Source organism: Heterocephalus glaber, unplaced genomic scaffold (genome assembly GCF_053883595.1).
Source record: "Heterocephalus glaber isolate CG9 unplaced genomic scaffold, H.glaber_assembly_v1.0 deba00001060, whole genome shotgun sequence".
Classification (NCBI taxonomy): Eukaryota; Metazoa; Chordata; class Mammalia; order Rodentia; family Bathyergidae; genus Heterocephalus; species Heterocephalus glaber.
The window spans coordinates 2,234,141-2,284,751 of record NW_028258185.1 but is presented as its reverse complement, the minus strand read 5'-3'; the positions used below and the strand labels follow the sequence as shown (position 1 = coordinate 2,284,751).

The window sequence follows — 50,611 nt, the reverse complement described above, 5'->3', positions numbered from 1 at the left end:
ACTTATGCTGGAAAGTGATTTGAGCCTGGAGGAAGTGTAAGGTAGTGCATTTGGAGTAGGGTTCTGGCTGCTGAGCTGTGAAGGCTAAGGAGGAAGAGTTTAGGGGAGCTGGGGCTGTGGTCCAGGCCTACATGGACTGAGGACCAAGTGGGATCAGGCTATGGAATGAGACAGGAAGAGGTGGGGGTCACTAGGGAAGCACTGGATGGAGCAGGACTAGAATTGGTGAGCTGGTGCTGGGGAAGAAGGGAGCAGAGACACTGTAGCTCACAAGACCACATAATCTTGCATCGCAGCAGCCTTTATTGAAACACAGATTGGGACAACCCAGAAGGCAAGGTACCCACAAACATAACCAGAGGGAAACCCAGGAAATGGCCTAATGTTTTCCACCCCACCAGTTCTGCATTGGACAGTACCCTCCTGCACCTGGAAGAGGGACATTTGGAGCAACCATGGAGTCTTTGAAATGTATAAATGTGCACTGGATAGCAAGACCTTCTTCAAAGTCCCCTAACCCAGAGGCTGTAGGCAAAAGGATTCCCACGACAATGGGACTCTCACTACAGATCACATAAAGAGCCTGGCTGGAGCATGGTCACCCAGAGGAAGGCAGACAGGCAGAAAGACAAACAAACTCAACCAAGAATAAACTGGCAGTGCTGGCCATCTGCTGGGGGCAGGGGACACTTCTCTGATTCTCAGATTGTGGGAACCCTGGCTGGGTGGTTAGGATCATGCCTTGACCCAGGGAAGGCCAAGCTTCTATACTGTCCATCACCCCAGGTGACTGATAATGTGCCAGAGAGCCTTGTGAATAACACACAGTGGTCTGGAGCCAAAGTTGGAGTTAAGCAAAGGGCTGGGAGTGACCCTCTACCTGAGGTGGAGAGAACTAGGGAGGGAGCAGCTCCCTAAGATGAGAAGGTGAAGGAGAGTGGCCCAAGGGTTTTTCCCTCTGTAGGAACATCTGGAAGATTCTGAAGCAAGCACACATTTTCCATTCACACATCACTCAGTGTCGGGCAGACGGAGGTGGGGCAGGTGACTTGGCAAAAGGCCCCCACCCTATGCAAAGCGCACCGACCGGCTGCTCCCACAGCTGAAGCTGGAGGCTCGGGGCTGACAGGGGCTGCAGGAGTCAGGGGCCATCACCGTGATGCTGCCCCCAGTGGCAGAGGGGCCAGAGGAGATCTGGCGCCCTGGGGTGGTGCTAAACGTGAGGCCCCCACAGGTGACGCCACCGCGGGAGCTACTGACACCTGTGGAAAAGGAAGACATCCAGGGTGAGGAGCTTGCTTGGGTCTCCCCCACCCTGTGACAGACCCTGGGGCATCAGATTATAGGAGTCGCCTCCTCTCTTGGTGCTCCATGGCACTGGCCTGGTGCCTAGCCTCAGCGCCTATCTAGAATGAAGCAAGGACTGCAGCACCCATTTCCATGGCCTGCAGTTCACTGTGGCTGCCAGTTAGGGGCGCTCAACTCTGCCTTCTCTTCTCTTGGTGTCTCCTGTGAGGAGCCCAGAGGACCAAAGGCCCTTGTCAGTGGGAGAACGTTCTGGGTTTGATGGATTAGGGCAGTGGGTTCAGCTTCACCTATCAGCAAAGCCATCGTCGAGGGGAATTTCAAGCAGATACTTACAGACATTCACAGAGCCCACGCCCTCGCACAGCCTGGGAAAAAGAAACTCCATTAGTTCTAGGGCCTAAGCTGGATTCCTTGAGACAGATGGTTGACTGGGGACAGAGAGGGTCATCCTATGTCCTGTGTACATAGTCAGGAAGGGCTCCCCCAAATCTGCATTAAATGTACTCCTTCTTTGTAGCTCTCTACCCATGGATGCCGGCCCTTCTGATTCCCATCTGTAGGGGATGAGATCATGGTGTCCATGTGCTGCCCCAGACCTGCGCTCCCCACCTCCTGCTCCCAGTGCCAATGGCACTCACAGCCAGGACGGTGGAACCAACCAAACTCTCCAGGGTGTGTGATGGGGCTCAGGAATGAAGCAGAGCTACTTGCATATGGGGTGCATCATCAGTACTGTGCATAAGCCTGTGTGGCAGGTGCAGCCCTACATAGAAGCTGTGCTACTAGAATTGGTTATAGAGGAGCAGGACTTGGGTACAGGTCCCAGATCTTCTGCTCAGTAACTGTAACTACAGGCAAGGCACTGAACTCTGAGCCTATTTCTGTATCTTTGGATGGGGAAAAAGAGCACCTACCTCACTGGATTGTGAGGATTATAAAATGCACACCTAGCACTGAGTCAGCATTTGATGGCTTATTATTACCTTTGGAGCCTGTACTAGCCTGGTTAACATTTCAGATCACAGTGGGGCTCAAGATGGGTCACTGGAAGGAACAGGGATCCATGTTCTCCCATCCAAGCACTCACTAGGCCCAGCTCTGCTTACCTGCTAGGATGGCTCCAGATTGGATTACTCCCTTCAACCCTCACAAAGTCCTTCTTAGCCTCACCTGTGCTCCTCGCCCTCCAGCAGGCGCCTATAGGTAGCAATTTCAATATCCAGGCCCAGCTTGGAGTTCATGACCTCCTGGTACTCCTTGAGCAGGCAGGCCATGTCCTGCTTGGCCTTCTGCAGGGCGCTCTCCAGCTCAGCCAGCTTGCAGCGGGCATCATTGAGGGCCGCCTCTCCATGCTGCTCTGCCTCGGCCACAGCAGCCTCCAGCTTGGCCCGCTATGGGGTGGAGACATGAAGAAAAGATGAGAGAAAGCAGAGCCTGGCTCACCCAAGCAGAAGGAGCTAGGGCGGGGGTGCAAGGGGAGAGAAGGTTGGGTCCATGGCAGGTAGCTAACAAGGCTGTGGACACGAAGGAGGAGATGAGAAGGCTTTTCAACATCTCTCCCTCATGGTGGTTGCAGGGCTGCCAAAGAAAGGCTCCATTGTTTTTTGGAAGTCAGTGTGAGGGCTCAGCCCATCCAAGTGCTGTGTGCTAGTGGAGAGCCCCTGTCCTCCATCTGGGTCCCTGTTTCCTGACTGTGGGGCAAAGGGCCTGGTGTTACAAACCACCTGTGCTGGGCATTTGAGTTTTCCCCGTAACCTGCCTGGCACTTGGCGTTCTCTATCTCAGCCGTCAGCCTCTGGATGACGCGGTTCAGCTCGTTGATCTCCTCCTTGGTCCGGCGCAGGGTCTCCCCATGCCGAATCACTGTGGCCTTCATCTCTTCACACTGCAGAAAGCAGAGATGCTCATGAGGCTCATGATGGGACATAACAGTCCTTTGGAACACCTCCAATGACTGTGCGCGTTGAACAGTGTTCAGCTTGTGCAACCACACATGGCAATGCTGCCCTGTTACTTCAACCTGAGAGCTGTCAGCCCTTCTCTTATCATCTTTAGGGTAAAAGAATCCTTTTCTAATAGACCCTTCACTTTCCTCCCCCTGCCATGTCGAAGAGGTAGGTGTCCTGAGCCATTCACCTTGGTGCGGTACCAGGACTCGGCTTCTGCCCGGGTGCGGCTGGCAACATCATCATACTGAGCCTTGATCTCAGCAACGACACAGTCCATGTTCAGGTCTCGGCTGTTGTCCATCTTGACAATCACTGAGGTATCTGAGATGTGGGCTTGAAGAACACGAATCTCCTGTGGGGCCAAAAGCCAGGGCATTTGAGTCTGGTGTCTGATCTGGGCCATGTGCCCCAGCTCTGAGGACATGTTTGCCCCTACATTCATGCCCAGGTCTGCTGCAAAACAACAGAGCCCTAGAAGGCCCTGGGCCTCATCTGAGGACAGCCTCTGATGTAACATGGACAAACTGAAGTCCACAATGTGAGAAAGGCCTGACTCAAAGGCACCCAGCGGGGAAGCTCAGTTGAATCCCAGGCAGGGTAATCAGTTCACTAGTTAAGCCCCCTCCCCATGCGGGGACCCACCCTGGCCAATGATACACACCTTCATATCCATCTATAGACCAAGACTCCCAGAGACCAGTGCACAGACACACTTGAGCCAGCACACAGAACTGCTCACAGACACAGAGGAGACAAACACACATGCGCTCCATAATGCTCACACGTGTGAACACAAATGTGATGTCCAGGCACACACAACCACACAACATGCCCTGTACTGTGCCCCTCTCTTATGTGTGTGTGCTTTTCTCTAGTGCACCACACACTTGCAACCACAGGTACCTCTGCCCCCCTCCTGGGCCCTGCTGGTTGGCAGGTGCCCCTCACCTCTTCATAGAGGCGCTTCAGGAAGCTTGACTCCTCCACTAGTGCCTCCACATTGGCCTCCAGGTCTGATTTCCGAAGGTAGGCACAGTCTACATCCTGGGGTGGAGCAAGGAAGAGGAACATGCATGTGGGAGGAGGTGCAGGAAGGTGCTCTGGTCAGCATGGTGATGGCACCCCATGCTAGAGATGGCACTGATGGGTCCCCTCCTCCCTTCCCTGCAACCAGTCCCCTCACCTTCTTTAGAACCACGAACTCATTTTCTGCTGTGGCTCTCAGAGCTACCTCCTCTTCATACCTGAGCATGGGAGAGAAGGGCTGGAGCTGAGAGGGTAGAATTTAAACTACATCACAGCTCCTGGCCAAGTTCTTTTGGAGTTTGAAAAGGGATAACCTTCTCTGGATGTCATCTTGACTTCTCCATGATCTAGTTGTGCATCATTCACAGGCTAGCCCTCCTCTCAGTCAGGCTTCACACCTCCCAGTCCTGCAACTGGGATGAGATCGGGAGTGTACACTCCACCCCCCAGGTCTAGTGTCACCTGTGCACCCTAGAGCCAGGCAGAGTGAATGCCATTGGTGGGGAAGGTGCAGAACTGACTGCAAAGTGGAAAAAGGGTAGGGAATAGAGACAGATAGGACTCTGCTGAGCTCCTTTTCTCACTCCCTTGAACACTTTTTCCAAGATTCATGGGACCTCTGAGGGCTATAGGGGAGCCCAGGAATTGAGGGAGACCTAGAACCCAGTGGACAGCTCCTCTGGGTCTCTGGTGGCTTGGTTAAAGGACTGTGGGCAGAACTTCCCAGCCTCCCCTGGGCGGCACACTCACTTCTTCTTGTAGCCCTCCAGCACCTCCTGCACGTGGTTGAGCTCCGAGGCCAGCCTCCCACCATCGGCTTCCACACACTCAGCCTCCCGCCTCAGCGTCTGGATGTAGCCCTCAAACAGTGGCTCCAGGTTGCTCTGGCAGCATTCGCGGTTCTGGTAGAACTGCCACTTGGTCTCCAGCAGCTTGTTCTGCTGCTCCAGGAAGCGCACCTATGCGTGGGGGTGGAGAAGCGACTCAGGGGAGAGCCTGGGGAGGTTTCTGGTCTCTTGGATGTTAGCTGAACAGGGCTAACATGGGGTTGAGAGTTTAAGGTCCAAGGGTTCCCATTCCCAGCCTCCAGGGAGGCAGTTGTGGCTATGAGGGAAAGTGACCTAGGCTTAGCTCAAAGGCAAAGGTCTAGTCCAAGTCCCAGTTCTTCCCCTTGAAGTGGGCAAATTGTTTAACCTCTTGGTACTAGGTTTTCCCATTTCTAAAATGGAGATAATGGTGATAGAGTTGTTGGGAAGACAGAGCCAGTAAATACATGTAAAGTGCCTAGAGCAGCCCCTGACATGTAGACAGTCAATTTAACTACTATAATTACCAGTTATCCTTCATTTATTAACTCAAGCAACAAACTCTTATAGAATAGTCACATACATCTATGTCTATGTCTATATCTGGGACTTTTTTTTTATAGATTTCAGCTACCACAATCCTATAGGGGGGGTAGATATTACTTCTCCCATGTTATAGATGGGGGAACTGAGTCTGCTAAGGTATGAAATGACCAGCTCATGGTAAGTGATAGAGTAAGGATCCCACATCCCTCAAGTCTCTGTCTACTGCCCTCATGTACCCACACTACATGTCTGAACAGCTCATGTAAACTCAGCTCCAATTTACTGTTTGGAAAAATGGAGATAATAATATCTACCCCACTGGGACATTCTGAGGATTAACTAAGATCACTAAAGAAAAAGTGATAACAGGATGGTCACACTCTCAGCCCCCAGATTCCTGACCCCAAAAGGCTGGTCCTTATTCTCTTTCCAGATCTCCTTGGGAAGCAGCCTCCCAGCTGTGCATCCAACCTTCTTGGCCACATCCCAGCCTTCCATTCATAAAGAGGCTGCCAAGCCTGGGTTGGCTGTTGCACCTCTCCCTCCACTCCTGTCTTTGGAAAATAATAACAGCTATCATTTATTGAGGGCTGTTATTTGCCAGTACTTTCCATGCACAAGCTCATTAACCCTCACCACAAGCTGTTGAGGTGGGTCCTGCTGTCCAGAGGTACAGCCTGCCTGGGGTCTCCCTGCTGAGTGGCTCATCAAGGACTCGGGGAGCACAGTACCCAGAGTCCATTCCCCACCACTTCTTCTGCTGCCTGGGCCATGAGCAGCAGTGCCTCTGGCTCTGTTATCTCCCACTTTTCCCACACCCAGTGCCCAGGCCTGTTTCCTGCGGACAGCTCAGTCACTCCTGTATGCTCTTGTCTGCTGAAATGCACACACCCTTTATGCCACAGACTCAATTTCTAGGCCATGCCTGGACCTCCATAAACTCAGCTGAAGTTAAATGATGACAGTCACCTTCCTAGTCATACTGGTCTGTTCCTCCCTCTGCTATCTCAGAACTGTCAGCCAGCCAGCCTGTCTCCCCAAAAGACCAGGGCCTTGTCTAGGGCAGGCAGGGCTGAGGTCTTCTCTGGACTATCTCCGGTTTCACTGACCTTGTCGATGAAGGCAGCGAACCTGCTGTTGAGGCACTTGATCTGCTCCTTCTCCTCGTGCTTCACGCACTGTGCATTGGGGTCGATGTCCAGGTTGAGGGGCGTGAGGAGGCTCTCATTGATGGACACGCTGGTGATGCAGGGCGGGTTGGGGCCGCAGACCCCGCCTGAGCGGTAGCCAAAGCTGCGGCCGCAGGAGCCGGTACGAAAGCCCCCAACAGCCATGCGGGGCCCACAGGACCCCGGGTTACAGAGGCTGCGGCTGCTGAAGCCTGGCAGCCCCCGGTAGCAGGACACCCCTCGGTAGGGGGCAGCAGTGATGCAGCACCGGTTGCCGGTTCTGGGGGCCACAGCTGAGCAGGAGCTGAAGTTCCTGGTGACCCCACATCCTGAGCTGATTCTGTAGGAGCGGCAGGACATCCTGTGAATCTGAGCAGAGTCTGAGCAGTTGCAAAGGTCGATGTGGACTGTGGAGTGTGAGGCTTAGGATTCTCTTGGTCTCTCTGATCCTCTTGGGTCCTTTTATTGGTGGGGAGAGCTGGGGTTGGGTTCATAAAAGGAGTGAAAAGGCATTTTATGTTGTTTATTGGCTTGGGGAGCTGGCCAGCAACTCCCAAGGACTCGTCTTAAAGGTGAGCTCAGCAGTGAGTTGAGCTCCGTAAAAGTATTGAAGATGTTATTAGGGACATTGTGTGTTTGCACTTTTCATCTTCAAAGCCGGTTTACACATATTAAGTAATTAATTTTCTTGCAGTCTCTCTGTGAAATGGCCTCAACCCACACTTGGAGACAGATTTGAACTCCATGATAATCTGGGGGTGGGTGGATTTGGGATACTGGTGGAGTCCACTGTCTCATGGCAGGGGTCCCAGGTTGGGTGAACCTTGGGAAATGATTGCTTCGATCCACCTGGCTTCTTGCAGGACATAGTCTCAAGTATATCACTGTCTTGAGCTGATAAATCAATAGTGTCACAGATATTCAGGCAGCATGGACCGGAAGGTGGTCCAGAGGGGCCATTTTGTCATGCTCTTTCCAGAGGCATGGAACAGATAGATGGTCATTTGGAACTTTCTGGAGTTCAGCCCAGAGGGCTCTGTTCTGTTTCTCACTCAGCAAAAGTACAAACCGCCCATCTCTCAGTGGTCACAATAATGACCATTTGTGGGTAATGGGAAGACTTCCTTTTAGCCAATTTCATGTGACCGTAATGATTGGAGAATCCCATTTTAAGCTTGCTTGGGGCACCTTCCCTTTGTTCTTTAGGAAGAAACAGGTTCTGTGAGTCTTTCCTTCTTTCCGAGACCCCAGGGAAGGAGGAGTTAGTTCATTCTTCTTGCCAGCACAGAACTGTCACCTTAAAGGAATGTCTAGAGACTGCTCTGCACAAGGTGGGAGTGGATGGTGGCCCACTCTTGGTGAGGAAGCTATGATTTCTGGCTCTTGAGGGCTCTAGGTGTCTTGGCCTTCTAATGTCTCTACTTCTTTGTATGGCCTTGGGTCACTTGTTGGGATAATAAATGGTATTCTGTTCATGTTTATTGAGACAAACCATGAAGACATGGTCTCTTTCCCCAGGGAGGTTAGCTAGGCATTTGAGGTGTCAGGAACTTAGAGAAAAAGAGCTAATGATTTTCCTCAGATGGTGATTTCTCCTTCAGGGAGGCTTCCAGAACCAAAAAACTGCCACTACTATTCTGTGTCCCATGGAAGGTGCCACACATTCGTTATGTCCTGGGTCTGTCCCCCTCTCCATGGCCAATCAACCTCCAATTTTCATGTAAGACCAGGCCAATCAAGCTCTTGCCCACATCCCTTATCTGTTCTTCAGGGAAGGTAGAGAGACTGCAGGCAGCTGCTGCTGGTGGTGGAGAGGCCTCACTAGCTGACCCCAGAAGATATTCGTGGCAGGTTCACTCATGGGGAAGTGGCTGAAGTTAGCAACCTGAGCAATGGATTCAATTTTGGAAGACCTTGTTCAAGTGCCAGCTTGAACCCTTCCTAGCTATGTGATTTTGAGAGAGGAAGTTCTTAACCTCTCTGAGCCTTCTTTTCCTTGATTATACAGTTGGACTCATTCTCAACCTTCCAGGGTTGTTGGAAAGTTAAATAGATTAGTTCATGGGAAGGTGCTTTGGGAACCATAAGACTCTGTCTAAGGAAAAGGACTATTGCTTCCTGTTGGAAACATCCCTATTGCCCTGTCACATAGCAGAGAGTGGGCCGGTTCCTGGCCACCTGTGCCCTTCACCTCTTCTGCACATTACAACTCCTTTACTCTTTCAACTGCTCTTTAATGTTTTCTTTAGCCTGATTTCACTTGTATAAAAATTTTAAGTGGAGTCTGGGGTGGAGAGAGAATGCTGTATTGGGGGAGCACAGGAGATGACCACCAGGCCCCACCCTCGGTGGGGGCACTGCTGCCTGGGGTGTGTTCTGGGGCTTTGGACAGTGAACTTGCCAACCGACTGCTGTGTAGACTGAAGTTGGTGTGCTGAGGGTCCAAGGGATTCAGGAGGAGCACAGGGCAAAGCATGGGAGAGAGTGGATCTTGGAACCTCTCTTTTCCCCCCAGAACTCATGCCCTCTTTCAGTTTGCTGAGGATGATGGAGCCAGAACCATTTTTGCCTCTCCTTGTGGGCAGCAGGGAATGAAGTCTTTGCCCCAGCAAGGGTCTGTCTTAGCTGCTTTCCTTTGCCCCCAAACATGCGCATGTGAACACACACACACACACACACACACACACACACACACCCCTCCTCCACTTGGAATGGGGCCTCGGAAAGAGGGTGGGCATTCAGGAGACATAGGGGCAGCCCCACTGTTTTCAGGTACTGGAGCAGGGCTGAAAGACTGGAACAAGGGTGGACCTGGCTACATGGGTGTTGGGGTGTTGGGGAGTGTACTCTGGGCATTGGGTCAAGTTTGCCTTGTTGCAATGTGTAGTAGTGCTGAGCCCAGGGCTGGTTGAATGCTCAGGGCTAGCTGGATGGCCATCCAGGCTGGGCTCAGGAAAAGAGGAGAGGGAGGCAGACTCTTCCTGGCTGGCCCCAGGTGGCCCAGAGCAAATAAGAAATTCACAGCCCAGGTCAGTCTGGGGCAGTTGTCCTGGAGAGACTGGGGCCTTGCTCTGTGGTTCTACCCTAGAGAGGCCCAGAGGGCTGTCCCCGCTTATCGCCCAACTGCTGGAGGGTGCTGAGCCCTAGGTCCTTGCCTCGAGTGTCAGGCTCTTCCAGAGGCTGGATGGAAGCTCTTCTTACTGGTCTCATCCTCACTCACTGCCCATCTGCACCCTCTGATTTCCTGCACTGCACCTCTCCCTTTACCTCTAAGCCTTCTCCCTAGTCACACCTTTGACTGGAATGTTCCAGAACAGCCCCTCTCCCAGGAAGCCTTGTGAACTGGTCTTCGGGAGGTTATGATTTCTCCTCTTTAGTGTCTCTGAGACACCCTCTCTGGGGCTTCCCTGGCAACTCCCAATGATCTTCTTCCGCCCTCTTGTCTTAGGTGTGGTCACTCATTACCCTCTTGTCCTGTCCTCTGCTGGCCCCACACCTTCGGAGGCACCACTCACTGTCAGAATATCTACTCAGGAATCCATGATTCTCCCATAACTTAAAGGCCACTTCCATAACTCCCAAAAGGCCACTTCCAGGCGGTCTCCAGGAACTAATTGGGAGTTTCTCTGTCCACCTGGAGCCCCTGGTGACTTCTAAGATTTCTTCTGGGTCTGCTGTACTCCACAGAGCACAGACCCTGTGTTTCTGAGGCTGTATCACTCACTGCTCAGCCCACTCAGGATCTGTCCTCCTCCTTTGTTTGGCCCATGCTGGGATGGATGCCTTTGGATAGCTTGCTCTTCTCACAACAGGGACACTAACCTCCTTCCCCTCTACTCTTTCTCCCATGCTAATCAATGTCCTTGCTTCCAGGAAAACTTCTCCTGGTAGGAGAGCTCTGTCTGTCCTTAGAACTGGCTATTGACCTTCTCTGTTTTGTATTTGTATCTGCCTGGGCTTTTATAAGCCCTCCTAGCAGGCTGTACTGAGTCAACCCTGATGGCTCCCCACAAACAAGGCCTGTCCCAAGCAGGGCCTTGGTGCTTGCCCACACAGCCCATTGGAATTGGGCATGACCCTTCAACTCTCCTGGCAACACTTTCATCGTGCACCCAGATCTGTGCCACTTGCCCATGCTGGTACTCCACTCTTGAAGAGACTTCTGAGCCCCATGACCCTCTCTTTGGTTTTTACAGGCTGGGGCATGATTCAGAGATCCTGTGTGGGAGGAATGAAGGTTGGACAATAGGGGGCAGCAGGATGAACAACTGTCCCTTCCCCAGGGCGTCCAAGCTGCTTTCTGGCCTGCCCCACCTCTCTTCTTACAGCTTTCCTACCAAGATCTCCAGGAAACTATACTCTGCTCCTGAACTCTGTCCGCATGGATGGCTTGCTGTGGGGAGTTTCCCTGGTGGCTTTGCTGTTTCCATGGCTACTTTGGGTCAGAACAGACATTTAGCCAACACAGAGCCTCACATTTCAAATTGGACTGTATTCATGGTTTAAAAAATATTCTTCCTGTCTTTTTAGCAGTAGAACCATTTCCCTTAGGAGTAAAACAGCTTTACAAAGTCATAAAATGGTTCCCGAGTATCCACGGGTTTGGTTCCAGGACCCCAGGATACCCAAATCCAAAGAGGCTCAAGTCCCTTGTATTCAGTGGCATAGTATTTGCATATAATTTACACAATCTTCCTGTATACTTGAATTCATCTCTAGATTGTTTATAGTACCTGGCACAATATAAACCTATGTAATAGTTGTTGTATTGTTTAGAGGATGACAATGAGAAAAAAAGCCTGTTATGCTCAGTACAGGCACAATTTTCCCCCTCTGCCTTTGGTTAAATCCATGGGTGAGAAATCATGGGTGATTCAAGGTGACTTCTGGATTTGGTTATAGAACAGATGAGACTGTTACACTAGTTGCTTTGCTTGCTGCTTGCCCGGTGCCCCCTACACTGCATTCCCAACACAGGAGAGCAATCTGGTAACACATTAAGTTGGGTTGCTCCAATGCCCCAGTGACTTCAGAGTTCCAGTGTCAGCAGAAGAGGCCTTGCTCTGTTTTTTTTTTGTTGTTGTTGCTACTTCTCTCACTCAATCTCTTTCCTCTGGTCTCCTTCTCTCTGCAACTTCAATATTCCTTGATCACATCAGACACATTCCTGTCTCAGGGCCTTTGCCCTGCTATCCCTTTTGCCTCATGTTCCCCTCTCATCCACGTGTCTTGCTCTATCGCCTCCTGAGAGTCTGTCTTTAATATAATCTCTCTGACCCTTTTCATGAAAATGGCAACCTGCCTTTCCACCCTGGGGCATTATCCATCTGGCTTATTGTGCTGTGATCTATTTCTTTATTCACTGGTTCTTTTTTTTTTTTTTTGGTACGGGGGATCAAACTCAGGACCTTGAGCTTGCGAGGCAGGCAGAGGCACCACTGAGCGAAATCCCCAGTTATTCAATGGTTCTTAAAACCTTCTAAGACATTCTAGAATTTACTTAATCATTCTATTTATCTATGATAATCTATCTCTCCTTTCACCCCCAAATAAACTCCACTTGTCTATTTTGTTCATGAAAAAATCTCAAGCACTTACTACGGCATTGGGATTAAAGTAGGTACTCAGTAAATATTTGTTGACTGATTAAATGTATGCCTTCTCAACGAATGAGTATTTTAGATTCTATAGGTATTTGAAGTTTGGCAGAAAATGCCCTGTTGTGGGAAGCCTTGGCCCTTGTGCCCAAGGAGCACATCTTGTTTGGAAATCACAGGACTTAGCACCTCTCCCCTCCCTATGACTCTTTCTTGCTTCAAGGCTATGGTTTTCTGAAGACTCTGAGGAATAAAGACAGACAGAAATGCAGGATGATGAGAACAAGGCTGTGTTAGGCTGGCGTTAGGCTGTGTTAGGGGATGGATTTCTTTAGAAAATTTCATTTTTATTAGTACATGTTTGTGATACATAGTGACTTCATTCATTGTGGGTAGTTGGTATATGTATACATATATGTATACATGACAAATCTTTATTTTAATGTTTCCATCCTAAATACAATTTTCGTGGGAAAAAAAATCGAAAACACCAACCTTCCCTCTCCCCTCTCCAAGTCACACTGCCCAGTCCTACTTTGAAAATCTCCTGCATCTTCTTTTCTGAAGTTAGTGGCCAGCAGAGGGCAGCAAACCTCCACGACTGCCCTGTCATAGACCATGCAGTGGCAGGTGCAGGAGAGGCTGGGAGTAGTCTGCTGCTCCTGTACCCACATGTGGATGGTGCTGGGGCAGATAGGCCACTGACTGCAGCTTTCACCCACTAATAATAAAAATGGGAGCACCATCACAGCCACCTTCAAAATGAGAGCAACTGTTTATTGCACACCTACTGTGTGCCCGGCTACGGGTAAACATTCTAAGTAGATAGCATTGCATATCATTGCCACACGGACTCTCTGAGGTAGGAGATATCTTTGCATTTTACAGAAGAGACAAGAGGATTGTTGAGGTTAAATGTCAGGCAGAGAAGCATGCGGGTAATAGGTGTGGACACAGGAGTCAGAGGACCCCAAACCCACCACCTCTTTAACCTCCCTAGGCCTTAGTTTCATCATAGGTGAAATGTGAAGTAACAGGGAGTGTTTCTGCTCTGTGATGGTACTCTTGAACCATCTCCATCATAGGTAATTATTCATCTGGATCGATTTAGGCCCACTTTTAATTATTTTCTTTCTAGCCTTTCTGATTTCCATTTCTCTGTTACTCCTTTCATGTCTTCTTGGATTATTTGAAAATTTAAAAAACATTCCTTTGAACTTATCTATTGATTTTGAGTATATGCTACTATTTTTAGTGGCTACTCCAGAGGTAAAATGTACACAATCTAATCTTTCAGAGTCTACATAGGGCTAATATTTTATCATGCACATTTACCTTCTTCCCTATGCTACAGAGACATACAGAATACATGTGCATATCTTGAAACACCAATTGATGAGGTGATTGCTTTTGTTTTCAATCATTATATATTTTAAAGAATATAAGAAGCAAAACAGTCTTTTATGTTAATCCAGGTATTTATGATTTCTACTGCTCTCCCTTTATCCCTGGAGTTGCATGTTCCTCTCTGGTATCCTTTCCCTTCCTTTTTGAATAGCTCAGACCTTTCAGAGCAGGTCTGTAGGTGACAGGTTCTTCTAGTTTTCATTCATCTGAGAATGTCTTTCTTTGTTTTATTTTCCTTTTTGTCTTTGCCTCTGAGGGACATTTTTGCTGATGACAGAATCCTGTATTAATGGGGCTACACTGTGTCTCAGGGTCACAGCAAGCGTGGGGCCCTGGCTCCTCATGTGAGAAACAGCAGGTCTCTCTCGGAGTTTTAACCCTATCATTGCTGCTGCACAGCCCCATACTCAGAATTGCCTTTAGGCAAAGCTGTGAGAGAAAACAGAAGGCTATGGGACTCCCCTGCTATATTTTCTGGCCCACAAGGGCCCCTTTCCCTAGTTCCTCTTGGTAGAAAGGTGGATTTTCTATGACAGTTTTAGCTGTTTATGCTGATGCTTCACAACCCCACAGCTGGAGCCCACCCTCAGCTCAAGGCTACAGAGCAAAGAAGAAACAAAGGCCTGGGTCACTTTTCCAAACCTTGTCTTCTCATCACGACTTGCCTGCTTTTGCTGACATTTCAGGACCCTCAAAGAGTTGTTTTGGATTTTATCTACAGTTTTTAGTTGTCATTAGTGGGAGAGAAGGACTGTGATAGGGTTATCTACCATGGATGAATTGGCAGTCACCTTAGTCGTGTGTTGTGTGTGTGCTATTTGTGTGTATGTGCATGCATGCACACGCCAAGGATTGAATTCAGGGCCTTGCACAAGCAGAACATGTGTTGTAACCCTGAACTCTACTCCCAAATCCTCAACTTTGTTTTAAATGGGCCACTCTGGCTGCTTTCTTGAGGGCCAACTGAAGGGGGATGGGAGGAGAAGCAGAAGCCAGATAGGAGACTACTACAATGGTCCAGACAAGAGTGAAGGCAGTTGGGGACTCTGGTAGTGGTGAAAGTGGTGAGAGATGGTTGGATTCTAGATATTATCTGATGGCCAAGCTGACAAGGTTTTCTGATGGATTACATATGGGGGTATGAGGAGGACCCCTTGACATGTCTACCGGCAAGCAGCTTAGGCACATGGGCTGAGAGGTCCCTGGCCACCTGGAGCCCTGCTCTGACTGGCTCGCCATGTCCACCTGCGGCCAGCGAGATGGTGAGTACCCCCTCGACACGCCCACTGGCGAGCAGCTTAACAGGCCTGCAACTCCCCCCCACCCCACCCCACCCTCCTGGCTGTGCTGCTACCTGGTTCCACAGTACAGAGGCACAGGGGGGCATAAAGGCCATTGTCCTGAGAGGCAGAAATGAACAACAGATAGAGGACCTCTCTCAGGCTCCTTGATGAAAACTGAAGCCCACTGGAAAAGTGAAGAGAATCTCTGCAATAAAGGCACACCAGACCACCACACTTGGTAAGTTGGAGGGATCATTACCTCCCATCAGAACCTGGACTATCTTCAATGGAAGGGGAGCTGGAACTTGCAGTAGAGTGTTGCAGAATTCAATCCTGCAGGAGGACAGGGAGCTCAACTTGGGGCTTGCAGCCAGAAATCTGCCTGAATTTCATGGGTCTGTGATTGGCTTGCTGAGACTCATTGACTTATATCTTCACACTGCTGGCCACATTGTCTATTGTGACAGCAGAGACATAACCTGAAGGAGGTCCTCCATTTTTATCTTTTGTTATTTTCAAAATTATTATTAGTATTTTTTGCTCTTATTTTTAATTTTAATTTTTTAATTTTTCTACTCTTTCCAAATTTTCATTTTTCTCTTTTTTCTTTCTTTTCTCTTTCTTTCTCTTTTTCTCATTCCCTTGCTGACCAACATTGTTCTTCATCTCATTTTGTGTTCCTGTTCTGGCCCTAGTTTGTATTTCTTCTTTATTTTTCTTTTCTTCTCTTTTTCCTTCTCTCACCTGTGTCCTCTGGCCTCACTGCTAACCTTCCCCTATCCTTCTACCTACCTGTCCCTCCTTCCCCAACTCCTTCTAACTCCCCATCCCAAAGGGTAAAGTTGCTGTATTGAATAGTTTATTCACTATAAACATATGTTGGGTTGGTCCTTGATTTTGATTTAATTCACACAGTTAGTTAAAGGTGTTAGATTAATAATTACCACAAATTATCATTTTCTAAGATGCATTTGATGCTATGGCGTTGCTGATTGTATCACTTGGGCTAAGGTGCTGTGATTGATCTAATCAGTTGTCCTTCCTGGTATAATGAAAATGAGATAGCCTCAGAACCACTAGAGACTCAAAACCTAAAGACCAGCTATATTTGGAAGACACCTCTGAGAAGCAATCATTCCATAAGGGTTCTAACTACAGGCAACAAAGATACTTACAATAAGCAACTTCAAAGTATCAACCCAGGAATTACCAAAGGACAATACCAAAAACAAAAATGAGAAGACATTTAAGCAAGGCACAAGCTCAGACTTCCACCCCACAAAAGGCAAATTCTGGGGAAAATGAGGTGGAAAAGTCTGATAATCAACCACCTGGACACTCTGAACTGATAGCACAGGAAGTAACAAAACAGATGCATGAGGCTCTAGAAAAATTCAAAGCAGAAATAATCTCCCAGGTAACTACAGAGATGGTGAGCAGAATGAAAGACATGATTAGAAGCTCTAGAACAGAAACAGATAAAAAACTAGATGAGCTCTGAAATGTGCTGGAAGCCATGAATGCCCAGCATAAGAAAGAAATGGAAACCATGATCACCCAGCATAAGAAAGAAATGGAATCCATGAAACAGATTCAAACAGATATCCAGGAGATTAAAAACTCCATTGAAAGTATGCACAGCAGATTAAGGGAATGTGAAGACAGAATATCAGATATAGAAGACAGGATTGAGGTTAATAACTAGGAAAACAGAGATTTCTTAAAAATAGTAAGGGACCACAAAAAAATCAATCCAGCAGCTGCTCGATGATGCAAAGAAGAATAACATAAGACTGATAGGAGTCCACAAAAAACAGGAGAAAGTACAATTGACATAAAAAAAACTGCTCACAGAAGTAATAGTAGAAAACTTCCCAGACAGAAGTAGAGAATTGGACATACAGATGAGTGAGGCATATAGAACTCCAACTAGCCACAATCAAAAAAAAAATCTACACCTAGACATATAATAGTCAAGATCCCAGAAACCCAACAGAAGAACAAAATCCTACAAGAAGGTAGAGAAAAGAAACAAATCACCTACAAAGGAAAGCCCACCAGAATCACAGCAGACTTCTCAACACAAACCCTCAAGTCAAGGAGAGCCTGGTATGAAGTATTTCAAGCCCTAAAAGAACATAACTTCCAACCTAGACTGTTGTATCTGGAAAAATTATCTTTCAAAATTGATGAGGAAATTAGATACTTCCACTACAAAGAGCACCCAAGAAACTTCATGAACACCAAACCAGCACTCCAAACAATATCCTAGAAAAAGATAATGAAGGTCATAACTCCATGAGGCCCAACAGAGGGAAGCTACCAGACAAGGTAAGAAACTGAAGGGAAAGGGGGAAAAAAAAAAGAAATAAAAGAGCCAACAACAGTAAAAAATCATGACAAGGATGAGTCAATATCTATCAATTATAACCATCAATGTAAATAGCCTCAATTCACCAATCAAAAGAAATAGACTGGCAGAATGGATTAAGAAGCAAAATCCAACAATATGCTGTATACAAGAAACACACCTACTCAAAAAGAAATTAATAGACTGAAAGTAAAAGCATGGAAAACAGGTCTACATGCAACAGGAACCCAGGAAAAAGCAGGGGTAGCAATCTTATTTGCAGACAAAGTAGATTTCAAACCAAAACTAATTAAGAGAGACAAAGATGGTCCCTACATCCTTGTGAAGGGAACAATCCAAGAGGAAGAGATGACAATCCTAAATACACATGCACCAAATATGAATGCCCCCAAGTATACAAAACAAATATTAATGGACATGAAAAACCAAATAAGCACTAATACAATTGTAGTGGGGGACCTCAATACCCCGCTATCACAAATAGATCATCTAGACAAAAAGTTAACCAGGAAATTCTAGAACTGAACCAAGCTATTGAACAAGTGGACTTAATAGATGTTTACACAGTGTTCCACCTGACAAAATCAGAATACACATTCTTTTTTTTTTCCTTCCAACTGAGTTAGTCTTTTTATTCTTTTGGTAATCTCTTCCAGGGTTAACTACTTCCACTGTAGGTGATGAAATATATAAGGCTCCACTTCAAATGCTGACACTGCTATGAGCATGGTCTTTTTTCCTTCACTGCAACTCAGAATTAAAACTTGGATTCTTGTCTTATATTCCAGTCCCAGTAGTTCCCACTGCAGAAGTTATCTGAAGACAGTCTTATGCTTTCTAGCAATGGTCTGTGACCAGCCTCTATCTTCTCCATGAACACTAGGATGGATTTAGTTTACACATGTATTAAACTAAGAGGCATTCTCTCAAATGAGTTTAAATGCACTTTATTTTTAAACAACCTACATGACATGTTTTTTCCCCCTAAAAAACAGTGCCTCCACTCCAAATAAATCAGTCAAAATAAACAAAGCTTTCAAGATGATATCAGTCCCATTTGTCTAAAAATCCTGGTGTTGTGTGGATGACAAGCAACAGCTAGTTATGGCAAGTGATAGATCCAAGGTAACTGCCAAATCCATTAACATGTTTCCATTTCTAAACCATCCTTAAAGAAAGTCACAAATAGGGCCACACCATCCTCACGGTAATCCAGGATAGCAACCATGCCATCTGGATGCATGTTTGCACCAATAAAGAACTGATAGTTTTTGAAATTAGCAAGGATGTGCTTGATTTGTTCTGCAGCCCTTGTCATAAAAGGTCTTACTCTTTCTGGTCTTTGTTCTTCAAGTTTGCCTTTGATTGATTTCATATAATCTTTAATGTACTTCTTGCAGGCCTCTTTTGTGAAGCTGGTTTCCTGCAAGTGATGGTTCATGACAATATCCACCCCAATGACTACCGTGCTTTCAGTACCTTCGCCCTCCTGGCCTTCAGCGGAGGCATTTCCACCAATGAGCGAGCCATCAATGTTACCCTCTGTTCTACTGACCATCTTGCCCTCCACCTCCAGGCACAGCCCGCCCGAGATCTCCTGGATCTTGTAAATGTCGGAGAACATCCTGGCTGATGAGGTCCCGATAGATAATCATGAGAGTGACTGAAGGGAGATGCGGCCGCACTAGCTTAGCAGGATCCCAGAGCTCAGAGCGAGCATGGTGCAACAGGAGCAGCACACGGGGGGAGCGGGTGGAAAAGAGAATACACATACTTTTCACCTGCACACTGGTCATTCTCCAAAATAGACCACATGCTAGCTCATAGGACATGTCTAAGTAAATGTAAAAGAATTGAAGTTACCCCCTGTATATTATCAGACCATAGTGCAATGAAATTGGACACCAATAGCATAAGAAACCCCCAAACCCCCACAAACACATGGAAATTGTGTAACACCCTCCTGAAGAATGAATGGGTCACAGAGGAAATTAAAGAAGAACTTAGACAGTTTCTACAAGTAAATGATAATGCCAGTACAACATACAGGAATCTATGGGGCACAATGAAAGCTGTTCTACCCAGGAAATTCATAGCAGTTAATGCCCATATTAGGAAAACAGAGAGAACTTAGATAAATAACCTAATGCAGAACCTCAAGCTCCTAGAAAAAGAAGACCATAACAAATCCAAAGCTCATACAGGAGAGGAAATTATAAAGATCAGAGCAGAAATCAATGCAATGGAGACTAAGAGAATGATACAAAAAAAATCAATGAATCAAAGAGTTGGTTTTTTGAAAGAATAAATAAAATTGATAAACCTTTAACCAACCTTATCAAAAAAAGGAAAGAAAAGGCTCAAATCCATGCAATTAAGAACAAAAAAGGTGAAATCACACAGACCCACCAGAAATCATGAAGGATCATCAAGACCTTCTTTGAGAACCTGTACTCTAATAAAATGGAAAACATAGAAGAAATGGACAGATTCCTAGATACATATGAATTGCCAAAGTTAAATGAAGAAGATATAGAAATTCTAAACACCCCAATTACAATGAGTCAAATTGAAAATGTAATAAAATATTTACAAACAAGGAAAAGCCCAGATCCTGATGGCTTCACCACTGAATTCTATAAGACATTTAAAGAAGAACTATTGCCATTACTCTTTAAGCTCATCAAGGAAATTGAAAGGGAAGCAATACTTCCAAATTCATTCCTGGAAGCAAGTGTTACTTTGATCCCAAAACCAGGGAAAGACCCAACCCAAAAAGAGAACTACAGACCAATCTCCCTAATGAACATAGATATAAAAATCTTCAACAAGATACTTGCAAAAAGAATACAGAGGGTCATCAAGAAGATCATACACCCTGACCAAGTCAGATTTATCCTAGGGATGCAATGATGGTTCAACATCCATAAATCAATAAATGTAATACACTATATTAACTGAGTCAAGGACAAAAACCATATGATCATCTCAATAGATGCAGAAAAGGTATTTGACAAAATCCAACACCCATTCATGATAAAAATGCTACAGAAAATTGGAATAGAGGTCTTTATCTCAACCTGATTAAGGCTATTTATGAAAAACCAACAGCCAACATCATACTAAATGGTCCAAAACTGAAAACTTTCACGTTAAAATCAGGAACAAGACAAGGATGTCCACTATCACCACTCCTGTCCAGTATAGTTCCGGAAACATTAGCCACAGCAATTAGAAAAGAGAAAGAAATAAAAGGAATAAAGATAGGAAAGGAAAAAGTTAAACTGTCATTATATGCTGATGATATGATACTTTACATAAAAGTCCCAAAACACTCTGCCAAAAGACTTCTAGACCTAATTGACAGATTCAGTAGAGTAGCTGGATACAAGGTCAACACTCAAAAAACAATAGCCTTCTTAGACACAAATAGCAGACTCACTGAGAAATTAGGGAAACAATTCCTTTTGCAATAGCATCTAAAAAAATGAAATATCTAGGAATTAACTTAACAAAGGAAGCAATAGACCTCTATACTGAAAAATACAGCACTCCAAAAAAGGAGATCAAGGAGGATATAAGAAAATGGAAAGACATCCCCTGTTCCTGGGTAGGAAAAACCAATATAGTGAAAATGGCCATACTTCCAAAACTACTATATAGATTTAATGCAATGCTGATTGAAATTCCAACAATACACTTCACAGAACTAGAGAAAACAATCCAAAAATTCATTTGGAACCAGAAGAGACCTAGAATAGCAAAAGCAATTCTAGGCAACAGAGACATGGCAGGGGTATCACAATCCCTAACTTGAAACTATATTACAAAGCTACTGTGATATGGTATGGGCAAAGAAACCAGACCCAAGGATCAGAGGAATAGATTAGAAAATGCAGAAACAATTCCAGACATACTCAGCCACCTCATCTTTGACAAAGGAGCCAATCGACCTCACTGGAGGAAAGATAGCCTATTTAATAAATGGTGTTGGAAAAACTGGATTTCAACTGGCCAAAGATTAAAACAAGACCCATATTTATCACCATGCACTAAACTAAGATTGAAGTGGATAAAAGATCTAAATATGAAAACAGAAACACTAAACTTGCTGGAAGATAAGTTAGGTAGAACTCTTGAAGACATTGGCATAGGAAAAGACTTTATGAACAAAACCTCAGTAGCACGGGAACTAGCACAAAGAATCAACAACTGGGATCTCATCTTATTAAAAATGCTTCTGCACTGCAAGAGAGACCACCAACAGAGCTAAGAGACAACCTACAATGCGGGAAAAAGTTCTTAGCAGCTGCACCTCAGACAAAGGACTACTATCTGGAATATATAAAGAACTTAAAAAAATCAGACCTCCCCAATTTAAAGGCCCAATCCAAAAATGGGCATCTGAAATGAACAGACATTTCTCACACAAAGAAGTAGAAATGGCAAATAAACATATGAAAACATGTTCAACATCACTGGTCATTCAAGAGATGCACATGAAAACAACATTGAGATTCCACCTCACTCCAGAAAGAATGGCTGCTATCAAGAAATCAGCCAATAACAAATGCTGGTGGGTTTTGGGGGGTTTTTTCCATTGTTGGTGGGAGTGCTGACTGGTGTAACCACTGTGGAAATCAGTATGGAGATACCTCAAAGAACTTGGGCTAGAGGTCCCATTTGACCCAGCTATTCCCCTGCTGGGTATCTTCCCAAAAGAACTTAAAGAATCATACCACAGTGATATATATTCCCCCATGTTTATAGTGGCACAGTTTGTAATAGCTAAGACTTGGAAACAGCCCAAGTTCCCATCGACTGGAAACTGGATAAAGAAGATGTGGTTTTTTCATAAAATGGAGTACTACTCAGCCATAAAGAATGAGAAACTAGAGACATTTATAGCTAAATGGAAGCATATTGAGGCCATGCTCTTAAGTGAAATGAATAGGATACACACGTGTACACAACGAATAGTTTCTCTAATGTGAGAAACTGAAAGTGTAAATAAGGATGAAAATGATTAAAATGAATAATTGATAATTTGAAATAGGAAGAAAAGGTCCAAAGGGGTAGGGGAAGTGGAAGGCGTAGGGGAAAGGAAAGAAGGGAAAGGAAAAATTATGAGAAAAGGAAAAAAATGGAAACAAAGTCTACATAAATAGAGAAGGATAGAGGAGGTGAATGGTGCACAGGTAATGGGGAAAAATAAGAACCAAGATACATCATGTACAGGTACAAGCACCCAATGACAAATGTAAACATATTGTATACCTAAAATGTACCAATGAAAGAACTTAAGCAAAAAAAATATGGGAGTATGAGAGAAAGAGAGGGGTTAAAGAGGGCACCAAAGTTTTTAAGCTTAAGCAGCTTAGTGGAGTTGCTGTCACTGTGAAAGGAGCAGCCTGGAGAGGGAAGAAGGAAGATGAAGAGCTTGTTTCCCTGTGTTCTATTCACAGTGCCCATTAGACACTACATGGAGATGTCAATGAGCAAATCATATATTCCAACCTGGAGCTGATGGGAGGTCTGGGCTGGAGATATAAGCTTGGTGGTCACTGGTATGTGGATGGTGTTTAGAGCCATGGGACTGACCTCGAGATCACCTCTGGGGAGGGTACAGAGATAAGAGAAGGCACCTGATGGCTGGAGCCTGGGGCTTAATGTAGATGTGCTGTCTCAAAGTTGGAAGCAACTCCATGAAAACTGGAGGTGTCAGTTTGGGTCTAGTTGGGAAGAGGACAGCGCCATATAGCAACTTGAATGTTAGGGATTGACACTTAATATAGTAATGTGAGGGATTGGCTCATGAGAAGTAAATAGAACTCTAAAAAATATACCAATGGCAGATGTAAGAACAGCTACTACTCCTAGTGCTGTGGTGGAAGACCTCAGGGAAAGACAAGCTGGCAGCTAGATCTCATGGGATAGAGCACAGCCTCTCTTATCAGATGCCAGAGTAGCAGAACCTGTTGGAAATTGTCCACCCAGAATATACCAGAAATCAACCTTCTTAGGTACTGGGGAAAGATTTTCACAAAGAGGTGTCTAGAAACACTTGACTTTGCAATTGCCAAGAGCAGTGCTGGCTGGCTGTGGCCAGATGCTACACAACACTGCTGTGATTCGGGAACCTGACACTAGACAGACCAAACCGGACTTCCCAAGGGAGCCCCTGCCTCCCACTGATTACAGCTAAAAGTGCTAGATAAAATTCAACTGCAGCTACTTGAGGATTTTGAAAAGTAAACAAATGCAGGCAGATCAGTGTCTCTCCGACGCCTACTGACAAAAAGCTTACCACTGTACCAGCTGGCAAAAGAAATGATTTTAGGGGATCAGATCCATTTTCACAGAGAAGGCAGCTGAGGGTGAATTTGGAGCTCAGGCAATGAACTGATCACTGGCATGGGGTAGATGCAGGTCTGGCCAAGAGAGGCACTGAGGCTGCCCCGAGAGGTGTGTGTGGCCTTGCACATGGGAATAAACTGGGAAGTCAAGAGCTCCCAGAAGCAGGAGGGCAGATGGCTGCTGCATCCAGGGCCAGGCTGGCCTGCAGCTGTGCACAGGGTGCCTCTACCTCTTCAGGGTGCTGCCTGGGGCCCGGGTGAGGCAGAACACACGAGGATGAGATAGTTTCCTGGTCTCTGAGAAGGCCAGCCCTGTGGAGGCTGCAATACGCAGTTTCTGCCATATGTCTGTGTGTCCTAATGCACCTGTGTCCATGTGACTGGCCCTGACCTGGCTTGGCCAGTCCCCACTTGGGCTGTGTCTTGCCCTCTGATATGATCATACTCAACTCTAGGCAAGTCCCCAAACTTGCTATGTCTTCTATAACCTCTTGGTTTTTAGACATGTCATGGCCTCTGCTTGGAACACTTCTTCCTTCTTCATATGACTGATTCATCATCTTTCACATCTCTGCTAAGACAGCACATCCTTTAGGAAGCTTTTAATGATGACCTGAGTCTGCATTGGGTCTCTCTGTGCACTATTCTTAACAGAGCATTTTGCATATCAAGACCTAAGCGCTTGTGTACCCGTCTGCCTATCAGACTGGATTAGAAGCTCTTTGCAGGACAAGGATTGAGTCATGTTCCCAGCTATTTTCCCAGCATCACGGCTAACATGTAGTAGGTACTTATCAAGTGTTTGTTGAGTGAATGAACAAAAGATGACAGGCTGGAAGTAGGGTACATAGATGGGGTGGCAGAGGGTGGAGGTATATGGGAAGATCATATAAGGCTTGAATGCCATGTTAAAGGATTTGGGCTACTTCTGGGAGACAATGGGGAGCCACTGAGGGATATAAGCAGAAGGGAGCCATAATTAACTTTCCATGTGAGAAAGAGCTCTCTGGCAGTGCATGACAAATGAGTTGGATGGGGACAGAAAGTCCAGGAGGTCTCTTCAGTGGTCTCTCAGGGCCAGGCATGGGGTGGGACTCTGGAATAGGTGGCAGAGTTCACCCTGGTCAGGAGAGGGCACTCTGAGGTGTAAGGTAATGCCGGGAGAAAGGCAGGCCCTTCGCCACCTGTTTGCAGAGACTTGCTCCACGTCTCCCCAAATTGTGGAATTGTGAGCCCCTCCCAGGACACCAGCCTCTGCCCTTGCTTGGCAAGTCCTCAGTAGGGTGAGATGGTGGCCTCACCATCCCCAGGGTGATCCGGAAGGAGAGGTCACAGTCCTCGGAAAGTTAGCTCGGCAAGTTTATTGAAAACCCAGGAACAGGAAGAGCACTACAAACGGGCACCCACCCACCCCAGGCCCCCTGGAAATGGCAGACACAAACTCTGCAGCAGCGACAGGGCAGAGTGATGCAGTGCTGTGGCCCAACTCTCCGCCCACTTTGGGATGTGCTGCCAGAAAAGGGAAACCAACAATGCAGGAAGCAAGACGGCAACATGCAAGGTCTGGGAGAAGAACCACTGCAGAGGACCTAGGGGTCCCTGGGCCTGCAAGGACTGTGGGTCCATCCTTCAGGGCCAGGAAGAAAAGGAAAGAATGGTCTCCCACCAGGGAAAGAAAGAGAAAGGAGCTAGAGGCCTTGGGCCAAGGATGTGTCTTGTCTGCAGGGCATTCTCCCCATTACTCCAAAACCAAGGTGGCTGTGGTGTCTGAACACACACATTGTGGCTTAGAATGGTTCCTTTTCTCCCCAGGTGCACTGCTTTCTGTGGATGCACTGACTTGGCTTATCCAGAGGCTGTGGCTGGAGGGTGAGCAGTGATCCCAGTGAAGGAAATTTGGAGTCAGGAAGAAGCCAGTCTGGCTCTGGCTGTAGTTAGTTAGAGCATCTACTGGGTGAAAAATCCTCCAGAAAGACCTGGCCCAGGCACAGGAGTGTCTGGGGAAAGCATTGGAGAGCAATCTGGCAGGAGGGCTGGCTAGAAACCTTTCAGGCCCAAAGCCCAGAGGCGTCAGGGGACAGAAGCAGGGGACATTCAGCTGGTTCTTCTCTGGGCAGCGGCCATCTGGGCTTGGCTCTCAGTGCCGGGTCCGGCAGGTGGTGGTGGTGGACGAGAAGCGGATGCTAGAGCTGCGGCTGCCCCGGCCACCGCTGCAGCTGCTGAAGCCACCCTCGGTGGGCAGCGGGCGGGGGACACTGGGAACACAGGCCTCATCCACAATCACGGAGCCACCTCGGGCTCCACCCAGGCTCGAGCTGCCAGAAGTCAGGACCCCTCTGCTGGTGTGGATGCTGCTGCCACCACCCGAGAAGGTGACACCACGGGAGAGGGTGGAGCTGGAGAACAATGGCTCAGGCCCACACACCACACCTCCCCGGGAGCTGCTCACAGCTGCAGAGAAGACACCATTAGGGAGTCAATGTCCCCTTTTCTTTCTCCTATCTGGATGGCCCAAAGACTATAACTACACTAAAACCAAATACCCAGATTCAGTTGGAGGAGTTTGGCCCATTCCCCTGATGTTTGCATACGTCCATAACTTGACTGTCATTTATCTATGACCCAAGTGGGTTGGGTTATAGGAGGCAAGTGGTGGGTTGATTGTGCAGGTCGCTGGAGCAGTAGCCTCCATAAAGGCATGTGAATTTATTTTCCATTATATTGTGCTCCCTGTTTCTCCTGGACCAGCACACAAGAAACCCTGCCAACAGAAGTCCCTTGTTAGCTCTCTCCTGACCTGCTGGTGGCTCTGCTGTGTTGACCAGTGTGTTAGCAGAGTGGAACCCAACTATCCCTTGCTCAGACAAGCTCCCACCAGCATGCCGCACACTCTTTTTTCTGCCCTCTCCTCTCACTGGAGTCCTTCTTGCCACTGTGATCTCTGCTTGATTTTGATCTCCTGTAGAAGGCCATCGCTTGCTGCCATTTCCCCTCCCCCATGTGCCTCTCCTCTGGGCTCGGGGAGCTCTGACCATCTGACTCACTCATGAGTTCCACCACACACATGGGCACATTTGTGTTTTGGGGAGCAGAGATCTGGATTTGGGTTCTGGCTAATTTTATGACTTCTAGCACATCGTATCTTTGCTCTGGTGTGCCAATGTCTGCTCTTCCTCTTCTAGGATTAGGGAGGTGGTGACTAAACTCACTTCTCAAGAAGATAGAAATCCTAGAGAGCAGAGGCTGGATTTGCTCCACCCTGCGGTGCCCAGCACAGTGTCCTGCATACTTTGGACACAACCAGTACTTTGACAATCTGACAGCAGGAGGAGGAATGTCTATTTAACCTTGTCCCATCACTGCCATCAAGGGGTGAGAGACCTCCTTGGCACAGCTCTTTCACTCTAAGCCACTGAGGTGGTTCCCTTGAAGAATGAGGGTACTCAGAGCAAAAAGGCTGATTCTCTTCTGGGGCTCTGTCTTACCTTGAAGGTGTTGGGATGCCTTTGCTCTGGGGAGTTCTCAGACTTCAGCTCCCAGGGGACAGATGGTCCCTGCACCCCTGACCACCATCTTGGAAGACCCCTGATCCCAATATAAATTTACAGGAAAATGGAAGGACAGAGAAATGTAAAGAGGAAAAGACTTAAGTTACTCACATATGTTTACTGGTCCAACACCTTCGCAGATCCTGGAGGGAGAAAGAAATGAATCAGTTCATGGGTATTGTTTCCCCAAATCTGCTTGCTTAAAAAAGGCTTTCTTATCTGCGTGGACCAGTGGACCAGCAGTTCTCAGCCCTGGCTATACACATGGGGGCTTTGAAAAATGACCCATTCTTAGAGCTCATCCCCAAATTATGGATTAAAATACTTGAGGGCTGCCAGGTGTAATTAATCCCAGCTACCTAGAAGGCTGAGCAGAAAGATCACAAGTTCAAGGCCAGCCCGGGCAATTTAGCAAGGCTTTTTCTTAAAATTTAAAAAAGGGTTGGGATTTTAGCTGAGAGGTAGAGAACTTGCCTAGAATGCGTTCCACAAAAATTTGAGGAAGTGTATTATTACTGTTACTGTTTTTAACAAATTGACTAAGCAAGCAAAACTCCCTATGAGCTCTTACAGCTTGCCTTTGAGAACAACAGATCTGGAACGGCCTTCCAAACCTCTGACAAGGGCAACTGACTAACACTTGCAGAAATTGTGTTGTTATCTGTACAGATTGCTCATTTCAGCCCTTCTTCACCTAGACCCCCTCCTTTTATGTGGTAAACCTTTCTAGATGCCCATGCCTGACCTCATTCCCTCCTGTTGCACCAGAAGCCTTTACCGGATCTCCTCGCCCTCCAGCAGTCGCCTATAGGTGGCGATCTCGATATCCAGGCCCAGCTTGGCGTTCATGAGCTCCTGGTACTCCCGTAATTGCCGTGCCATGTCCTGCTTGGCTTGCTGCAGGGCACCCTCCAGGTCTGCCAGCTTGCACTTGGCGTCGTTGAGGGCCACCTCGCCCTGCTGCTCAGCCTCAGCCACGGCAGCCTCCAGCTTGGCTCGCTGCAGAGAGGATAGTTCGCAAGTGGGCTTTCTCTCCAGGCCAGGGACCATGGGAGGTAGGGACAGTGGGCAGATACTGGTTTAGAAATGCTGCTCTGAGTTGATGGGATATAGCCTTGTCCTGAGCCAGGTTTGGAACCTCTGGTGGCTGCTTAGTTCCCATCCACACTGACTTTGCCCTTGTTGATTTCTGCTACCCTGACACCCATGGGGTCCAGAGAGTCACTCATTCTTTCTCCCTTCCCTCACCATTTTGGTAGCCACAGGTCTTTCCTTCTATATGGGAGGCTTTCCTTTTGTTTCATATTTTCTTCCTCCAGGAAGCTTTCCTAGACAAATCTTTCATTCCTTTGTTTCTAAATCTTGATGGGTCCCTTACTTCATCAGAACAGGGCTCCCCAAAGCTAAGGGCCCTGCCTGTCTTCTCTCTGTGACTTTTTCTCACTTTTTGCCTACCTGAGCTTTGGCGTGCTCAATCTCTCCCTTCAGCCTCTGAATCAGCCGAGTCAGCCCATTGATTTCATCCCGCGTGTTACGTAAGTTGTCACAATGCTGGCCCGCGGTCACCCGCATCTCCTCATACTAGGGAGAAGGAGGTGTTTTGAGGATTCAAAGTCAGATCAAGACTACAGCCACCTCCAGAGTTGGAGTCTCAGACTCCCTCAGGGTCCACCCTGTTGCATATGAGTTGCCCCAAACCCAGGTCATCCCGCTCCCTTTCACCAGCTTCTTTGTGCCCACCTTGGTCTGGTACCAGGCCTCAGCTTCAGCACGGCTGCGCCTGGCCACCTCCTCATACTGCGCCTTGACCTCAGCAATGATCCCATCCAGGTTCAGGTCTCGGCTGTTGTCCATCTTCACAATGACTGATGTTTCTGAGATGTGTGATTGCAGCAATTGGATTTCCTATGTTGGAAGAGCAGCAAGACAGATGGGGTCAGAGTCCCCTGTGTTTGGGACTCTGCCACAGGGTCCCCAGGCTGTGTGTCAGGGAAGGAAGTATCACTTACTGTTTTAGGACAAAGCAAGATCCTCCAAACTAAGGGCAAGGAAAAATCCAGGTTTGAGGATTATTTCAGTTAGGATCTTTGCTGTAAGCTTGGAGATGTCCCCACTACACCCTACATTGCTAGGTGAATGCTAAGACCAGGGGAGCCTAGGAACTTGGTGGAGGGAGAGGGAACCATGCTAAGGCTTAAACTTTTCTCTGGCTTATCCATAAAATTGCCCCCCCCCCGTTTATGGTGCATTGAGCAGAGACTATATTTTAGAACACAGCAGTCTAGGAATTTCTATATCCCAAGTCCCACATAGAACTGGGGGACTGGAGCTGGCTGGCAGGGAAGGTTTCAGCCTCTTCACTTGGAGCTAGAAACTCAGTTCAGGTTGAGTCTACTCCAGACCAAACAGATCACATGTGAAGCAAAGGATAGCTAGTTGGTTTGGCAAATTAGATCAAACACAATCTTTCTTACATTTCCTGGTAAGTCAGTTTTCTAGACTCATCTGGCCAGTAGATAGGAAGTGATATCTTTAAACCCCAGTCTTTAGATTAGCCAATGAAGATTCGGATCACAGATACAGGGATCATTCATAGGCCTGAGCCAGGCTCTGAAAGGCTGGCCTCCCTCGCATTCTCCACTTGCAGATACAAAACATAGAGAACAAAGATGTTTGATACCAGAGTTGAAAATGTGTCAGCTCAGACTAAGCCCTCACAGGGTCGAGGCCCAGCACTGACTTCCTTGGATGGCTTTGAGAAGAAACCTCACCTCCAAGTACAAGGCTTTCAGGAAGTCAATTTCCTGAGTTAGCATATCCACGTTGGCTTCCAGATCAGATTTATTCAAGAAAGCTGTATCTACATCCTGCATAAAGAGAGAAGGATAAGATACTCATTACTTATGCTCCATTTACCTTTCCCACCTAGCCAGCACCTGCAGATGGATGGGAAGAGCCTCCTGTTCCACAGGGCCAACTCCTGCAAGCTTTTGGGATGGGTGGAAGTGAAGTTTAGTGACTATCACTCTTCCCCTTACTGCAATGTGAAAACCCCCAGTGGCTACTGGATATTCTTCAATGCTTATTTAAAGGCAAGAAAATCTGGATAATTCATGACACTTCATTAAAAGTTCATCTTTTCAGATGAACTCTCATGTCACCCAGTCCTAAATAATCTGAGGCCAAATCAGAACTTTGAAGGGAATCTGATGTTGTCTTCGAAGTTGTGCTGTCTTTGTGTGAGTAGTCCCAGATTCCACAGGGCTGCCTGGGTCATTTCTGAGGATCATTTCCCCATATGAAGAAATTTGTCTGGACCTGTGGCTTTTCCTTACCTTCTTCAGAGCCACAAACTCATTCTCAGCATTGGCTCGGAATCCCACCTCCTCTTCATACCTGGGATGATAAAGAGGAGCAGGGTGAGTTTTCTAAAATGAGACTCAGTTACTCATAAGTCCCCCATGAGCCTCTAAACACCCTTGTGGCTTCCTATTGCTATTCACATACTACCATCCTTCTGGTCTTATATTTAAGATCCTTTAAGAGCCAGTGGTCCTCAGTTCCCCCAAATCTCTTTTACTTTTTCAACTTGGATTTAGGGTCTGAAGATCTGGACCATTGCTGTACTCCTCTGTTAGAAATGACTTGAGGTTAGAAGATGTGGGGGTTTTTTCCCCCATAAAATGGAGTACTACTCGGCCATAAAGACTGAGAAACTAGAGACACTTATAGCTAAATGGATGCACATTGAGGCCATACTCTTAAGGGAAATAAATAAGAAATAAATAGTTTCTCTGGTGTGAAAAACTAAAAGTGTAAATAAGAACCAAAATGTATAATTGATAATGTGAAATAGGAAGAAAAGGTCTGAAGAAGTAGGGGAAGTGGGAGGGTAGGGGGAAGGAAAGAAGAAACAAAAAATAGGAGAAAAGAAAAAATGAAAACAAAGTCTTTGTAAATAGGGAAGGGTGGAGGGGTAAAGGGAGGGCAGGGGAATGGAGAAAAAATAAGAACCAAGATACTCCTGTAAGCGTACAAGATCCCAATGATGAATGTAACTGTATTTTATACTGAAAATGTACCAATAAACTTAATGAAAAAAAATGACTTGGGGTCATTGCACTTGACCATAGAGGATATAAGAACCAGCTCAATGCTGAATATGAGTACTGTTTTCAAAACCAGAGAGTTCCATTTCTGGGGTGAACTTGCCTATTCCCCCTGGAAGTATTAGGGACACACTGTGCCCAATTCCAAGACTTCTTTTTTCTCAGGACCCACAGGGAACCTCCTCTTCCTCCCTCACACATCACTGTCCCCCACCCTGTCCCCAGGCTGGGTACTGTGACCAATATTCAGTCCTGATCCTTTTAGCTGCTCTCATTTGAAGTGGGCTGCTGTTTTGGGACCAGCTCATGCATGTCCTCAGTCTTTGCAGTCCAAGTGTCACTCACTTCTTCTTGAAGCCCTCAAGGATGTCTTGCATGTGGTTCTTCTCAGCCTGCAGCCGGGCCTGGTCACTGACCAGTATGTCCAGCTGCCTTCTCAGGTTGGTGATGTAGTTCTCAAAAAGAGGCTCCAGGTTGCTCCTGGCACATTTCTGTTCTTGGAGGAAGCTCCACTTGGTCTCTAGCAGTTTGTTCTGTTGCTCCAGAAACCTCACCTAAACCAACAGGGACAAAGAAATGGTATTTGAAGTGCTCACTAGGGTCCCCACATGTTGGCCAGTTCTTCAGAGCCATGATTCTCCATCACTGTTGATAGTGTTTTCTCCTTTGTTGACTTTCATTCCTCCTCTAATTCAGTAGAAGCTGGAAGATCAGATTTGTGCTCCTCCTCCTCACGTTCAGCCAGGATTGGCTACAAATAGAGGTGTTTGAACCAAAGCACTTCAGTCCCGTTTGCACCCACCCCCACCACCCCCACTCCCACCACCCCCATCCCCCTGCCAAGACACAAGCCAGTTCACTGGGTTTGGGGTTAGAAAGATTGATTCTGCTTAAGCTGAGGTTTGTCTGGAAAATCAATGCCAGGTGCCCCTAGCACAGCATGAGGAGGCAAGGAAAGTACATTGGGGTGAGCTGTGCTATGAGGAGGTGGGATTCTGGGATTGTAAGCCACATCAACCACCTTAGATACTCCTTTGCCTGAGATGTGTACAGCTGAAAGAGAAACTACAGCTCATTTCCCTCAATCTCCTCTTATTAGAGATGAGGACATTAGAGCCAAGAGGTTGCTTTCCAAGTCTGTGCCTCCATCTGCACCTGGACATTGTGGACGGCAGTTCTTTTGCACAAGCCACATCACTGTCCCTCTGAAGCAGCCTGAAGATCGGCTACCTCCAGTGATTGTTCCCTATGTTTCCCTCAACCTAGGCAGTTTGGTGAATCTTGGTATTCCCTGTGTGGGGTATGAATTCTTGGCTTTTTATATGAGAGTTACTCAATTCTGTTTCCCCTTTTCTAGGCCTGAACAGATAAGGCCATCCAGCCTCAGAAACTAGGGGAATCTCATAAAAAGCATAAGGATCTCGAAAGAGAAACTTTTAAAATTTACACCACCTGATTCCTGGCTGAAGTCTGAATATTGCTACCTTTAGACATTGCTAAGTACATTGCTAAGTACAGGAGACATTGCTAAGTGCACAGATAGTAGGCCTTAGTTTGCCTAGATGCTCTCAGAGTTGGCTGGTTGTTCCTTTTCCCTCCAAAAGAAGTAACCAGTGTCAGCCTATCTTACCATATGACAGTTCCTCTGGGTTGTCCTTGCTCAGTGGCAGAGCAACCCAGACCTCATTTCTCAGTTCCTTTGCTGGACATCTGAAGGACCTGGGGTCAAAGGCAATGTCTCCAACCTGGACCAGCTCTTGTTAAGGGAAAGAGCACCCCAATCCACTTTAGCACTTATCACCCCAAACCCAGATATTCAGCTCTCATATGTACCTTGTCAATGAAGGAGGCAAACTTGTTGTTGAGGGTCTTGATTTGCTCTTTCTCATCCTTCTTCACCCTCTGGGCATTGGGGTCAATCTCCAAGTTGAGCGGGGTCAGCAGGCTCTGGTTAACAGTCACAGCTGTGATAGATGGGGGTGCTGGACCTCCGACACCAACTCCAACTCTGTAGCCAAAGCCAGGGCCACCAAAGCCATAACCAAGGCCACTGCTGGCTCCAAATCCCAGACCAACACTGCTGCCAGCTCTAAACCCCAGACCAACACCACTGCCGAAGGCCACCCCACTGCCAGCACCAAAGCCAACACCGCAGTGGAGGGGACGAGGGCCCACAGCTGCTATCCGGGGTGAGCAAGATCCAAAGTTGACGACACTCCGACTACCAAAGCCACCCAGACCCCGGAAGCCAGACCTACTCCTGCAGGAGACAGAGCTGGCCTGGAAATGGTTCTGGGGGGTCACTACTGAGCAAGAGCTGAAGTTGCCCACCCGGCGACCAGAGGTGACTCTGTAGGAGCGACAAGACATGCTGACTTCCTGGGTGACAGCCAGAGCAACTGTAGAGTGGGGTGAGCTGGAGCTGGGAGTCCCTTTGAGACTAGTGGGTCCTTTTCATCCCTTTTATGTGTGTGGGGATCTGAGGATTGGCCCATAAAAATGAAAAAGCCATTTGAAGACATTTATGAGCTTGGGTAGTGAGCAGAAACTCTTCATGCCTGTAACCTCCTTAACAATGAGCTAACTCAGACACACCTATTCTCATCTGGGTAAGGACTATAAACATTAAAAACACATAAGCACATAAATATTATGATCCTATTTTTTCCCATAAGTCCACCACAATTGCCATTACAGGAACATTAATTTGCTTTGGTCATAAATTGAAAGACTTTTTCACTGCAAGAGTGGCTAACCACCAGAAAGTTAGGATGGTAACAGTTCCAGCCAGAGGCTCACAAGGCATGCATCTATGTAGATTTAAGACCGTAAAGAGAGGAGGAATGTGCAAAGGAGAAATGGTCTGCACAGCTCCAAGAAAGAAACTATATGAAAAGAATATAGTGTACTGTTTCTCTATAGACAAATTAAATGATCAATAAACTTTTTGCAGTGTTTCATCTATCCTCCATGATCTAGTTTGGCTGTTTACATAACAGTGAATCTATAGCAAAGCTCATTTGGGCCAATGTAGACACAACTCTTATTTGAGATGCTAAAAAGCGTTTCATTCATTTGATGATGATTGAGTGCCTACTCTGTACCAGGCTATGGCTCCTGTATGTAAAGCTACCCACATGGTCTGGAGTCACACCCCTTAGCAAATATACCACAGGACCGATTTAAGATCAGGTCCATGCAGTGTCCTTGAATAATTGGTTAGGATGCAGAGACACAAAGTAAGAAGCATCTGGAGAGAAGATGAAAAGTTTAAAACAACTGGATATTGTTATTATTAACAACATTACAGATGTTCAGGATCCAGAGACAAGCTGGGGTTGGCATTTTCTATTCTAGTATGTGGAATGTTTGTCTTTCTTGTCCTGTGCCTGGGAGAACTTTTGTTTGACTGGATGCTTGGGCTCTCTCAGATGCTTTGGGATCTACTTAGAGGGGGATAAGTGGTTTTAACAGAAGATATCTAGCCATTACTGTATTTTCTATAGACCCAGCTACCAGGAAAAGACACAGAAAAATAAAGAACTAGAGAATCCTTAACGAGATCACAAACAGCCTCTGGGTTGAATTCAGCAGTCTGTTCTCAGCCCCCCTTTCTCCTGACTTACCAGCAGTATTTGACACAATCGACAAGCCTATTCCCTTGACACACTTTCTTCTTTTCATTTCCAAACAATATATCCTCCTAGTTTCTTGCCATCCTTTTTAGTCTTCTTAGCCAGTTCCTCCTCATGTTCCCAACCTCTCTACACACCTGAGCATCCCTAGGCTCAGCCCTTGTGGCTTTTCTCATCTTTGCCGTGGTGACATCATACTGACTTGTGACTTTAAATTCTCTCTGCCCATCAATGACTGCCAAGGCATAGCTCTACCCTAGACACCCTCCAACAATGTGCCACCTGTATATTTTCATAGGTGTCTCTATTTCAGTATCACACAGGCATCTCAAATTTAGCACACCTCAAAATGTTCCCCTAATCATTCTACTAAATATTTTCTACTTGCCAACATCACTATCCCTGTGGTAGCTCAGGCCATACATTGGCAAATTTACCTTCAAAATATATCTGACTATATTTTGTCACCCCTCTGCTCCCGTGTTGGCCCAAGTCCTTCCTTCTTGCCTCACCAGTGAACTGCCCTTCTGGCTAGTTTCCCAGCTTCCTCCTCTACCTCTTAGACTTTTCTCAACACCATAGCCAAGGGGATCCTTGAAAAACATGTTAGTTACAGCACAATACTGTGCTCAATGCTCTCAGAGCCCAGGCTATGCCAGACTCTCCACAGGGAGCACCCCCTTCCTGACCTCACTTCCTACCACCTATCCTACTGCTTGCTGTGCTCTGGTCACTCTGGCCTCCTGCTTGTTCACAGAATCGGTGGGCACACTCATGCCTCAGACTTTGACCCACTTGTTGTTTTTAAAGCTGGGAACATTTTCCCTCACATAGCTCCTTGCCCCCAAGCTCCTTCAACTCTTTCAGGTCTTTGTTCCTATGTCCTCTTCTTCACCCCTGTTGATGCTCCTTGCGCTCGCTCACTGTCACCTGTCCTCTTTTCTTAGCAAGCTTGTCATCTAGGTCCTCTCTTGCATGGTTTACCTGTGTGCCCTGGCTGGGGTGTAAGCTCTGGGAAGCAGCACTGTTGTGAGTTTAGTTCTCCTGGTGGCCCCAGGGCTTTGTAGATTGTGCACAAGGCAGGCACGCTACCCAGTATTGTAAGATGACTGAATACAGAGCAGAGCTTGACAGCGGGAAGAGAAAGGGAGAGACGGAGTGGGTTTTGCAGGCATTTCAGGAAGAGGAGACTCCAGGCCCAAAGTGGGTAGGAACATCCCTGGAGATGCCACTGGCATTTCTGTCAGTGGGGTAGAAACTCAGGAGCTCACAGGAGTATCAACTAGTTTGCCCTCCTGAGCTTGAGTCTGCCTGCTTGGAGGAAAGGGCACCCCACTTCTTTGGAGGAAGGCAAGAGTTTCCAGGAGGTTGGGAAGGAGACCAGACAACCCCTGCCAAGGTGAAAGGGGAAGAGGTAGGAGATATGGCATAGAGGTCACCAGTGAGGACAGATGACTTGATACAGACTTTGGGGTCAAATGGGCCCAGGTTTAATCCCAGTTTTGCACCTATCTGTTGTGTGACGTTGGATAGTGGTGGTTTGAAGGCAAGGTGGTAGTAGCTTTCTGCTTTCTGTAGGTACCATGTCTATTAATCAATAAGGGGTTCTTGTCTGTAGAGATCCTAAAAACAATAGTACCATTAACTGAAAGTCCACCTGCTTTCTATGATCACCATGCCTGGCCATTCTAAATAATGTTAATCAAACCCTACCCTGACCAACAGTACATCAGTGACTGGGGGAATTTTGTGACCTTTCTGAGCCTCAGTTCCCCCATGTGTGATATGGAATTAGACCTACTTCATCATGTTTTGGGCTGCATCGTGGACTTCTCTAGGGTGTATGCTGGGTGGGCCTGTAGCTGTCCTCATGTTTCATCGCTCTCCCTCCTTCTCACCTTGTTCTCTGCCCTTTTTCCTCTCTCTAGTCCAATCCTCCCTGCACTTCTCAGCAGTCCTCCCTGTCCCAGTCCCACACCCCACGCCCCGTGGCCGAGGTGCTCATTATACCATTAGGCGGCATTCCTGGGGTTTTCCAATCTCGGCTTCCTTGAACCCTGAGCAGCCTGGGTGGGGTGGGGGTGATTGGGACCGGTCAAGCATAACCCTGTAACCATCAGCACTTTATAGTTCTGAGACATTTTTTCACCAGAAGATGCATAACACAACCGTCAGCCATTTTCTAGGGGGTGGCAGGTGGAGAGGAGGAGGAGTTGTCCTGGCAACTTTGGGCTGGAGGTTTTGCTGCTGTGACAGTTTCTTCTTGCTGTCGTCAGCCAGCCTGAGTGTAATCCGGGAGATCTGCCGGGTGAGCCCACGGTGGCTCCCCGGTGGGGTGACTGTGCTCCCACTGCTGGGTCATCGCGATGCTATCTGTGGAGCAGGGAGGGAGGGAGGGGAGGACAGGCCTGCCCAGTGGAGGGGGAGGGGCACTCCCTCCGGTTGGCTGAGCTGGGTCCGGGAGCCCTGGGCACGCTGTGGCTGGGCATGTGGGTGTGTGTGGGCAGATGGACCTGAGGGGAAGCCCAGGTGCTGAGAAGACTTTGCTGAAAGCCGCCTTCTTCTAGTGCTTCCGTTTTGCCTGGGGATGAGTTTGCGCTGGAGAGAGGCACTGTCTGGGCAGTCGGTCCTGCTGAGACCTGTACCCTTTGGGGGGAAGCCAGCTAGAGTCCCCAGCAGCAGTAGAAAGGGACAGAGGGCAGGGTGCTCCTCCCTTGCCCGAATTGCCACCTCTGCCCTCTCAGGCCACTTGTTTGGAACCCAAAACCCTCCCCAAGGGAGATAAATCACCCTCTCTTGCTGGGTGCTCCCCTGCTCTGGGAAGGGTACTTCAGGTTTTAAGTCCTTCACATTGCCCACGGTCACGTGTCCAGGGCAAAAGGGTTCCTGGCAGGCAGCAAGCGTTCCTTGAGTGCTCCAGTGTGCCTGACTGTGTTACTGGCACTTGGGCAGCCCCCTTCTTGCTAACAGACCAGTGACCCTGGGCTCCTCTCCTTTTTGAAGCAATTGGCTCCAATGCTTGGAAACCCCAGTGAGAAAAGCAGTGAGTCACAGAGGAGACTGCGTGAGGAGAGGCTACTGGGGGCAGAGGCAGAGGGTATCTTGGTGGGTCACCAGAGCAGGGAAGGCCTCACAGGGAGAGGACTCTGCGTAAGCATCTGAGAGTGGGGGAGGACGAGGGATGGGGAAGTGGGAGGCAGATGCAGAGACAAAGAGCCTCACCCTGGGTCCTCCCACCCTCTTGCTGCCTCTTGATGCCATTTCCCATCCTGTCCTTGCTTGGGCATTCTTTGAGGGGCTGGGGCTTGGATTTTCCGGGAAAATTCTGGAACTCTGGGTTTTTGTAGATATTTTTCCTTTCTCTTAGAGGGCAGGGTGCCCTTGCAGTTCTTCTCATTCTCTAGCACCCAGCGGGGCAGGCTGGAGAAGTGTTTGCTGAGTTGAATGGAATGAGAACACCAAGAACACTGGGCCACCACCAGGAGGCACTTTCGTCCCACCTGCCTTGAGTCATCACATCCCTTGCGGGGAATAGAGAATGGGCCACTTGCTAACAGTGAGGAGAGGGGGAGTCCCAGGTAGATGTTCTGGAGGGGAAGTGCCCAGGCCTCTGAGCTTGTGCCCAGGCCTGAGCTGTGATATTCTGCTGTTCCGATGAGTAGTTCTTAGTGGTGTTTCTAATGTCCTCCCCTCCCCAGCAGACACTCCCTAGGGGCCCGAGGGCTCTGGAACCAAAGTTTCAAAGATAGTCACCAGGCCAGAGCCCCCCTTCTATGGGGAGGCAATCATCTTTATTTTTACCTCAGCCAAACACCGAACTGGGGTTATTTCCCAGGCTTCAGGTAGCCATCTGTGGGATAGAGGTGGCTGGTCTCCTTGGTATCTGTTTTTTCTGACTCTAGGCCAAAGCTTCCCTGTCATTTCCAGAGCTCTGAGGTATTAGTCAGCAGGGAGCTTAGCTGTCTCCAGGGCCAGCTCCACAGCAATGAGGCTTCAAATGGGAACTGTGGCTCTGGGCCCACCATTGCCTCCTCCTTCCCAAGTACATGGGGTTGATCTGAGTCCCAGGCTTTGGGGGTGCCGGTGCCCAGCCACCAATCCCTTTACCTGGCCTTACAGTCCCACTGGTCTGGAGAGTCAGGCTTGCCGGGCACCTACTGGGGACGTCCCGTGTCCTGTGACTAAAGCAGGGTCAGCAGTTCTGGCCCCCATGGCCCTCTACTTTGCCACCTCCATGGAAATCCTCACAGCTGTAATTTCGTGTCCCAGGTCTGTATTCCTGCCAGGCTGGAGCCCCATGGGCTTGGGCCAGCCCCCACCTCCCTAACAGCCTTATTGAGATATAGTTCTCATTACCGCACAATCTGCTCATTTAGAATTACAATTCAGTGGTTTTTAGTATATTCACAGGTTTTGTAGCCATTGCCATAGTCAATTTTAAAACACCATCACCACCTCAAAAAGAACCCTTTAGGCATCCCCCCAACTCCCACCTCCCCCTCCCGCCAGCCTTAAGCCAATGCTACTCAGCTTTCGGTCTCTACAGATTTCTTTGTTCCTGGACTTTCTGTGCATTTATTATATGAATGGAATCATGTAATGAATGGTCTTTTGTGACCAATTTCTTTCAGTTTTCAGATTCACTCATGCTGTAACATATATCAGCACTCCATTCCTTTTTACCGTTAAAATGATGTTCCATTGTATGGCCGTGCCACATTTTGTTTATTCATTTTGTTCATCTGTTGATAGACATTTGAGCTGTTTCCACTTTTTGGCTATTATGAATAATATTTCCAGTTTGTATGGGCTCATATTCTTTTCTTTTTGGTATACATGTATGGGTGGAGTTCCTGGGTCATCTGACTGATGGTTTTGAGGACCTGCTGGGCTGTTCTCCACAGTGGTTGGTCTATCTCACATTCCTTATCCTGGGCCTTGGGTATTGGGCCTACTGCACCTGTGGGGCTGACTCATTCTGCTGCCAGCCCATGGGTGGCCTGACCCAAACAGGTGGTTAATGAATTTCCTATTGTAAGAATGGAAAAGGAAACAAATGGGTTGCTTTGAGCATGCTGCCCATGACCCTGTATCTCTAGGGTTAGTTTCTTGCAATCTTCCTTGCGAGTCGCTCTCTGACCTCTTTCCCAGCATAATCATTAGTTGCTACTTGTTGTTCTCATATTTTTGTTATTTACGACTCAGTTATTTATGACTCCTCGGTGAGGCTGAGAGTCCCTCCAGGGGTAAAGGCATCTTTGTCATCTCTGTCTTGTGTGTGGCTGTGGGGTGGGGAGGCTCATCCTGACTCCCAGGAGGGGCCCACAATGGGCAGAGAGCCCCTTGGAGGAGCTGTTACAGGGATTACTGAGGGAACAGGGAGAGGTACAGGGGGACTCATAGAGGGTAGAATCCATTCACTGCCACCAAATCTTGTCTCTAGCTCTTGGGGTTCTTTTTTTTTTTGGTACCAGGGTTCAAACTTGGGTCCTTGTGCTTGCGAGGCAGGCTGCAGAACTGCTGAGCGAGATCCCCGCCCCTCTCTGGGGGTTCTTTACATAGGAAGAGGAGGTTGAGTGTCTTGGTCCTTTTCTCATGCTGCACTGTCACCCGTCTTCCCTGTTTTCCCCAGTCACTCTTCCCAGTCCCTGGGGATACTCCAGGATGAGGGTCACTGGCCAGGGTTTGAGGGCTGTTGAATCCTAATGTGATAGGGGACCTACGGATTTTCTCTAGACTGTATGCAGGACCCTATGTATGGAAGAGCTCTGTGTGCAATTGTCAGTGGTTTTTACTGCAACAAATGACTTGCAAACTACTGGGGTATGATGTGCAGGTTTTAAGTGCAATTTATATGGAGACATTTTTGTTCCACAGGTCACTTACAAATTATTTATGTCATTTCCCATTGCTATAGCAACTTTCATTTCCATTCCCAAGCCTCCAGCCTTCAAAGGCTGCTCCTGATTCCCCTCAGCATTATCGCACATCCCCTACAGAGCAGGGGTGAGTAATCCTAATTCCTGCAGTGAAAACAGAGTCAGTTTATTGGGAACAGAGAACCCAGAGGCTCCTGGCAGAGAAATTGAATCCAAGGTGGGTGGGATTTGTAGGAAGATATCCTGGAAGGTGGGGTCAGCCCAGCATCTCCTTCTCCCTCTCCTAGCTCTAAACCAGAGCTTCCAAGTTGCTAGGGCAGAGGTACAGAAGCAGTACAGGGAAATCTGCATTCTTGCTACACCCAAAGTCCCAATACAAGAGGAACTAAAGGGAGAAGGAGCAGAAATTGGGTGGCTATGTACAGTGGGTTCAGTGGGGGCGAGACTTGATTCCATTGAGCAAATCATGTCAGCTCTTGATTCTCCGTCTGTTCAGTAACTATTCCATGGACCCTTGGCCTTTGTTCCAAACACTTCCCACTATCACCTGCCAATGTGAGCTCAGGAAACAGACTTATTTTTATATTTTGGGTTCAATATACCTAAGCAAGTAAATCTATTGTCCAAAGAACACCTCTTGAGATTTGTGCTGGGAGGACATTGACAAATCCTGAGGGATCCTGAAACCTTGGCACTTGCCTTTGGAAATCAGAATGGGATTTGGGGGTTTTAGTGTTTGCAATAGTGCATGTTTCCAGTGGATGCTAAAAGTTCACTTTTCTAAGTGCATGAGAACCAGAGGGAAGGAAGATGGGGAGCATTGGTGGGAGTGGGAAGGAAGAGGCTGGCTTTGTGCAGAAACTGGGCCTCACACAAAGCAGAACTGTGATGTCTCCATGTGGCCTTTTCATCCAGAATAGCAGTGGTTGGGAATACTGCAATTCTTTTGGCCATGCTAGGGCTGACATCCACCAGGAACAAAGCATCTCCTTTCTTTACATCCTACCCCATCCCAGGGCCCTCTTTGGGGTCTGTGTCCAGCTATGTGAAAGGTGGCTTTTGAAGACAAGGATAAACCAGGGGAGCAGCTCAGCTCCCAGCAGAAATCCCAGGGGAATTTGGAGTCAATATGGGAAAGTGGGGTTTTGAAATACCCCTATCTTCAGCTGTGTGGGAGTGTGACATTCAAGAATTGTCCCCTAGATCTCCAGCCTTTGGGTCAATGCTAACACTAGTGGCCACAGGAGCTGCCCCCAGCCCCCAGCTTCATGCTGGAGATCCTCCCACTCCCACAGCCCACAAGCCCCTGTGGCTCGCAGGGCATGTAGAGTTCACCAGTGGCCACCATGCTGCAGCCCCCACTGCTCCTGATGACACTGGTGCCTCCTGTGCAGTACTCAGGCCTCAGCATGGGCGTGCTGACCACACATGGCTCATACAGGATGGCACCTTTGGAGCTGCTCACGGCTGTGGGGACAGGAAGTGACACTCAGAGCCCCACCCTGCATAGCTCTGAGAAACATGTCCTGAAACATCTCAGCCAAGCCATTACTCTCACATGTTGCCGCTCACCTCCAAGGATACCCCATCCCAGCCACAGCTTCCATATCTCCCCATCCTAGCAGCATCCAGGGCTTGGAAGTGCCCCTGTTCTCCTCCCCTTTCCCTGAAGGCTTGTTGAAGCCAGGCCTGATGTCTGCTTCACTCCCTCTAAGTCTTTCCTGAGCCTGCTTCAAACCCTTGCTCTCTAGCAAAGCACTCTCTTGTCAGAGTGGCTCCCAGAGACTTTGGGAACCATGCATATGCTCGTAGTTCCAACCCCCAAAAGATATGGATAGCCCCGCCAGAGAACTTCTCCATCAGCCCAGGGCTCATGGCAAACAAGGCCCTTCCTGTTGGGTAGGGGAGGTCCCTGAGGCCTGGGTGGAGAGTGTGGGCTTGTGTTGGGCTGATCTGTTCCTGAGCCCAAGACCTCTGGGGATGTGGCTCATCTACTTACAGATGTTCACCGGCCCAATGCCTTCATACAGCCTGGGAAGAGGAAGAAGACAAGATGACTGCATTAGAGAGATTCAAGGAGCACCTCCTTTCCTCTGCCCTCACCCTGCAAAGGAGGAGGGTGCAGGCCCCTGGGCTGAATAACAGCCCAAGCTCCTGAGTGCAGACACCTCTGGTGCCTCTCCTCCTTCAAGCCTACCTGTGCTCCTCGCCCTCCAGCAGGCGCCTGTAGGTGGCGATCTCGATGTCCAGGCCCAGTTTGGAGTTCATGACCTCCTGGTACTCCTTGAGCAGGCAGGCCATGTCCTGCTTGGCCTTCTGCAGGGCCTCCTCCAGCCCTGCCAGCTTGCACTTGGCATCGTTGAGGGCAGCCTCACCCTGCTGCTCTGCCTCAGCTATGGCCCCCTCGAGTTTGCAGCGCTGGAGGGGAGGGCATAATAAGGCATCTCTGTGGGGCCCAGAGTCCTGAGCCAGACCCTCAGAAGATCAGGAAGAACACATGGTGGTACCTTCCAGGTCTAACTGTGCTGTGGGTTTCACCCTAGGAGTATGACATCTGGCTCCTCCTGGGAAGTGGAAGCCATTTTCTGTCTAAAACACTGGAGGGGGACCTGAGGCTTTAGATATGCTCAGCAATTGCGTAGGTGGGCTGGTTGGGAGGTCTAATAGATTTTAAGTGCCTGGCTGGTCTTCATTAGCCTAGGAGAATAGACTGGGCCTGATTTTATGAGCAACTCAGAGTCACCTTGAAGTTCACAGTCACAGGTTTAGAGCCTGGCTTTGAAAGGACCATGGAAAACATCTTTCCTTTACCCTCGGTGACTGCATCTCTGACAACAGGTCACCTGGCCACTATGGGGAATCTGGCTGTTTCTTGAGGCTCCCCATTGGCGCCGGTAGGTCATCTTGTATAGACAGAGCTTGCTTCCTCCTGAGCAAGGTGGCCCACCCAGGTTTGTCCCCTTGCCAGCTGCACTCACTGCATGGGTTGGACCTGCCCACATGGCCCAGCAGGCCAGTCACCCTCAGAGAGCCTGTCTAAGTCAAGAGGGCCCCGCCTCACCTGGGCCTTCATAGCCTCAGTGTCTTGCTGCAGCCGCTGGATCAGCTTGTTCATTTCCAAGATCTCATTCTTTCGGTTTCGGAGGTTGTCACTGTGGTTCCCAGCCATCACCCTCAGCTCCTCGTACTGTTGGGACATAGGGGCCAGAACCCAGACTCTGCACCATGGCATTGCTTAGACCCTGTCTCACTGGCTCATTTTACCTCTCTGGCTTCTTCCACCTGCCCTGTCCACCATCCCCTTCTCATGGCTGATCAGATTTGGGGTCCTTATGTGGCACTCCCTGTTCCCATCTTGCCCCTCAGCTCAAAGCCTCAGACTTCTTAAGTTCCCCTCCAGGCTCTAAGACCCTTTCTCTCTGCTGCAGAGCCTAAAGGCTCTCTCTCTTTCTTAGATGTCACTTTGGACCTTGGAAGGGATTTCTGTGTTCAGGCTGCAATGCTAACAGAGCAAGGACTCAAAACAACTAAAAAAAAGAATTCAATGCTATGTCCTACCGTGACCTAATGCTTTTTTTCCCTAGCCTTTTGACTTTAAATCTAAGTTCTGAAGAGTGGTTATATACAGACTATGTTTATAGAATTTTTAAAAATTAGCCAACTTTAGATTGTCTGATAGTTCATGGAGAAATCTTGCACAGAAAATATAAAACAGGACACAGGCATACTCTTTGGCTCTTCCATTATTTGGTTACTGTGGGAAGCCTGCAGTTGTCTGATTAATATTCACTCTTCCCTCCTCAAAACAGAATCCTGTGAGCCCAGATAAAATAATATTTCTGGGCTTTGTGATCAGAGAGATTGTTGCTATTGCTAGGTAGAGCTTCTAGGAAAGTTCTTTAAGTGGGGAATGGCTCAGTTGGCATGTTTCTTCTTTGTTTTTCTCCTTTTTTCCTGCCTAGCATGAGTGTGTGATATTGGAGGTATTGCAGTTATCTTGGGATATGAGGCAATTATGAACATAAAAACACATGTTAAAGATGGCAGAATGAATAACTAGAATTCTGGGTCCCTGACACTCCTGTGTCATACTGGGCAATATATTTTTGTACTTTGTTACTTGAGAAAAAACTGAAAAAACTGAATTTGTTTTAACCACTGTTTAAAAAACTTCTGATCCTCGTAGATAAATACAATTCTTAACTAATAGAAATTGCCTTTACCATTCTGAGGATGGAAAACTGAGCTCATATTGCTGGAGCCCCCCTGCCTGATGGGTGCTCCAGGGGCAGCAGGAGGAGCAGCCTGCTGGGTGCAACCTAGCAGTAGATGGCCACAGCTGAGCCAGCAGGGCTGACTCCTGCCAGGGTTCGTAACTTCTGATTACCCCAGATCTTCAGATCATAGGCAGTGTCACTCGAGGCACTTGATGTACAGTGGCACCATGACCTCAGAGGAAACTCCCAGTATTAGCACATCTCTGAAGGGGTTCTAGTCCCAGCCCAGGGTGGTCTCTGCAGCCTGATCTCCCTCAAGGCACATGACCCACCAAGGACTTCATTTTATGCCTCATGTCCTGGTTCCTGCTGCTCACCCACTGGGCACACTTTTCTCCCATTCTCTGCCTATTGACATCTTCCTCGTCCTTTAAGAGCAGATCAGAGGACAATGGCTCTATCTTTCCAGATACAGTTTGTGTTTTTTGTCATTAACTGCTTGGACCTGCTGCCTGACCTTGGCACAATCCCTGTACTTTGGTTTGGTTGGTCACCCCCATTCCCTGCCCTAGTAATGTCCTTGAAAACACGGGTAGTTTAATTTTTGGTGTCCTCAGTGCTACTCACATCCTTCCCTGGCTACTCTCTCGACAGCTCACACTGCCTTATCCTTCACCTGGTTTATTTTCTCAGTAGCATGCATCAACATCTACCATGCATCCTTTGTATTTACTGGCTTTGTTTTTTGTGTGCTCCCCCCAACCCCAGAAGAAAATGATATGAGGTCAGGGATTGCTATCTATCCTGTTCCCTGCTGAGTCTCCAGCTTCTACCACTGAGCTTGGCAAATGGTGAATGCCCAACAAATAGCTCCTGGCTGAGCGCACCAACCAGGAATGACTGAATGCAGGGTGGCTTTTGCAGGCAGGGAAGTGGGACTGAGATGATAATATTTGTTAAGTCAAATTGCCCTGAGGGATGCCCCTGCCCTCCAAGAAAGCCCCTAATTACTAAGTCTGGGCCACCTTAATCACTGTCTCTGCCCCACCATTAGTAACAACCCCATGCCACTAGCCTCCTCCCACACCTTGAAGCCCAGGGGCTCCTTTGCCATCATCACCAATTATATGTACAGGATGTTGCTTAGAGAAACATCTGATGAGTCTACAGGTAAATACACCTGGGTCCCAGCAAGCACCCTAGTGACAGGCCTGGGCTGTCTGTGGGTCATTCCCACATAATATGCAGGGACCTGGCCTGAGGCCCAGCAGAAACAACAGGCTGGGGTTAATGGGATTCCCTGATGCTGTGGTGTGGCCACAGCCTTCATTAGCTCCTTACCCACTACTTCCTGGGGCAGAGGGGATCTAGAGGTCCTCCCTTCCCCCTCTCCCATTCTCCCTTCCTTCCTCACACTGCACCCCAGCCCTGTCCCTCTGCATCCCAGCCTCACCTGGCGCTGGTACCAGGCCTCCATTTCAGCTTTGCTGCGTCTGGACATTTCTTCATACTGGGCCTTGATTTCAGTAATGATGTCATCCACGACCAGATCCCGGCTGTTGTCCATCTGCACAATGACGGATGTTTCAGAGATCTGAGACTGCAGCAGTGCGATCTCCTGAAGAGAAAAAGGGATGAGGAGATGGGGTGGGGATGGGGAAGGGAGAGCCCACTCCACCCTCCCACCATGGCAGATTTGCACAGGACTGGGCTGTATCTGTTCCCAGACTTTTGTCAACAAAGTGTTCCTTGTTTGCTTCCTTTAGTGACCTCAGCTTCCCCAGAGGGGCTGGAGAGCCAAGGAGCTGGGCAATCTACCTCTGAGCACCAGCTCTCCCACTGGACCTCTTCCCAAACTTCTTGTGGAAACACAAGCACCGGGCACACGCGCACCGTGCCCCCCCCCAAGCTCTTTTAGCAAAGCCCCTGACCCACCACCTAGAAGGCAGCATGGTTGCAGGTACCTCTTCAAACAAATTTTTCAAGAAGTTCATCTCCAGCTCTAAAGCCTCCACATTGGTCTCCAGGTCAGCCTTCACCAAGAAGGCCGTGTCCACATCCTGCAGCAGGGCAGAGATGGAGCCATGACCTAGAGCTGGGAGGATGGAGGGGCCATGCCTCTACCAGCCAGGCACCTCCCTGGCAAGCTGGCAGCAGGTGGTGTGTGTGGGCTCACCTCTCTTCACTGAGGCCCATATGAAAGTGAAAAGAGTGATGGAGCCATGGTGGGAGGGAGAGGTCCCCAGCCCTGGGTGCACCCTTATGGGGGAGGGATTGGAAGGAAGGAGTCTTGCATGTGGGTCCTCAGAGCTCCTTTTGCAAAGTGTGTCCTGGAAATATCTGGCTGCTTATCTGAGGAATCACGGCAATTGTTTTCATCCTTGGGGATTTGAGTCAGAGTTTTGTTTTGTCTTTGACTTGGCACTAGCCACACTTCTAGCTGGTTGGGCAGGTGTAGACACTACACTTATCTAGCTTTGCCCGATAGGAGGTGGAGGTAAGGCAGGACAACCCTGACCCTTTGTAAGGAGGCTGAGTGGGGGGAGGAAGCTGGCTTTCTTTTCTCCCAGGGTAATGGAGCTGGCACAGGAATCTGAGGGGTAAGGACCCCTGGGTGAGTGGGTGGGCTGTGGACACATCTGGACACACAGTCCAGGGGCCTCCCACCTCTCTGTGCCTCCTCACCTTCTTTAGGGCCACAAACTCATTCTCAGCACAGGGACGCAGGGAGAGCTCCTCTTCATACCTGATAGGATGACAGAGAAGCTTTAGTTGGGTGTGTGGAATTTGGAAGGGATCTGTTTTCAGGCCTTTGGGGGCCACTGTGCTGTTGTTGACTGACTGCCTTGTCTTTGGACACCTGTTGTTCCTCCTCCACTCAAGACAGGTGATTATTACCAAAGCTTCTCACAGCCACCTTGCAAGCTTACGGCCTCCCACTCCCCTGTTTCTTAGATGAGTCATCTTCCAGGAGGTCCTCCTTGAGGCTACCTGCATTCCCTCTTGCTGTGGAGGAAACCCCCTCATCTTGTTGTTTCCTCTGGGAATTGGAGAGAGAGGTGGTGCTGCTGGCCTGACCATCTTTGCCTAGTTTTTCTGAACTGGCTGCAGTCCCTGAAATTCCTTGTGCAAGGGTGCCAAGCCTGGCCCCAGTTCAGCCCACTGGCAGAGGTAGCAATTATCCACTTTACCAGACTCACAGAGGCAGCCTAACTATGTCCCCAAACTCCTTGGGGCTCCTTGGCCCACACACCACTCCCCCCAGGTACAGGGATCAGAATTGGGGTTCACCCTGGCCAGAGTGACTCACTTGGTGAGCAATATCCATCCATTAGAAGTTTCCCTATGCTTCTGATGTGCATCTCTCCTTTGCCCAGCAGTTTGCCTGGCTCATATGCTGGGCTCCAGATTCAGAATCCCCCTCTGTTTCTTGCTAGTCATAGCCAAATGGGGTGAGGGACTTGACCTCTGCACCTCATCTCTTACTTGTCACAGTCTGCTAGAATTGTACCCTCACTTGGAATACCTGGCCCTTCTTTGTCATCTGCTCCTTTCCCTCCTCATTTCTGAGGTCTACTCTGGATTCCCCTTCTAGAAGAAAACATGGGAAGGAACATTACCATTCAAGGCCCCAAGCCAATGGCACCTACTCTGGGAGACCCTCCCCAGCTCCTTCTGCTTACCTCTTCTCGGGACTCCTCTCTTTTCTGTGCTGTTCCACTTGTAGCTGTTCACATGTAAGTGCAAGTGGCCTGTGTATACTGGACTGGGGCATCTTGAGGGAAGGGGCCACTTTTCCCTTTCTAGAGCACCAACCCTTCCCATTGTAGTGTCTGGTGCTGAGAGGGACTGTGGTTGACACTCAGGGCATGAATGTCCCCAACATGGCTCAATTCCTCTGATACATCCTCTACAAATTGCCACTCTCAGTATATTTGCAGTTTCTCTCCAAAGGAAATGTGTCTATCTCAACCTCTCCCAGGAACATGCACTTCCTTGGGGTGCTGGCCCCAGGGCAGACCCACCCAGGACCACCCAGGAGGCAACTAATCTGGACCTCAGTCCCTTGCAACCATTGGAGCTACTTGCCTTCCAGCTCTTCATTAACACACGCTCATGAGCCACCTACTTCAGGCTGTGATCAGACCTGGAGCTTCTCTGGGGAGAGCACATGGCACAGGATGGACAACGCAAATCCCAAAGCATCGGGGATGGAGACAGAGGTAGTTCAAGCCCCTGATAATGGGGGTGGGGGTGGATGATGATGATGATGACCAGGTCATTTCCAGCTGTGTGACGGGGAAGCCAGAGTTAAGGGATGAGAGGAAAAGTGAGCTTGCTGGCTGGACAAGGGGAAATACCAAGAGGGAAGGAAGAGGAAGGGGAAGGAGGAGCAGGCACAGGAATTTGGTGGGAAGAGCTGTAGAGATCCACTGGGGGATTAGGAAGTAGTTCTGGGTCTGCAAATGGGAGGTGAGGCAGAACAGGCAGGTAGTTTGGAGCAGGCACTGGGCTCCCAAAATGGCAGGTAAAAAGAGTGTGTTTTACAGTGGGAGATTCTGAGGGTCTTATTTAGTCAGGGGCTGGGAAGGGAGGTGAAGACAAATACAGAATTGCAGAGCTGTGTGTGCCATGTACATGATAAGTGGTGTGCTCAGCTTACCGTAATTGTTCTTCCCCAATTGAGCTAGACTTACCATTTTACAGATGGGAAACTAAGGCCCAGATAGCTCCTGTATTTGGCCCTAGGTCCCCTCATGGGGTGAAAGCGGAGCCAACTCACTTTTTTTTGTAGCCTTCCAGTGCATTTTGGACACTGCAGAGCTCTGCCTCCAGCCTCCCATGCTCCCCGGACATGCAGTCCAGTTCCCTCCGCAGGGCACAGATGTAGCCTTCGAAAAGGGGCTCCATGTTGCTCTGGCAGCACCTCTGCTGCTGCATGAAGTTCCACTTTGTCTCCAGCAGCTTGTTCTTCTGCTCCAGAAACCGCACCTGCATCCAAATATGGGGCATCACCAGGAGGCATGGCCCTGGGAACCGTGCCTTGGAGAGGGCAGTGGGATGACTTTGTGTCCTCTCCCAACACTACAATGTGCAAAAGTTAAGGTCTGCACAGATTGGCACTGAAGGGTGTCTCTGTCTCCTCTACCTTGGGGAACTTGGAGGACCCCCACTTTCCACTTGGGCTGCACATAGTAGAATGCTGCCCCAAGAGGCCTGGGGCAGGGCCACACTCCAGCCCTGCCTGCCTGCCGTTTGATACCTTGTGACTTTGGCTCACTCTTCTTCCTAAAGAGCCTCCTTGGCATGTACTCTACAAACTTGCCCACTAATGTAAGACTGTGCTGCCTGGGAGTCCATGGTTCTTTTGTTGCAGTCCAGGGCCACTCCGGGCAGACGGTCAT

General features: G+C 48.2%; 4 protein-coding genes across 4 annotated transcripts in view; all 4 read right to left on the bottom strand.

Annotated features, from left to right (window-relative positions):
* Positions 1-282: 282 nt before the first annotated feature.
* LOC101708444 (keratin, type II cuticular Hb5) lies at positions 283-7,240 on the bottom strand. The gene is made up of 9 exons (XM_004872686.2): positions 6,745-7,240; positions 5,034-5,242; positions 4,441-4,501; positions 4,206-4,301; positions 3,445-3,609; positions 3,068-3,193; positions 2,479-2,699; positions 1,642-1,673; positions 283-1,262 (listed from the first exon to the last, which is right to left on the bottom strand). Exons 1-9 carry the CDS (start codon positions 7,162-7,164, stop codon positions 1,069-1,071), a joined length of 1,524 nt encoding a protein of 507 aa, XP_004872743.1. The 5' UTR covers positions 7,165-7,240; the 3' UTR covers positions 283-1,068.
* Positions 7,241-18,603: 11,363 nt separating this feature from the next.
* Positions 18,604-19,105, bottom strand: LOC101724915 (translationally-controlled tumor protein-like). Its single transcript, XM_087209681.1, has one exon. The coding sequence runs from the start codon at positions 19,084-19,086 to the stop codon at positions 18,604-18,606; it is 483 nt and encodes a 160-aa protein (XP_087065807.1). The 5' UTR covers positions 19,087-19,105.
* A 6,053-nt stretch (positions 19,106-25,158) lies between these two features.
* Positions 25,159-33,905, bottom strand: Krt84 (keratin 84). Its single transcript, XM_004872687.2, has 9 exons — positions 33,309-33,905; positions 31,821-32,029; positions 30,702-30,762; positions 30,138-30,233; positions 29,107-29,271; positions 28,822-28,947; positions 28,145-28,365; positions 27,478-27,509; positions 25,159-26,269 (listed from the first exon to the last, which is right to left on the bottom strand). The coding sequence occupies exons 1-9, from the start codon at positions 33,843-33,845 to the stop codon at positions 25,956-25,958; spliced, it is 1,761 nt and encodes a 586-aa protein (XP_004872744.1). The 5' UTR covers positions 33,846-33,905; the 3' UTR covers positions 25,159-25,955.
* A 5,969-nt stretch (positions 33,906-39,874) lies between these two features.
* Krt82 (keratin 82) overlaps positions 39,875-50,611 on the bottom strand; it is a 12,421-nt gene continuing 1,684 nt past the window's right edge. The window contains exons 2-9 of the mRNA XM_004872820.3: positions 49,990-50,198; positions 47,892-47,952; positions 47,171-47,266; positions 46,660-46,824; positions 44,051-44,176; positions 43,187-43,407; positions 42,989-43,020; positions 39,875-42,456 (exon numbers count right to left, since the gene is read on the bottom strand). Of these exons, the coding sequence (XP_004872877.1) occupies positions 42,221-42,456; positions 42,989-43,020; positions 43,187-43,407; positions 44,051-44,176; positions 46,660-46,824; positions 47,171-47,266; positions 47,892-47,952; positions 49,990-50,198 (1,146 nt within the window). The 3' untranslated portion in view covers positions 39,875-42,220. The remainder of the gene's footprint in view (positions 42,457-42,988; positions 43,021-43,186; positions 43,408-44,050; positions 44,177-46,659; positions 46,825-47,170; positions 47,267-47,891; positions 47,953-49,989; positions 50,199-50,611) is intronic.

Excerpts from the sequence above, each read along its gene's own strand:
- LOC101708444 (XM_004872686.2), bottom strand. The coding sequence starts at position 7,164 with ATGTCCTGCCGCTCCTACAGAATCAGCTCAGGATGTGGGGTCACCAGG. Across the intron at positions 4,502-5,033 it reads CTGGAGGGCTACAAGAAGAA|GTATGAAGAGGAGGTAGCTC; the intron begins GTGAGTGTGCCG and ends TCCCATGCTCAG. Across the intron at positions 1,674-2,478 it reads CTGGAGGGCGAGGAGCACAG|GCTGTGCGAGGGCGTGGGCT; the intron begins GTGAGGCTAAGA and ends TCTTTTTCCCAG.
- LOC101724915 (XM_087209681.1), bottom strand. The coding sequence starts at position 19,086 with ATGTTCTCCGACATTTACAAGATCCAGGAGATCTCGGGCGGGCTGTGC.
- Krt84 (XM_004872687.2), bottom strand. The coding sequence starts at position 33,845 with ATGTCTTGTCGCTCCTACAGAGTCACCTCTGGTCGCCGGGTGGGCAAC. Across the intron at positions 30,234-30,701 it reads AGTTTGTGGCTCTGAAGAAG|GATGTAGATACAGCTTTCTT; the intron begins GTAAGGAAAAGC and ends CTCTTTATGCAG. Across the intron at positions 28,948-29,106 it reads AGGCCTGGTACCAGACCAAG|TATGAGGAGATGCGGGTGAC; the intron begins GTGGGCACAAAG and ends CCTTCTCCCTAG.